Genomic DNA, 60,948 nt, shown 5'->3' on the forward strand with positions numbered 1-60,948 from the left:
TCCCTTGGCACGGGGACATTCCCAGGGGAACTGAAGGAGGCAGTGGTGTGCCCGCTCCTAAAGAAAACATCATTAGATCCTTTAGATCTATCCAATTACCACCCGGTTTTGAATCTTCCGTTCCTGGGTAAGGTGATTGAGAGAGCGGTTGCTGAACAGTTTGGTGGGTTTCTGGATGAAACATCGGCTCTGGATCCATTCCAGTCCGGCTTCCGCGCTGGTCATGGGACCAAGACGGCTCTGGTTGCCCTAACAAATGATCTTCGTAGACAGCTGGATCGAGGCGGGTCGGGGCTTCTGATTCTTCTAGATCTGTCAGCAGCTTTCGACATGGTCGATCATGAACTTCTGGACCACCGCCTTGCCGACGTGGGGATCCAGGGCACAGTCCTTCAATGGCTGTGCTCGTTTCTCTCCGGTCGGGGACAGAGGGTGGCGCTTGGGGGGGAATTGTCATCGCGCCACTCCTTGGTGTGTGGAGTACCTCAGGGTGCGATACTCTCCCCGATGCTTTTCAACATCTTTATGCGCCCCCTCGCCCAGCTTGTCCGGAGTTTTGGGCTGGGTTACCATCAGTATGCCGATGACACCCAACTCTATCTGTTGATGGATGGCCATCCTGACTTGGCCCCAGACACACTGACCAGATGTTTGGAAGCTGTGGCTGGATGGTCACGTGGGAGCCGGTTGAAACTAAATCCTTCGAAGACAGAGGTCCTGTGCCTGGGACGGGACGATATGGGACTGAGGGGGCAACTCCCATCTCTTGCGGGGGTGCAATTAGTGCCAGCACCGTCCGTTAAGAGTTTGGGTGTAATCTTCAACACCTCCCTTTCCATGGAGGCGCAGATTGCACCTATAACAAAGGCGGCATTTTTCCATCTCCGCCAAGCTAAGCAGTTGGCTCCTTACCTCTCTCGCCCTGACCTAGCCACTGTGATCCACGCGACGGTCACCTCCAGACTGGATTATTGTAACTCGCTCTATGTGGGGCTGCCCTTGAGACTGACCCAGAAACTCCAGCGGGTGCAGAATGCTGCAGCGAGACTCCTTACGGGGTCTTCGCTGTGAGATCACATTCACCCGGTGCTATACCAGCTGCAACCGGCTCCCGGTGGAGTACAGGATCAGGTTTAAGGTGCTGGTTTTAACCTTTAAAGCCCTATACGGCCTAGGACCCTCATACCTACGGGACCGCCTCTCCTGGTATGCCCCACAGAGAAACTTACGGTCTTCAAATAAAAACATCTTGAAGGTCCCAGGCCACAGAGAAGTTAGGCTGGCCTCAACTAGAGCCAGGGCTTTTTTGGCTGTGGCTCCGACCTGGTGGAACACTCTGTCACAAGAGACTAGGGCCATGCGGGACTTGACATCTTTCCGCAGGGCCTGCAAAACAGAGCTGTTCCGCCAAGCCTTTGGCCAGGGCACAGCCTGACTCCCTACCTTGGCAATCTTTGTGGAGCTCTAGCCCAATGGTGGCCAGTGGCTTGAATTTAATTAATTTTATAATGAATGATTTTAGAGTGTTGTTGTGCTGTACTTTTGTACTGTTTTATTGTTGTTAGCCGCCCTGAGCCCGGCTTCGGCTGGGGAGGGTGGGATATAAATAAGATTTATTATTATTATTATTAAAGAGGCACTGGACATACAGCTTAATACACACGGGTCTTGATTAGATTCTAACACGTGAGAGTCTGACACACAGTTTTAACACATAAGTCTTAATTACATTCTAACACTAGACTGATCTGGAATTCAGGGTGTCTTGAACCCACCAACTGATACCAATACTTTGTAACTATTTAGCATGAATGTTCCACTACCTTGCATTTGAGCCCACCACCACCTTTTATTAAGCCCCATCTGCATGACACGTTTAAAGCCGTTTCATCACACTTTAAACAGTCGTGGCTTCTTCCAACGAATCCTGGAAACTACAGTTTTTTAAGGGTGAGGTGTGGTTCCAAGAGTTCCCCGGGAAGAGGGATCAACTGTTAAACTACTCTGTACTATACTATAGCTCTGTGAGTGAAGCAGTGGTCTCCTAATAACTCTCAGCACCCTTAACAAACTACAGTTCCCAGGATTCTTTGGAGAAAGCTATGACTGTGTAAAGTGGTATTATACTACTTTACATTCAGTGCAGATGGGGGCCTTAGTCTTTCGAAAGCTATCTCCTATGCAAACAGGGGACTAGTTTGGCCCTTGAGTGGTGTGTGTGTGTGAGAGAGAGAGGGGGGGGAGAGAGAGAGAGCACCTCTCTTCTTGGCTGGGAACTCAACTATACAACATGACTATCCAAGGTCTGGTTTTTGAAGGGTTTTCAATCAAGGCTCTCAGGGACACCTTGCAAACATTTCTCATGGGAGCACCCAGAGTTATAATGACCACAAGTCCTTTGAACATAGTGCTTGGCAGGTTTAAAAGGTTGAGTAAACATTCATTCCCTCTGGCTCTCTCAATAGGATGGAAGCCAGCTGTGCCCTAGAAGAGAGGCCAGGTGTTCCAGCATGCCCTGGTCCTCTTCACCATCCTCTCCTGCCTTTTGAGAGCACCTGTCTTTCATTGGTTCCTAGGAAGTCAGAACACAATCCCGAGAGATGATTGGCTGGCTCAAGTGTGCAGGCACTCTTGGCCACCCACGGCCTGTGTTGGCAGCAACAAAGGAAGAACAACGTGGTTCCTTTCAACTAGTCCCTGCTATGATGCTCAGTGGCAAGACAGCCAGGACAGGCAAATCCTGGACAAGCTGGTGGAGAGTCGGGGGAACTGATTGCGGTCACCCCATGCCATACATTTAAAGCACTCTTGTACAACTTCAAACGTTTGTTAAGGGTGCTGAGAGTTGCTGGGAGACCCGTGCAAAGAGCTACAATTCCTAGCACCCTTAACAAACAGCAGGAATGCCAGGAATCTTTGCGGGGAGCTATGGCTGTTAAAGTGATACAAGAGTACTTGAAATAGTGCAGCTGTAACCTTAGCGAGCCAATAGTGGTTAAAGTGTTGGACAAAGAAGACCTGGGAGACCAGGGTTCAGTGCCAGATTAAGACCTTTAGAGGCCCTGAGCACTAAAAAGATTATGGTGCCCCTCATGTGTAATTCAAACAAACAAACAAACAAACAAACAAACAAACAAACCAGACCCTCCAAGTGTCCCTATTTTCCAGCGATGTCCCTGATTTAGAGAAGCCGTCCCAGTTTCTGATTTAATCCCAGAATGTCCCGCTTTTCCTTAGGACGTCTCTATTTTCAACGGAGAAATGTTGGAGGGTATGAAATACTAAAATGCAAAATAACATGCTGTTTTACAAAATGGCACAAAACTTAGAGCAGGGCCATTGAAGGGTCTGGAGTGAGTCACAAGCACCAGAGAGTGGCACCTGCCAGAGAGGGGTCACATTTAGCTTCTGGACTTGAGGTTCTCTGCCCCCACAATAAGCTTATTATTGTATGAGAAGAAGGTCAGTGACTGGCCTCAGATCACTCAAAGAGCCTCCTGGTTGAGTGGGAATTAAAGCAGGGGTCTCACCAGTCCTAGTCTGACCTACTCTAACCGCTACACATACTTAGGTGGGTATATACTATACCTTTAAACCAGGGGTCAGCAAACTTACCGCGCCTAGGGCCGGTGTCTCCAGAGCCAATCATGCGGCGGGGCGGAGGGCAGGGGAGCGCATGCCCATACGCTTGGACACACGCTATTTCCGGCATACTTCCGGGTCAGAGGAGCACTGGAAATAGCTTGTGCATGGGCCTCCTACGACCCGGATGTGCACCGGAAATAACGCTTGTGCATGTGGAAATAACGCTTGCGCATGCGGAAATAATGCTTGCCCATGTGCAAATAACACTTGTGCATGCACACAAGCTATTTCCGGTGCTCCTCCAACCCAGAAGTGGGCAGTCGCACAGCGCAGTGCCGGTAAGAGCGGGCAGCGGGCGCCACTGCGGGCCGGATAAACGAGTCCCTCGGACCGTATTCGGCCCGCGGACCTTAGGTTGTGGACCCCTGCTTTAAACAGTGGTGTAGTTGTGGGGAGGCCACAGGGGCAGTTGCCCCAGGTGCAAAAATTCTTAGGGGCGCAACCCATAGTATACCACTGGACCACAGCAATCCCGAAGGTGCTGCAAGACTGGTGCCGCAAGACTTTTCAAGGCCCAGCAATGTGAGGAGCTCTTGTTCCGATTCAGCAGTAAACAGCAGGCTTTCCCAGGGAAAATGGCAGGACAAAAAAAAAAAAATCACCACCAAACCTCTTGGACCTGTAACTTGAAATGATGGGACAAACCTAAGTGTGGATGGGCCCTAAGACTCATTTTCTGAGTCTTTTCTGATGACATCCTTCATCAGAAGTGAGGAACCAGAAAGGGCTTCACCAGAATATTTTGCGGACGGAGGAGGAGTTGATGCAACATGTTGTTGAATGCAATAATGAGTGGTGGATTTATACTGGAGCAAGGGACCATCCTCACATCTTTAGTTGTTCTGCAATACTTCCCCAATATTGCTGCATTAAGCAAAAAAAAAAAAATTAAAAAAACAACAACACAAAAACAACCAGAACATTTGTGATATAAAAAGTTACAGGATTTCAGCAGAAAACAATGGGACATGTGCTTGTTGGAAACAAAGCTGAATGTCCAACCTGAAACATTTGCCTGCACAAACAGTATAGAAAGCAGGATCACATTTATCTGCCTCAATACCATCATGAGCACAAATCATTATGAAGGCACGGTAAGACGGGTGCCTGGAGAACCTGGGCTATTCACTTGCCACCTCATCTGTAGTGAATTAGAATTGGCTTCAAAGGATTCTTCCCCAGGCCAGGAAACCTCTGTGAACTGCTTGACCACCAGGCCATTCCTCAGGCTTAACATTGTCATTTGTAGATAAGTAATGTTGGTGGACTTATTTGCAAGGCTTTGCTGCATTTCCCCGTCGTGATATTTCTCTGCAATTGCTGGACAGCCAGGTAGGAAAATACAACAGGACCCAGGCACCTTTAATAGTTGTGTAAAAGAGGGGATTTCAGTAAGTGTGGCTTGCGTGACAAGCTTCATTAAGGGTGCAGGGCTCCTGTTCCCTTTTGTCACCCTGTTCTGTTGCGGGGCAGCAGATGGCTTTTCCTTTGCCCTCAAGGTCAGGCCTTTGGGGCAAGGCTTCAGGTCAACATTTGCATGAGGTTTCTAGGCAGAGTCACACGTGTCAGCCGTTTTCTTGTTACACATTTAGGCCAAAGATTGAAGTAGCATTGAGGAGCCTGCCTATTCCGAGTCATAGCACTATGGTCTAGTTACGACCCAACCGTGCTGATCTGTTGGACGCAAATCTCAGAAAGACGTGGGTGCTATATCTGCAAAGCCATAACTCACTTTTCACAGAGGTTGCCAAAAGTTCCCTGTGGCCTTTGGAATGCAGTTTGACAACATGGATGGACTTTGAAGTCCTGGTTCGATACAGCTCTCACACACAGCAGCCCCTGTCCATTCATCTATCATCCTGACCACACTTTGTTCTGCCACCACCATTCTTTACTCTCTCCTGCATAACTGAGGACTCTGGTTTCATTTGTGAGACATCCTGGCTCCCCATCGGAGACCCCAAGGGAACCTGCATATCAGATGTTCCACAAATGAAAACAAGATTCTTCTGCCTTCTTGTAACACACCTAGACTCACACAAAGGGCTGTTGCCCTCCCACTATTAAATTTCCTGTGAGATAGGTTAATTGAGGAAAAAGTGGCTGTCTTTCAGCAGGGGTGGGGAAACCTTTTTCAACCCAATGGCCATATTGCCTTCAATGCAACCTTTGGAGGGCCGCATAGCAGTGGTGGGAGGAGCCAGAGGCAAACCTAGGCAATGAAAATAAATTTTATCTTTCTACAATAGGACAGTTTCTGTACACGCTCACACGCCCCTCTATCCTCCATCCAGGCAGGCAAGTGGCATTGTCAGAGTTCAAGAACTCATTCCAACCAAGCAAAAACACTCAAGGAAGGTGAAGAGCGGTGCCAGTGAGGTGTGTGGCCTGGGGAGAGTTCCAAGGGCCAGATAGGAAGGCCTAAGCTCCTGGGCCTCTGGTTCCCCACACCTTCCTTTCAGGCTAACCTACTTTGAACACTAACCAGCAAGGTCAACTACAGGTTTGAGGGAGACTTTGTCAAATTGCTCCCTGATGGCCCGCATCCTCGGTCAGTGGGCTCTGAGGGGACATACCTGGCTGTGGTGGAAGTGCTCCAATCAGCCTTGGGAGGCCAGGTCTTAGCACCCTTTTCATTTCCTGCATTTTGAAACCTTGGTAGATGTTTTCTTTTCCCCTTTTTAAACCAACATTTCATGAAACCAGCTCTCATGATTTCAGAGAAAGCTCTGAAAATAAGTTGGCCATTCTTCTGCTAAAGGTTTAGGAAGGCAGAGAAGATCTTCAAACTTTTTTTTTTTAACATATGTCTTCTCATAGCCATGATCCCACCCCTTGGTCTTGCACTCCTATTCTTTGCATCCTATCCCAGTCAAATAGAGCACAATGTTAGATTCTACCCACACAAAGGAAGGGGGAAATTTGCAATGTGAAATGCAATTAGGGTTGGGAAAAGCATTTATTTGCTTAATTCACACTTCCTGAAACAATATGAGAACTGACATGTAACCATCCTTCAAAATCTACACCTTCTCCAAATTTTGCCATGCAGTTCTCCAGCCTGAATATGCATACAAAAATGGATATAGTGGGTGAAATGGGGGGGAACACATATATTTATGACAACAATGTACAACAATCCATTCTATTTGCTGCAATTGCTTGCAGAAAATGTGTGTACAACATTTGCCAAACTGAACAAGAAAATGCACATTATAATTACAGACCTTTTTAAATAAAAAAAATCACAAACTGATGCAATGGTGTGTGTTTAAAGCTTGGGGGGAAGAAACAGAGAAACTAAAGTGGGAGATTCGTCCACCCCTAATACACTTTCAGAAAATGTAAGGATTCCACAATGGAACTGTCAAAAAGTCCTGTGGCATCTTAAAGACTAACAATTATATTGTGAAATAAACTCTTGTCCATGTATACATTTATTGCCACTGCAGGATGCATTCTTCTTGTGGCATCAGCCATCCTATGCACAATATTTGGATGTCTGCAATATCACTACCAGTTATATTTACATCCTGGATCACGGAATACTTCTATTTGCAGCTCCCCACACTGAAGCCCAACTGGGAAGAAAGGTGGGATAGAAATATATCAAATAAATAAATAAGCTTGCTGAGAGGAAATTGTGATGGCGGAGAGAGGGAGGGATGTCTCTCAGATAACACAGCATAACCCCACACCCCACCCTCACATCCCATCAGCCAAAATCCACAACCTGGTGTGTGATTATTTAATCTTATCAGAGCTGACTGTTCTGACCTGACCTGGCGCAGAAGACAAACAAATTATGTCCAACCTGGCAGGATTACTAGGAATTCAGGAGGTGAACCTGGAAGCCTGAAGAGAAGGAAGCCCAATCGGCTCTTACCTGACACCTTGGAAGCCAACATCTGACAGGAAGAGGAAGGGCCTCAGAGTCCTCCTTCTTTTGGAGAAACTCACTGCATAGTTTGAGGGAATATGTTTACACACTCCACCTTTCTCAAAGTGATGTACATAGTCCCCCCCCCCCATTTTATCCTCAAAACAACCCTGAGAGGTAGGTTGCACTGAGAGACAATGGGTTATGACCCACATGAGTCATACTCAGAATGGGCCTGTAATGGTTCTAGGGGTTGCTCGTGCGTAAGTTGCCGCCACTCCTGGCTAGGTTGCCTGGTTGAACCCTTTCTGTCTGGACAGCCTCGCACCCATGGCTGTCTCAATCGCTGGCAGAATCCGTCAGTGGGTGTTTCTTGAACTTCTTCCAGCAAAGAAGTTCTTTGACGCCAAGTCTCCTCCTACTCTCCCTGCGCGGAAGTCTTCTGCGCAGGGAGGGTGTGGGCAGCCGAGTACCCGTGCTCTCCCCGCTGGTCTCCGGCGAGGAGTCCTGGAGCCTCCTCTCCAATTCCCCCATCTGCCCCCCTTCTCCACTGGTGTTACGCTGATTTCCTTCCCCAGCAGATGGGCTGCCTCTCTCCCTACTGGGACCCTCTCCGGCATCCCTCTGGAGCCTTCCCTCCGCCTCTGGCTCCGATGGCAGTTCCCTGACAGGGCCCATTGGAATTAATGAACACGACTAAGGCCCCAAGCTGCACTATATAATTAAAGCAGTACTGTATCATACTACTTTAGACAGGCATGGCTTCCCCCCAAAGAATCCTGGGAAGTGTAATTTGTTAAGGGCGCTGAGTGCTGTTAAGATTTAAGAGGCCTCTGTTTCCCCTCACAGAGCTACAATTCTGACTGGTTTAACAGTCTTTCCCCCTCCCTCCAATTTTATTTATAATTTTCAGGTTTATACATTTCAAAAAATTTACGGTCATTTTAACATTTCAAAACTTGACTTCCTACCCCCTCTTTCTACGATTCCTTAAATTTATTTTTAATACAGTGGTACCTCGGGTTAAGTACTTAATTCATTCCAGAGGTCCGTTCTTAACCTGAAGCACCACTTTAGCTAATGGGGCCTCCCGCTGCTTCATCCTGAAGCAAAGTTCTTAACCCAGGGTATTATTTCTGGGTTAGCGGAGTCTGTAACCTAAAGCGTATGTAACCCGAGGTACCACTGTACCTTCTGCATATGCAAATTAACTTAATTTGTTCATTTATTCATCTACAGTCATACCTCGAGTTGCGTTTGCTTCACATTGCACTTTTTCATGTTACAAACGTGGCAACCCCGGAAGTGTTTATTTCCGGGTTTGCCGCTTCGCGCATGTGCATGAGCGATCTGTGCGCTTCGCGAATGCGCAGGAGGGCTCCATCACGTCACACGCACGTGCAGAAGCGGCGCTCTACCTACGGACTTTTTGAGGTGCGAACAGTACCCCGGAACAGATTGCGTCCATAAGTAGAGGTACCACTGTACTTTAAATATATACTCTTATGAAACTGCAGGTTATTATTATAATCCTGCCAATGTTCTCATCTGTTTACAATTTATTTGTAAATTTTTAATAAACCATTTCCATTTTTATATAAAAAGTTTGTTATCTTGATTTCTTATTTTTCCGGTAAGTTTCACCATTTCTGCATATTCCGTAAGTTTTTGTACCCATCTTCCTTTGCTGGGACTTCTACTTCTTTCCATTTTGGGGCAAGTAATATTCTTGCCGCAGTAGCAGCATACAGGAATAAGTTTCTGTACAGGTTGGGTAGTTCTGTCCCTATGCAGTGGTACCTCGGGTTAAGTACTTAATTCATTCTGGAGGTCCGTTCTTAACCTGAAACTGTTCTTAACCTGAAGCACCGCTTTAGCTAATGGGGCCTCCTGCTGCTGCCGCGCCGCCGGAGCACGATTTCTGTTCTCATCCTGAAGCAAAGTTCTTAACCTGAGGTAATATTTCTGGGTTAGTGGAGTCTGTAACCTGAAGCGTATGTAACCTGAGTGTATGTAACCCGAGGTACCACTGTAATTCCCAAGAGTGGTTTAACAGTCAATCCTTCTTCCAAGGGAACTGTGGATAACCAGTCTGCCTGCAGCCAGCCTCCACCTGCCTGTCTTCTTACTTGCAACCTGTGTGGTGTAGATGGTTAGTGCATTGGACTAGGACAGGGGGCGGCCTATAGGGGTCGTTTAACTGGCCCATGGACCCCCGCTCAGTCGGCTCCTGTGCGCTGTGCTAAATCGGTGCAGAGCAGAGTGGGGACTGCCTTCTGCAATGCTGGCCGACTTCCCATTGGCTGCAGGAAGCTCCTGCGCACACCTACGCGCCGGAAAGAGCGCCGAAAATAGCATTTGCGCGTGTGTGGGCACACACACTCTGGCCCACCACGGTGTCTGCGGAACCGTGAACCAGCCCAAGCCACAAAAACTTTGCCGACCCATGGACTAGGACCTGGGAGGCTGGTGCTCAAATCTTCATTCAGTCATGAAGCTCACCTTGGGCTTCAGTCACTGCCTGTCATCCTAACCTGCTTCGCAGGGTTGTTGTGGGGATTAAATGAGGAGGAGGGAAACCATGTAAGCCACCTCAAGCTCCCTGGAGAAAAGGTGGGATAGAAATGCAATAAATAGAACTAGATAAATAAATAACCCTTCTGGGGCACTGACTATTAATTTCTTCCTCTGAAGTGTCTCAGTATTGCCTCTGTTGAGCTTGGAGGAGGATGGGGGCAAAACTGGAAATAGTTGGCTGCCCCTGTCTTTGGCTCTGCCTCTGTCAGCTCTTGGTCACCCTGCCTTCTCCCTAGCAGTCCCAATGGCCATCAGTCACCATTGCTCAGTGTGCCCTGGAAGTGAATCCACTGGACTGCAGATTTTGAAATGGACCATTGAGCCAATCTGGGTCATGATGGATTAGATCAGTTGTGCCTGGTTTGGAATCTGAGTAAGGAGAATTCCTCCTCCATCCCTAGTTGCACTGAATAATAACTTCATCTAGAGCCACTGAACAAATTGGAAATGACCCCAGGTAAGAAAGCAACAAATCCTCCCTATTCCAGATATTGTTCATTTCACATCTGGTTTTGCCTGGGAGACCTGAGGCAGCCGTTCACCTTTTCCCTGCGTTTTTCAGGCTGCACAACACAGGAATGCTAAGAATATCAACAATTTCCACCAAGCAAGAGGCTTCTTGCCTCATCATCAGGAAAACTCTCTGCAACCAACACTTTAAATAGGCCACTGGGAATCCTCCCAGGCCAGCACACTCCACATATCCTGTTGTTTTCCCCACCCCCTGGCCTTCTTTTCACTGTTTCCAAAATCCTTCTGCCTGCCCCCATTCACACACAGTCTTCCCTGAAGGGCTGTGGCTGTAGATCTCCTGCCTGCTTTCCCTCACAGTCTCTCACACACAGCTGTCTTTTTTTCTGCTTTCAGGCTAGGCCAGCGCCCTCAGCTTTCATGAGGAGGCCAAGGAAAGACCAAGTTTGCCAGATTGAAACTCCAAAGGCGCAAGAGGTCTCCTTGAGCTGCAAGACAGGAGTTCTATGGAGCTGGAGAGTCAAGGCTGTTGCCCCACACTTCTGGGTTTTGCATGTCCCCTGTCTGTCAGGATTCAAGTGCATAACAGAAATGTAGTCTATTTATTTATTTAGAAATAAATAAACTGGTTGTCCAGCAGAGTGCTTATGTCAGGGGTAGGGATCCTGCAGGCCAGAAGCCTCATTAGGCCTCTCAGGTCTCCTCATTTGGCCAAACCATGCCCACCTGTCAATCACCTGACATCATATATGGCATCAGGTGTGGGCAGGTTAAAGGCAGCTAGGCTTGGCTAAAAGGGCTTCTGAAGTGCTGCCAATCAGCTGATCGGCAGCACTTCAGAAGTACTGCATGCTGGGCTTCTGCAGCACCAACAATCAGCTGATTGTCGGGGCTGTGATGAAGGAGGGACACCCAAAATAAGCCTCTCGCACCCTCTTCATTGCCCAACTGCAACACAACAGCCCTGCAGTGTTGCTAGTGGGTCTTACTCTCTGGTATTTGTTGCCCGCACCCTCACACTCCTGAAGCCCAGGTGGCAGGGGACCTGGGATGCACTAAATAAATTATTATTCAAGCTTCCATTATGCGTTACACAGAGTGTAAAGGCAACCCAACCACTTTCTGGGTCTCTCCCAGACTTCAGAAGAGCGTGCTGGTCATTTACAATTCCAGTCCTAAATCTCCACTAGCAGACATTTCAAGCATCTAGGCACATGTGGATTTCGAAAACCCTGAGGCTGGCACAAATTAAGAAACTTTATTGGGAATAAAAAGCAGGAGGAAGGTTGAAACAGAATACAAAATAAACCACCGTATGGTCGCTCTAAAACTGGGCTAATCCTAGCCTACTCTCTAGAGTAGTTGTTCTTTACTGAAAGTTTGATGTTGAGAAAGCACCTGGATCCCTTTTGCAGGAAAGGGAACTTGGATCGCTGGTGGTAGAAAAGGGAGCCCTAGATCCCAGGAGGAAACAGATGCAAGGGCAGCTCAACTTTTAAAAGTTTTTCTTCCCACTCATGGGAGGAGTGACCCTTGGTTCTTCCTGACCAATAAGCAGTCAGAGTTAATTACTCTTAATTACCCTTTTTGCATTGGAGTTGCAGGAGGTACATGACAAACTGGCTTAGAGGTAAGGCAGATCAGGGCCTTTCTCCACAGGGGTTTCATATACCCTGACATCACTGTGATGTCAGCTGATGGACAGGTGTGCGGTCCTACCCACCACATCAAATTTGGCATACAGGGGTAGGGGGTATAAGGTAGGGCTGGTTCACAAGCACGCATACATCACAAGTTATGTGAGGGTTCCCAGGAGGACACACTTGATTTCACAAACGATGATTACAGCACTCTTGATGATTTGTACCTGAATGAAAAGAAACATGATTGAAATGTATTCCGGCTGCCCTGAAGGTGTTGCAAAATTTCTGCATAAAGTATCTGTCTAGTCTGTGAAGACTGATTCACATTTGCAAATTGCCACTTGATGCTATAGTCATCAAATAATAATAATTATAATAAGCATGCATGAACAATCCCAACATCTGAAGATAGCTGCCAATCCCTGAAAATCCAGAACAGACAGATTGAGTAGTTTTCACTAGGATTCTGGTCAGCAACTACTCTGGCCACTTGGCTACACTATGCATAATAATAGTCCTGTAGTGATAAACCCAAACTGAAACCACAGTTTCCTCCCAATGTAGTTCACTGGCTAATCCCATTTCCTTCGTCTAGCATTCTGCTTTAAGTCCGGCTTGCTACCTGGTAGGGCCAGGCAGCTTTTCTCACTGGGCAAAATTAGTCCCAGAGGCTAAAAGTTGCTGATTTCTATCAGTTGTTTGTTTGTTTGCAGATTTATAGACCATCTCATATCAAAACATTACCAAAGTGGTATACAATAAAATAACGCAATATAAAATTTAAAATACTAAAGGTTACACACACCACAAACTAAAGGCAATAAAACTATTTCTGCAACTATACAGTTGTTATTCCAAAAAATGGATGGGTCACACTTCAAGGAAAACCTTGCCTAACTGTGAAAATGCTAGGCACATATTTAGCATTTATGGAGTTTGTTTTAGGGTTGGAACTTTTTCTTTATTCATGTTTCTCTAACAAAAATGCAATATCAATTCCGGCTAGAATGTGCATTCCATTCATAAAATTTCTCTCCCCTAAATGCTATTCAGATTTCCAACAACCGAAAACCCCACTGCACAAAGACAAGTAACATGCTAGGAAAGTTCAAGCTAGATCTCACCAAGACAAGCAAGTCTTCTATATGCAGGGATCTTTTTTCCACGTGGGAGAATTCAGACCTGCTATTTACCCATGTGTAGTTTGGAGTAGTCCTGTCAGAATGTGTGTGCTTGTGGGGGGCAGGGGCAGGGAGACTACTGGTTGTGTAACTTGGTCCCTGTGGATGCTATCTTTGAAGGCTTAAGCATGAACTGAAGGTCCCCCATTGTCTTTTTTTTCTTCTGCTGCGCTGTATTTGCAACACTTTGTTGGGCCTCTACATAATGCACTTTGACTCATTAACTGAATTGCAGAAGAGAAAAGCTCTTTCAAACAGGCCTTATCATGAGTGTCATTAATGCTGCTTAAGAAATATCAGTAAAGTAAAAGCAAGCCACAAGAGCTTGATAAGATCCAGAAGTGTGTGTTGTGTGTGTGTAAATTAGTGAACCTCACCAGTGGAGCATGCAAAATCATAGAATTGTAGAGTTGGAAGGGACCAATGACAGACAGAATGTTATGTGGTTCATAATGTTCATGTTCAGACATTCAGACGTTGGTGTGTGGCACAGGCAGGAAGTATCTGATACACACAGATACTCCCACGCATATTTCAGTTAAAGAGAGGTGTATTTTTCTCTCTCCAACAGGAGAATACTGCACCCTGAGGAACTTGCCAACATTTCAGAAGCAAAAACAGGGACATGATTGTAACATCTCAATCTCCACACCGAGGGTTATTGTGCAAGCTCTCTCCTGCTTTCTCTCTCTCCCTCACTCCCACACTCACACATACACATGTAGTTTGTTAGGGTGCTGGGAGCTGTAGCTCTGTGAGGGGTAAACTAGAGTTCCCAGCCTGATTTGGGGGAAGCTGTGCAAATGTATGTTGTGCATGCAGCCCTTGTCTACTTTGTCTACTGTTAGGTAATGTTGCATTGCTTGCTCTGCCTCCCATTGTTTTATATGCCACAAGGGTGCCTGCTCCCACTTTTGGTTAAATACATAACTGTAAAACATGGTCGTTCTACAAGTGTTAAGGAAAAGTTCAGAAATTTACTTCAGCAGCTGCAGTGTGTGAAATGTGAATGTTTGTGTATCGGACAGCACATTTTAGGATCATTCACGGGAGATCTTGCAGCTGTTATCTGCTCCTAGACCCTGCGGAAGGGGCAGAACCTTGAAAAACTCTAGGTGTTCTCCCTAAAACAATTTAACAAGGCACCCTCGTCAGGCAAAAACAGACATTGATCTTACCAGCTACTTAGCAGAAAATAGGGTTGGCGTATATGGTAGAAAGACACCTCTAGTGTGACAATTTGCCGAAGGGTCGCTGTATTGCTCTGTTGAAGGAAAATCAGGAAAGAGTTTTGTGACATCATAAAGACTGACAAATTCATTATGGCATAGGCTTTCATAGACCACAGCCCATTACATGTGTGAAGTGCAATCTTCAAATGAAAAGCATATATACATGAAATGCAAAAAAAGTGGAAATTACCCAGAAAAAAAAGTTACATTAAAATTGTGGTGGTGAGGGAAATCCCTCAAGAGTGCTGGCCAGAGAGATGGAGGGGGGCGGGTTGTCAGTGGGTGGCATCTTGAATAGGGAATCAAAAATGTGACAAGGAAGTGAGGAGGGTGAGGAAGACCTGCAGCCTGCTCTGAAGGGGTGCATAGCGGGGTGGGGCGGGGCTGTAGCCCTTTCTGGTGCCTTTTTACTAACATGTAAAGCACCCTCTGAATCACGGCCTTTGCATACTCTCCAACATTCCTCAGAGGACCATATTTCCCCAATCCCCAGAGAATCATGAGAACTGTAATTCATTAAATGTTCTGAGAATTGTTGTCAGTGACGGTAGGGATGTGCTTTAAATGTATGGTGTGTACATAGTGTGGCTGTGTTGATATATGTTTCTGCTTTGCTCTGTTATGAGTGACATCTGCCTTCTTCTATCGTTCCTTAACCATTGTGCAGTAAACCTGTGTCTGGGTTCACACAATAGAATGTTTTCCCACATTAAAAGGAGGGGGCATCCCTGCACCCAGAAAACTAGCATGTCAGGAGAAAGGCCCTGCTTTCCTGTACTGTACACTAGATTTTCTATGTGCAGGGATTCCCTTCTCCTGCATATGGAGAAGTTTCCTCACATGTGAGCCTCCACCTGTGTCTATGATATGACGTGGTAAAGCCCAAACACAAGTTTTCCCACCTCAGTGAGTACTGTGCTGCGGAGTTGAGGCAGTTATTTTTAGGCACACAATGGTGGAGGGTGTGTGAGGTTTCGTGGGTGCTGCTGACAGTAACAAATGGCGCAATTCAAAGCTTTCAAATGGAGCAAGAGGCAGCTGATCGTGTTCCACTGGTTTACATCCAGATTTTGAATGCAGAGCTGTCTTCACTTTGGCCTCCATCATTCCCCGGAGGAGGTTCCTCCGATGCTGGGAGAGGAGCGTCGTGCTGTGCTGGGGGCACCAGTGTGGGGGCGCCTACTTTGTGCCACCCCAAAAACCTACACCCGGATCCAAGGCCCCTCTGACACCCCCCATGCCACGCCCCTGGAGGAACCCTCAAACAATGGGATAAACACAGCACTCCAAGCCCTTCTGTCTAGCCCTCAAGACTCTCCCAAGGTCCCAAAACTCTCATTCACATTTTCAGATTCTTTTGATCCTCCTCAGCTTGTTTGTTTTTTGCAAACCTGAACCATCACCCCAGGGGAAAAACTTCAGTTGAGACAGGAAATGGTGGGTTGTGATTGCAACACGTTTTGGAGTCCCCAAATGTGCTGTTCACTATGATTTCATCACAAATCTGCTTACTTAAATGTGGATATTTGATTCATCTATAGGGTGCACTGAGTCATAGTTTCCCCCCTTCAGCTCCGCAGAATTATTACATCCAAATACTATGCAGTTTCCTCCAAGTTAACACAACTGATTTCCGTTTGATCCATATGCTGTTAAAATTGCTCCTAATATATTTCCATTCGTTGGATGTATTAGACAGTTGTCCCATACATTGCTGAGCTAAGCTGTCATCTGGCAGTTACCTTTCTGACCTTTACATTGATGCCTAGGTGGCGCTGTGGGTTAAACCACAGAGCCTAGGACTTGCCGATCAGAAGGTCAGCGGTTCGAATCCCCACAAAGAGGTGAGCTCCCGTTGTTTGGTCCCTGCTTCTGCCAACCTAGCAGTTTGAAAGCACGTCAAAGCGCAAGTAGATAAATAGGTACCGTTCGCCAATAAAGCGAGATGAGCGCCGCAACCCCAGAGTCAGTCATGACTGGACCTAATGGTCAGGGGTCTCTTTACCTTTACCTTTTAAGCTGCAAGATGTCAAGGGCCAACCAACATAAGCTGGAGTAGACTGACCATAGAGCACACCTCAGTGCCCCCCAAGGAACATGAATTCTCCTAACTGACATCCATGAAAGGCAAAAACAGAGATAGCAATTTGACAAAGAGCAGGAGATAGTGACCATCCCTAATGAATAGGGGATGCAATTGCTCCACTGTTGGGAGAGGTCACTGGTATATTCCTTTTCTTTCTTGGCGGTACATTGGCTGCTTTCACTGGAGCTATGACAGGGCTGTTGGTGGAGAAGGGCGCTGTCATCATGATGCAGGGGCCAAGCTGAGCTTGGGCGCTTCTCCCAGGGTCCCCCAAGGTAGCCCTTTTGTCAGCACTTGTGGAGTGGCAGGAAGCATTTGGAGGAGCTCTCAAAGGCACTGAGCAGCACTTTAAAAAAAGAAAACATTACTTGGAGATCACAATCGGGAGTGAGGGGGATGGGGAGAGCGGCAGTGCAGACTTTGGTGTCCTACAGCAAAATTTATAGACCCAGCACTGGTGCCGTTTGATACCTGAGTCCTACTAATCATATTTACTATTTTCAAATTCTGCTGCAATCTTTCTCAATGCTTTATGATGGACAGCCACGCTGGGTGTTTGGTTTCCACCTCTGCCCAGAAGCTTCACGTGCCAGAACCTTTGGACCTTCTGCAGGTGGTCTGAGCAGAGCAGAGGTTGCATCGCCGTGGCTATTAACGTTTCCCCTTCCCGCAAAAGGAAAGGCACAGCAGTGCTCTCTGATAAAAACACACACAGGTCTTTGATCTCAGGTGCTTCTAGCAAACGAGCCCTAGTCCAGTATTTCCTAAGATAAAAACCAGACCACTCACTTGTACACATCTTCACCTTTAACAAGCATTAGGACAAAGGGCAGACAACTGTTTTGATGACAGAAAAGACAGACAGGATAAGAGACGGGACTGATTGCCCCTTTGATGGGCATCAAACTATGCACTACATCACCCTTGGTTCTCCAAATAATGTCCACCTGGAGGTGCAAATACTTATCACAGTTACTGTTAGGGAAACCCTAACAGTAACTTCCTTCATTTTGTTTTTATCCAACCCTGCTTCCAATATACTCAGGGCCTCTTGCTTTATCCTCACTATAAGCCTGCGTGGTAGATGAGGGAGGGAGGTGTCTGTTTCTGGGTTACCCACTTAGCATCATTTGTGTTATGTACTGAAGTTCTCACCCTGGGCCAGCAGGGGGATACTGTAGATAGTTATGCAAATAAAGGATCAAAAGTGACGTTCAGTGATTGGATAGTTTTAGAAAGTTGCTACAGTAACGTTGTACTGGAGCTCTATATAAGCAGGCTGACTGAGCCCTTCAGTTCAGTTCTGTTCTGGCCTCTGAATAAACAAGAGCTGTTTGAAGAATCGCTGTGTCATCTGATATGTTCACCCACAACTAAACAATTTGAACCTGGGTCTCTGGAGTCAAGATCTGGCAACCTAATCTGAGGGTGAGGAACATTGGGTCTCTGGGCCAAATTCAGCCCCCCAGGGCAGCCTGTCTGGTCCTTGGGGCTGTCCCTAGGCCACATCCTCTCACCTGCCCACAGCCCTCCCAGGCTGAGAACAGCAGTCTAGGCAGTGTGACACACACAACTCTGCTCCAGCACCTCACTGCTGTTGCCTGACACCACCATCACAAGCAATCTGCCACCCAAAACACCTGCCTCACCCTGCCTAATGGCGGGGCAGGCCCTGTGTGAGCTGAGAAGTCACCAAATTTTGCCTTAGCCTTTAATTTACTAGGTAGCCTCAGACCCAATAAAACAGTTTTCTACTTCATATAGAGAGAGCTCCCCAATTACAAACAACCCACAGAGTTTATGAACGGGAGCAACCCTAATTCGAGATAATTGCATAGTGAGTTTGGACATCTGATTACTGTGAGTGAGGCTGTTAAGTATATCAGAATCCCACAGAGATTATGAACAGGAGCAAGCCTAACCTGAGAGAATTGCATTGTGTGTTTGGACATCTGATTACTGCGAATGAGATTATTATGTGATTGTGTACACCAGTGGTAGTTTACCTGCTTGGGTCCAAGGGCCACATTCACCGTTGAACCTTCCAGGGGCCACATGCCAGTAGTGGGTGTGGTCGCTATCCTTTCTCTCTTATGTGCACAAATACACAGCTTCCCCCCCCTCAAATAATTCATGCAGATGATCGGTCTGATAAGCAGGGAGAGAGGGGGAGAATTGCATTGTCATCAAGAGCTGGGCAATGTAGTCCATTCATCCCAGTGCCATCTTGACTTTTAAGAGAAGGGCATCAAAAATGGAGATTGGATGGAGACAGATCACACCACACACATGGAGTCTGCCATCCCAAGTACAGTACTGGTTATTTCACATTGCTTCATGCTGGCCCTGAAGTTTGTTGGGTGAGGCAGACCTAAGTGGCTTTGTGCAATCTGCCAGCGATCAGGAGGTGTTGTAGGTGTGTTGCAGAACTGTGTAATGATGTGTGATCACAAGTGATAGTAAGGGTTGTGGAGCAGGTTAAGTTTGTGTTACCTATGTAGTGTGCCGGAGGGCAGGCATGTACATTTTAGGGGAAATGACAGGATGCTGAGAGCCATTATCCCATAACAGTGTTACAGGTCAGGCAAAGTGACAGGACAATTTTTCACCACTGACACCACCTTCATGCCTTTTGATTTCTCAGTAGCTAAAGGATGCATCTTCACTATCAGGGGCTAGAAGATGATGATTTCAGTGAGCACTTCTCCGAATTTAGCAATAGGGTCCTCTGGCCACGTAACGTGTGCAAATATGTATATATACTGGCATAAAGTGTGCATAAAATTACATATCTTAGTGAAACAAAATTGCATTGTTTTAGGGAACATTTGCAAGAGTGTTTATATTAGAAGAAATTTGCACTAAAATGCTGACGAATTTCCATGTGAACTTTTTCTATTAAAACATTTGCAAACAGTGATCTCTGGGCCGGAAAAGTATTGTTCTGGTGTCAAATGTCTGCGTAAACAAGAATGTTTTCAAATTTATCTTGAAAGTTAATAATGATGGAGACAGGTACAAGGGAGGGCATTCCACAACTGGGGAACTACCACTGAAAAGGCCCTATCATGGGTCAGCACCAGCCAGACAGCTGATGGGAGAGGTCTGTGACTTACGGGTGATTAGGGTGCATGCTCTGTCTGCTCTGCAAACTAACTGTGGATGCACAACCTCAAAGCCCTTCCTTCTCTCCCTTCTTTGGGTTCTTTATCTCTAAACTGGACTTAGAGCAAACAGAGGGCTGTCCTCTGCAAAGTAGGACATCTGCCCACCCTGAACACCTCCCAGCAATCTTGGGACATGAAACAAGGTTGCGCAGCCCTTACAGAAACAAAGGCTTACTGTCTGCCAGAGGAATTTCCTCTCTACATTGTTCCTGTCAGCTGATCTTGGGAATCCAGTCATCCTTCCTTAGAAGAGTTATGGATGCTATGATTGGCCTACAAATCCTCAGCTGTTCCTCCTCTCCTTGGCACCAGGAGAGAGGATTGCCTAATGCCAGCTTCCTCTAAAATTACTGGCAAGAGTCAACACACTTTGAGGGAGACATATCTTAGGTTAATAAACCCTGTGATTAAAGCAGTGGTTCTGAAATGGAGAAATCAATCACTAGGGAGCTTTGCCTGACTCCAATATACAGTATATTAAAAGTATGCAAATATTAAAAAGATGATTAGCTGTTCCCCCCAATTTCCCCCCTCTGTGGGTAGATAAATTGGTTGGGTTGAGGAATTTTTGAGCAGATAGCAGGGAGGGAAAGAGTTAAGCAACTTACCAGTTTTCTGTCTTCTTACTACCCTATATCTGCTCCTGATTTCATTCTTCCCTCCTGTCAGTTGCTTTTAGTTTTAAAGTGTTTAGTTAGAGTGTATCAGATTAGGACTTGAGTTCCAATCCCCACCAGGCCATGAAGCTCACTTGGGTGACCTCGAGTCAGTCACAGACCCAACTGGACCTACCTCAAAGGGTTGTTGTGAGGATAATATGAAGGGGAAAGAACCTAGAGCTTCTTGAAAGCAAGGTGCATCCTGTTTTGCTGCCTGAGGTATAAGAGGAAGGTATTGGTCCACACACGCGATCAAAGACTTCCTTGTGTGGGTTGTGTGGTGGCACCCACAAAGCAGCAATGTTGATGGGTTCCAACGAGATCTCACGAAATCTTATGGAGTATGCAAGATCTCGTGAGATTTCTGCAAGATGTTATGAGATCTCACTGGAATCCGCTGCCACTGCTGCCCCAGTTCTCCACCAACAGCAGCAGAGGTGGTGGGACAGGCAGGCTGCTTGCAGGCGCTGCCTCTTGCAGTTCTGCTGCCTAAGGCAATTGCCTCAGCCTGCCTCATGCACAGGCCGGCCCTGTATAAATGTAGTAATAAATGCAATGAATAAAAGCTCACAGCAATGTTTTGTTGTTGTTTTAGTGTTTATAATATTAACTTGAAAGATATGGATTTGTGTTTGTTTGTTTTTTGTTGTTGCTTTCTTTAGTTTTCGAATGTTGAATTTTGTGTCTTGTGTCTTGTTATTTTTCGATATCTTTTGTGTTGTTGTTGTGTGGAAAATATGAATAAAATCTATTTTATATATAAAAAAAGAATAAAAGCTCACAGAAATATGTAAGACTTAAGTATAAAAATGGGGTGGTTATGTTAAATGGACATTAAGTAGCAATCTACATGGAAACCTTTGTGTGTGTGCGCGCACATGTACGGGTTTTCCTTTAAAAGAAATATTTGCCACAAATGTACTGTTATTTCCTGCATTGCCAAAATGGACCACAGCTTATGTAATCCTAAAGCATTTTCTTATCAACCCTCGCCACGCATGATGTCTGAAGTCATCATCTGGTGACCAGGAAATGACAGGAAGATTCCACATCGCAAAGGAAGAGAATAGTGATTTAAATCTACGCACATTCCTTCCCTGTCCTAGCAATGAATCCAGGTTTCTGCACTGAAGGTCTTCTCTCAAAGAGACCGGCCTTTATAACTTCGCTTTGCCGAGACTGTGAGTGACTTTTGTGTGGAGGAACGTTTAGATCAATCTTATGGCAGATGGAATCAATCTGGTCAGCTGATGGAACATCTGCTAAATGAGGAAAAGAGGTTTGGTGCTAAATGACAGCAATGCCCAATGGCAACTCACCCCCTCCCCCCATAAAGGACTTGATATGACCAAATGCTAGAAATAATTTCCCCTCTAAGCCCAGACAGGTGCAAGGAGCAGATAAATGTGATCAACAGGTTCCCAAGGGCTCATGCGCAAAGATAACCCAGAGTCATTTTCTTCCCAAGACGTCCTCTGCCGAATTCCTGCACTCTGATCCAGCTGTCATAGATATTCGAGAACAAGGAGTTCTGATGCTCAGCTAGCTTTTGTTCAGAGTGTTACATTTTTGTAGATTAAGAAAATGCTTGGATAAGTGCACTGGTCCCAGTACAAAAAAGATGCATATGTCATAGGAGTGGCAGCAGTAAATCAGATGTGCACCTGTAAGTCATCAACATCAGATGGATGCACATTCAGGTAGGTATCTTAATGCACATTCCTATCAGCATTTGGATGGAGATGTGGCTGAATTAATTAATTAGTTAATATTTAAATTTATTAGTCTTTACCACTGAAACGCAAAGTATACAATATTTTAAGCAACAAACAAAGACATATAGTTACGGAAAGCAGCAAAAAATCCCACAAATCTATATTAAAACATCCCACCCTTTTCTTGAAGAAGGAATGTTTTTGCCAGGTGCCTAAAGATATGTAATGAGGAGCCACCACTGAAAAGGCCTGTTCTTGTGTTGCCACCCACCAGACTTCCCATGGAGGGGGCTTCAGATGACGATTGCTGGTTTATATGGAGAGAGGCGGTTCTTGAGTTATCGGGGTCCTGAGCTTCATTAGTCTTTAAAACAGAAGTTTGAATTGGACCTGGATTTATTTATTCATTTTATATTTCAATCCCATTGTTCAATCCCATTCAAGGAAGTGGACATGTGGTTCCCAGGGGGTCACCCATCCAGGCACTGACCAGATTTGGGCCTACTTAAAACTAATGAGATGCTGATAGGTAATGTGTGTGTTCCATTGCGCCTATGGACGCACTGTACATGTGACCTACACACCCAATGGTGTAGCGTGGGTTGCCAGCACCCGGGGCCACGCAGAGGGGTAGGTGGGATGGAGGGAAATGGACAGAGTACGCATGCGCATTCAGCTGCCTAATGGCATCCTCGTCACCTAGGAGATCACAGCCACAGAGATACGAAAAGAAGAGTTGCTCTTTCGTCTGGAGAGGTCACTTCCTGGTTTGCATGGAGAAGCCGTTTTTAACAGAGCCCAGTAATAGACCCACACAACTGTATTGAGGCAGCACAGGATGTTGAAATTTTGCATACCTAACGATTTTGCCCCTGGGGCAGCCACCACCCTCAACTTTACACCACTGTACACACCTGAAGTGCGTCTGGAGGGACTTGCCTTGAACAGGATCTCCACATTTAATGGGGAAATTTCATTTAGCAGGCATGACAGGCTGCTGGTATTTTGGACTTGTGTTCTGAGCATGACAGAATCAGCCAATTAAAGAAATGTTTTTAATTCAGTGTAGGCATTTTAATTTATTAAATCAATCAAGGGGGCAGTGTAGTTAACAACAGATGGGATGGCTCCGCGTAGCCTTGATATCACTACTGCCCTGGCCTGACCCCACTCTGCCCTGGCTGGTGGTGGGGGTTGTGTCAAGAGCATGGTTCTGCAGAAGAGCTGCCACTCCTGTAATTAATCATTTAATGAATCAATCAAACTTGTGATTTCCCAGAGGGAGGGTAGCTCATTGGGGCAGGCCAACCTCAGCCGTGGAGAACTATGAATTTAGTGTTTTCTCCATCAAAGGTGAAATGCACTCTGTGCTTGCTTAGAATCACTTTGCCTTAAGGACTTTTAAAAAGTCTGCCCGGAGCAATGGCACATGCTGTCTAAGATAACCAGTTAAAAAAAGCACATAAATGTGGCAACTCTAGGAAGAAACAAGAGAATGAGGCCCACTCAACTCCTTCTCATTGTGCTTCTGTTCAAAGGCACCCACTTTCAGACTAGAAAGAGTATTAGCACTCTGTGGCTAATTGCAGTCTTCTGGCATGTGAACACACGGAGGGGGAAATGGTGCATAAAGTGCAGCCATTACATGATGAAATCTACCCAGCATTTAATGTTTTCTTGTGATGGAGCATAGGCTTGGCATGCAGAAGGTCCTAAACTCAATCCATCTCCAGATAAATTCAAATTCAAATTCATCTGGAAAGAAGACCGAGAGAGGCTCCCTGTCTGAAACCCTGGAGAGCTGCTGCCAGTCAGTGTACACATTAGTGGGCTAAATGATCCAACGTTTTGTCTTGGAATTGTTGGAAAATTCATTTAAACAATGCAGATGGATTCCAGAAAGAAATCTTGACAACACTTTAATGAGGAAACTCCACAAAGCAGTGTAATCTGGGAAGAAATTAACAGACAGGCTTTGACTTTTTAGTTCAGGCCTTTTTCAGGGCAGAGGGACAGTTAACCAAACATATTTGGTGGGGAGAGAAACCCTCAAAACTGCACAGCCAATCAGAGCAAATGCCAGTCTACCTAATTGCTAAGCAACACCTCCACTCATCTCCCTCTTGGCTTTAACTCTAACAGAAGGAACCCCTTCCAACAGGAATTAGTTAGCTTCCTATGTTACCAGGCTATTGTGTAGTGAATGCATCATGTTTGAAGCAGCCTTGATGCTGTCAACAGTAGGGAAGAAGATGTTTAGCGTAAACACAAACATTGTATACACATAACACTGTAGTAAGATGGTCAGGCCTAACCACCTGTGCCACGCTGACTGGGCAGGTGGGGGGAAGGGAAGCAAACTTCTCTCAAGTTTTCAGCAGAACACCTTCTGTTGTAATTCTCATTTGGAACTGCTACATATTTTTGTGGTCCATAAGATCTGGAAGGGAGCAGGCTAAGAATGGCTGCCTAAAGGCCACATCCCTGACTCCTTTCAATTTTAACCAAATCATGCCCTGCTGCCCTAATGGAACTAGCACAAACAGTGGCTCCACACAAAAACACACCTCACTTCACTTTATAATCCAGGGGTGCCAACTCGCCCTCAGGATTGTGGGTGCCTGCCGCCATAACACGGACGTGTGATGTCACAAGCACACGCCTGCACATAGTGATGTCACACGCACTACTTACAGGAGTGTGCGTGTGATGTCATACGTTTGTGTTGCTGCAGCTAGCAGCAGCTCCTCTTCCTCCTCCTCTCCACAGCCAGCAAGGCACCCTTTTCCAATGGCTCGGAGGCAGAGAGACTCTGTCTCCACATCTGAGTCCCTCACCCCCCCAGAAAGGGTGCCTTACTGGCAGGCTGAGGAGGGCGGAGTCAGTGGCGTAGCGTGGGTTGTCAGCACCCAGGGCAAGGCAAGTAATTTGCACCCCCTAACCCGTGGATTTGCGCCCCCTAACCCTAACCCCCAGATGTTGCGCCTGGTGCGGCCGGCCTCCCCTGCACCCCCCACGCTACGCCACTGGGCGGAGTTGAGCTGCCATCTGCCAGCTTTTCTCATTGACTTTATGGGTGCCCCGCCCCAGAATTATATTATTGTGGGTACCCAAGCACACACTGCCCCCTGGAGCTGGCTCCTATCAGTGCACTATAAACAAGGTCTATTTTCAGAGTGCCTAAAGAAGATGTGGTTTCGCTCCAACTCTCACCAACCTCCTCAGTTGATGAGTCTAGTTGATGGGGAGCAATGTCTGCAGCCCCATTCCTGGCCTATATTAAATGAATATTTGGGGATGCGGAGGATACGAATAAGACGTGCCTCTTTTCTTTATTTCAGGAAGCAGTTTGCACCTCCCAAATTTGGGAAGTGCTGGTGTAAGCGATCTGGCAAAGCCTGACGCTTTTAGCAGCAGGGGATACGGACGGGATTAGATCAGTTTAAGAATAATGTCTCAGGGACTTCGGAAAGCCGTGATCACAATGTAAAAACGGCAGGCAGGTGGAGGGGCTAAAATTAGGAGCCGGGATTGTCTGCTTCGGCGAGGAGGAGGCAGGCAGAAGGCGATGGGTAAATTGGGGGTGTTTGCGCCGGCGCAGCCGCTGATTGGCTCTCGCGTTATATTGGGTGGCGCCTCCAATTATGGGCACAGGAGCAAAAGAGGATCAGGGCTGGTGGTGGGTGTGCGCTGGGCAGCTGCCAGCCCCCACCTACCAGCCCTGGGGCGAGGGGAGGGGGCATGTCTCACGAGTAAGAGGGCGGGGCTCCGCCTGCAAGCGTGCGAATGAAATTCAATCCGCCTCGAGCCGTTCATTCATTCACTTACTTTTGGGCGGCTTCGAGCGGGACCTTCGCCTTGGGAAAAGCGAAAGGAAACGCCACGCTGCTCTGTTCTGGCGAGCGCGCTTATCTGGCCATCAAATACGTGGTGCTGCTTTGTCGACGGGGTACTTTCACCTGCGAAAAGGCAAAGCGAAGAGCAACCAATCGAGCAACAAGGAGAAGAAAAAAGCGAAGGAAGCAAGCAAAGAAGGAAAGGAAAGACCAGTGAAGGGGATCGGGTCAGGGTTGGTTTTTTTCTTTTTCTTCTTGCCAAATGGCCAAAGGAGAAGGAGCGGAGAGCGTTGCAACTGCGGGTCTTTTGCAGCAAAGTATCTTGAAGCAAGAGGAACTGATACGTCCCAAGGTACTTAAGGGAAAATGTGAGGGGGGGTCCCCTTTGGGAGGTCGGGCCGGGGGGGGGGGAGTTTAAAAATCCCCAAGGGATTTGAAGCCGCGATCCTCGCTCGCTGGGCTCTGGAGGAGGGGAGTTCCATCGGGCGTTACTCCCGAGGAGTCATGGCTAGAAAGACCGGGGCTGCCACGTGAGTGGATCCGCATGGCTCGATCCGGATGGCCTTTGGGAGTTTCTTCTTCTTCAAAGGGCCGTGCATTGTGTGTGCAAGAGAGAGGCTTTGGAGCAGAAACCGGACTATAGATCCTGCGATTCGCCCCAACGCCGGGATGCGGATCGTGGCGTCAAATCGATGTGGCAGATCCGAATCCCGTCGGGATTGGGGCGTGGGGGTGGTGACGGGAGGACTCCTTATAAGGTTTATCCGTCCAGATGAGAGGAGGGGAACGGCCCACATCTCGGATGAGGACTGTGGCGGGTTGGAGGCGCTTTGTCCGGGCTGGCTTTTCTCGGGAGGCGCCGGGGCCATTAGTGTGGGCTGAGCTCTCTGCGCGGGACGCTGCGAAGTCTCGCACCGCCTGTTGCGCGAGGGGTGCTGCGCCCCCTGCCTTTCTTCCCCCATAACCTTCGAGTGGTAGTAAATCGGCTCCAAAGGCCTCCGAGCCGTTCAAGTTCATTCATTAGAGACAAGGGCAAACTTTCCTTAAAGGCGCCGCGTTCGCTTTACTCTCGATGGGTGGGGGTCGCTCGCGCTGTTTTAACTTCCTGGCAACTAGAAAAATCAGACTTGTTCCCGCTTTCTCATACGCATTTAAAACATATACATGGCGGAGTGGGAGGTCCAGGTGGAAGTAAAGAGGATAGGGAGCATAAAGTAATAATTGATTTATAGGGTGTCCGTACTAATGTACAAACTTATTACATTTGTTTTTGTAAGCTAAACTATATGGAAAGGGGGGTCTATGTCTAGTTTTTAACTCTAAAGTTTAGAGTCTAAACTTTGGAGGAAAGGCTATGTTCCTTCTCCCCCACTGTCAGAGGCAATATTCCTTTGAACACTGGGGATCACAAGTGGGGAGAGTTTTGCTGCTGGACTCTGGTCTTGGCTTTCTATAGGGGATCTGGTTGGTCCCTGAGAACAGGATGCTGGACTAAATGGGCCACTGACCTGATCCAGAAGAAGGACTTTTCGAGTTCTAACCATGACTTCCAAGGTGGGATTTTGACCTGTTGGCTTCCTCATGACTCTTGAAGGCAGAGCTGAGAGAAAGCTGGTCAAAAAATAATAGCCCTGGGTACTAAATAAAAACTGCCAGTATTGGTAGTAGATAGTATTGATCCTTATTCCAGGACTCGAAAGGGTATCGTTGAACAGTTGAATGGGTGCAAAATGTCTGTGGAAATTTCACCTACCCAAGAAGGTTCTTGTGTGAATGAATGAAGTAAGGAGGAGCATAATTTAAGGGGTTTGGAACAGCACATGAACTGCATTACTAGGATTAGAGACAATGACTTTCAGCGAACCCTGGGTTAAAAGCAGAGAAACACAGCACTTCTTGAATGGGACCAGCCTCTTGTATAAAGCAGGGATGTTAATTTGCAGTGTGTGTGTTTGCCCCCCTATAAGATTTGAAGGTCCACTCATTCAAGCTTGAATTGCAAAAAGTCAATATGCTACAAGAGCATGTGTGGTTGCTTCAGAGTTAGCAATATTATCACTCAACATAGGTCAGAGTTATTAAAAGGGGTGGTGGGATTCTTGCCTTTGGCATGCACGCTTCATACCCATTTTAAAGTGCTCCTGAGGAGCAATTCTATGGAGCCTGTCACACGGCGATGGTGGGGGCGAAAGCATCCCCCACCCCATTAAATGCTTTGCAGGCTTCTTCCAGTGTTAGTTGCAACATCCCTACTGAAGATGTTGACTCCTTGCAACAGAAAGGAAAGGCGAGAAGCACAGAGGTGCCTTGCTCAAGGTTGCCTGTTGTTGAATTAGTATCAGGATTGGCTTCTGATAGTGGAATGCCCAGAACTTACTCCTTGCAAAGGCTTTGGAGACTCACTGTTACAGCACCCCCTTGTGCTGTGCTGCATGGGGTGAGAGTAGCTCATAGCTTCCCGCAGGGCACTATTGATGGAGCCCGCCTCCTGGGGAAAGTGTACACCAGTGCCGTTGAAGTACGTGTCTCTTTCAGGGCCTCTCCCTTTCTGATTGCCAATTCCGGGGCTTGGGGGGGTGGGGAGCTGCCCCAGCTGTTCTCCCTGCGAATGCAGCTGTGCCGCTAAACTTGGCAGCTGGATTGCTTTGCAGAATTAGGCTTGTGTTAGTCCACTGGCTCCATTCAAAGCAGTTGGTTTTGCTGCTTTCTAGAGAAGTTTGCTTGTTATCTGTAAACCAATCCCCCTTTGTTAATCTTCTAGACTAAATACGGTCCAGTGGATCCAGGGAGCTGTGCACATTGTTCTTCTTTCCTGCTTCCGAGTTGACTGCATAGATAGATGAAGCAGTTGCATTGCCAGGCAGCCACGTGGAGCTTATGCTGAATAATCTTACTGAAAGAGTAAGGCAGGAAATGTGTGTTTGTGTCTTCCCTGCCCACCAATTCAAATCTCACTTCCGCCATAGATTCAGTAGGTAGGCTTTTGTGGGTTGCCATCTGTGTCTCAGCTGTGTCTCATCTGAAAAATAGTGATAGTAATACTGGCCTGCTTTACGGTGCTGCTCTGAAGCTTTTCTGAGGGAGCCCATGGCTTTTCAGTACTCTGAAGCAAGCAGAGGGAACTTGTGGTGTTGGACTCCAGTTCACATCAGCCCCAGCCAGTGATGAGGAATGGTGGGAGTTCAGCAACATCTGGAGGGCCACAGTTTCCCCATCCCAGCTGCACAGTGCAATGTAGTGATTAAAAACAATTGTGGTGCAAACCTATACATATCTTCTCAGAAGTATATGGAGATCAGTGGGGCTTACTTTCATGGAAGGAAGTGCATTTTAAGAGTGCAGCCTTAAAGAGAGCACTACCACCAGGAAATGGGGACTTGGATCGCAGGTGGTACTTATGATGGAAACAAAGTGGTGCTTCTCTCCAGAAAAGGTTCATATGGCTAAATAATATATATTTGTGGTGGGAGTCCTGGTTTAGACAGCCAGCACCTGCAGAGTATGTGTCATCAGATGCTTCATGAAGAAGAGAACCCATTTTATGTGGGTTTAAAAAAATATCTTTAAGCACTTCATGTAACTGGTTAGAGTACTATTGCATTATCTGACCACAGACTGAACTGTAGCAGGTACATATCTGATCCCTTCTGTGATATTCAGAAGGTTTAAGGCTGCACACCTACCCCAAACTCCATAGGAGTAAACCCCACTGAACTCAATGCATCTTTCTTCTGAGTAGATATTGTGTGTGTGTATGATTAACTGTAAGACCCTGATTCTTGAGAAAGGGAGGGAGCAAACATGATGGATCTCTCTGGATTGTACCTTTAAAGCTGCGTACACACTCTACACTCAAAGCTCATTCTTTTTCTCAAGGAATTCTGGGTACTGCGTTTCACAAAGGGTTGCTGGGAATGGTAACACTGTGAGGGGTAAACCATTGTGCCCAGGATTCTTTGAAGGAAAGAATGGGATTTGAATGTGCTTTAAAGGTAATAGTGTGTACAGTGGTACCTCGAGTTACAAACACCTCAGGTTACAAACTCCGCTAATTTGGAAGAGTTACCTCAAGTCAATAACTTTGCCCCAGCATGAGAACGGAAATCATGTGCTGGCGGCGCAGCAGCAAAAGAGGCCCCATTAGCGAAAGCACGCCTCTAGTTAAGAACAGTGTCAGGTTAAGAATGGACCTCTGAACAAATTAAGTTTGTAACTAGAGGTACCACTGTACACAGCCTTACTTCGGACTACTGCTGCTGCTGATAGGGTGTGGGGTAGGGTTATTCAGTCTTCCAAAGGGCTCGGGGTAGCATAACTGGTCTGGTCTGCATAAAAACCCTGTGAGGTAGGCTTAGTCTGAAAGACTGTGACTGACCAAAGTTCACCAGGTAGTCTTCCAAGTCCACTGCTCTACCTTTGGGGAGGGCTGCTGCATAGAGAAAGCACCTGCTTTCTGTACAAAGGGTTCCAGGTAATCCCAAGTATTGCCTGGTAGGGCTGGAAAAGACTCCCCTCTGAAACCCTGGAGAGCCACTGGCAGTTGGGAAGGCTAAACTGTGGCTCCCCAGATGTTGCCGGGCTTCAGTCACCCCAACATTAAGAGAACCAGATATAGGCTAGCAGTGGGGAAGCAGTGATCATAGAATCATAGAACGGGAAGGGACCCTGAAAGTCATCTAGTCCAAGCCCCTGCAATGCAGGAATTTCAACATGCATTCCCCCATCCAATTTGAAATCATACCAGACCCTGCTTAGCTTTGCAAATGTGCTAGCATTTTAATAAATGAATGATGATGCTATTGCTGCACCACTAGGAAATTGGTCGGTTCTGAAATCATTACTTGTTTAAGAAGTAGGCTTGTCATGGCCATAGATTTGTATGCCATGATGAGCTTATTAAAAGTAAATATTCTGCAGCCTGTAAATGATGTATAAAATAAACATTTCACCCCACCCCCTGAATAGACAGGGAACAAAAAGACAGGGAGAGTTTTACGTGGTTAGCAGGAAATTAGTGTTGTGGTGTGGAATGCATTGCCACGCACACACAAGCAACACACCCACTCTGGGCAACTTCTGTTGTCCGTCCTTGATGCAACTCCATTGTCCCTTGAGGCAGAGCTGTTTGCAAATGTTGAGTGAGCAATGTAAATCTTTGCTAGTAAGAGTGGGGAGTAGTAAAGCTGTCTGCTCAAATATGCCTTGAGCTAATACAACCAGATATGACACATTGCTTGGAAGTCATTCAAGGCTCTGGACTGATAAATGCAAGAAAGTGATTAAAAAAACCACACACAACCTCAACTAGTTGCAAAGTTGTTAGGTTGCCATGCTGTTCCCACAAGAAGCTGAATATGCCCAGGAATGATGGTGGCTAATTTAGTACGCCCTGTCCTCTATTTTCCAGAGAGAAAGCAAAGGAAAGCTATCAATATGCAACAAAGTGTGTTATGCCATTGGCGGAGCGCCCTACCAGATCACTGGCTGCGCCTTGGGCTTCTTTCTGCAGATTTACCTGTTGGATGTGGCTCAGGTAAGTCTGACCAGCTTGTATGTTTGCTTTTTGACGGGTGGCCCAAAGGTGATGGAATGCAGCACTCCACTGAGTAACCTGCAAATTGAAACAGAAAGTTGGCAGGAGAAGGGTTGTCGTTATGCCTGGCAGGCCCTTGCATGAAGGCTGCCTTTGGATATACCGTAGCTAACAATATAGCAGAAGAGAGCGGTAAAGTTCTGTTGCTGGAGGAAGGTCCATAGCTTAATGATGGAGCATCTGCATTGTATGCAGAAGGTCGCAGGTTCAATCCCCGGCAGGTAGGGCTGGGAAAGACTTCCTGTCTAAATACCCTGGGAGCCACTGTCCATCAGAATAGACAATATTGAGCTAGATGGATCTATGTCCTGACTCTGTATAAGGCAGCTTTCTATATTCCTGCGTAAATTACGTTGTTCGCAGGAGTAGCATTTCATGATGCAAGTTCCTCTTCCAAGAAAAATGTGCCCTACTAGCCACCTGGGGCTTGAAAACCCTCCAATTTTTTGATGCCTGCCTGAAGGTTTTTCCAAGCACCTGACAGGCTGCACTTTGGAGCTGCTGGTCTTTGTGTTATGGTGTCCTCTCTCCCTGCCTGCTGAGCTTCTGTAATGTGTGGCAGGTCCACAAGTTGTTCAAGCTAAGTGGGGGCAGACAAAGACCACCTGAGATGACAAAGACAAGTGGTGCACTTGGAAAAGCATAACTGATGGAACCTCACCTTGTACTCACGTGCTTCCACACCTTCAGTCTTAAGCTGCTCGACCTGAATTGGATCTCTTCCTCTCCCGCATAGCTGGACCCTTTCTATGCATCCATCATCCTTTTTGTGGGCCGCGCATGGGATGCCATTACTGATCCACTGGTGGGTTTCTTCATCAGCAAAACGTCATGGAGTCGCCTTGGACGCCTGATGCCCTGGTAAGCTGGTTTTTGCTGAAATTTGAGATTCGTAGAGCTAGTCAGTGCATAGTGCTTATCACTATGTTGAGGAGCACATGCATTTGTGAATGGAGTGGGGGCCTGTCTCGGGGCAGATCTTTCATAATACGGCTCCCCATGTGAAGCCAAAATTTGGCAATCTTCTCAATTTTGTGACCCCTTGGCTTAGTCTCCTGTGTAGGGGACACTCCTGAGGCAAGCAAGAGGCAGTCCCCCAGTGCAAGAACACATTGCAGCCAAATGGTGCAATGCAGGGGCAGTGAGGGGTGTGGTGAACGTCCTGAGGGCCAGATAGCTAAGTCTGGAGGGCTACATCTGGCTCCCAGGCCAGAGGTTCCCCACTCCTGGTATAGGTGAAAACCGGGGAACAGATCCTTTTAATAATACTGTCATGACTGATAGTCAGAGGCTCCCTGTCAGGCAGGGTTGCAGCTCTTCGTGGAGATAGAACCTTCGAACCACAGCTTTTCCCATCTACTACTGGAGAGTGTTAATGACTGGAAAGCTTTTGGTGCCTGGGCAAACAGCAGCCTTTTCTCCCTTGAGGACTAGGAGAGTGTTGCCACCTCTTTCCTAACAGGCCTGTTTTCAGTACTTGGAGAAATTAGGGAAGAGAGAGGTTGTCTGGAGGGTGGAAATGTGCTTAAATTAGAACTTGCAGTAGGACCAGAAACCATTGTGGCTATTCAGATTCCTATGGATAAAGTGGAACTTCTTGATAAATCAAAGTTGCAGCAAAATAAATAAAAAAGGGCTAACTAGCACCCTGGGATTTATAAGGAAAAGCATCCTAGGAGACAGCTGCTTGTGTCTGAACTCTCCAAATCCTCTTTCGGCTGACAGCCAGCAATAGCTAGTTATGGCTGAGGTATAGTGGCAGCCTCTGAATCTGGGAAGCATTTGCATCTGTTACTAGGATTGCATTGCTCACTGGCTGAAGGGCCTAACGGTGGATAACATATGAAAAAGGGTTGGGCGGGGAGGAGCTGCCCAGGGAGAAATTAGATATGCCTTTCTTTGGTAGGGCATGATTATACTCTCCACCCCACCCTTTGGGGTTCTTAAATTTGCTGGTGCAACTTGGTGCTTTTTGTTTTGCTTCTGTTGGCCTTAAACGCAGGCCCAAAATATCCCTCCCCCACTGCTCTTGCCTTTGCTGAGGTTCCAGGACTGGAATAAAGGGCGGGTGTCTGCCCAGCCAGCATGCAATGATGCTATTTGGGTTCAGTCCAGGAAAGGCCAGTCAGAAGCCAGAAAAAAACTCCTGTTGGCGTCTCACATAGACTGGAGGGGCCTACAACAAAATGTTGCTGTGTGGATACCTGTCAGTGTACCTGTCAGGGTACCTGTCAGTGAACTGGGCCCCCTTTCATGTAATTCCATTTCATTCCCATCTCCTATCCCCTTCCCCACTTCGCCTCCTCATTTTCTGGGTCAGCTTTCTGCTCACTGCTTATTGGGTTGTTCTCTGGGTTGTCCTTGTGGTGGTGGTTTTGGTACTTCTGCAGGCCTTATTCCCACCCCCCACTCCCCAAAGTATGCCATCTGTGGGGAGGGTACTTCTGTTTTCGCTGTATAGGGATTGGCTATTGGAGAAGCAGTTAGCCATTGATATACTGTTTCACAGCGATTGAATACAGTCGTACCTCGGAAGTCGAACAGAATCCGTTCCGGAAGTCCATTCAACTTCCAAATCACGGCTTCTGATTGGCTGCAGGAAGCTCCTGCAACCAATCGGAAGCCCCATTGGATGTTCGGGTTCCGAAAGAACGTTCGAAAACTGGAACACTCCCTTTTGGTTTTTGATTGTTTGGGAGCCAGAACATTTGACTCCCAAGGCGTTTGGGAGCTGAGGTATGACTGTAATGGGATTTATACCCCAACATACTCTGGAGTGCCCAGGCTCCCCATGTTAGCGGTATATAATATAGATCCTCATTGGCTTTTTATGATATGCTAATAAAATGCTGGCCAGGATGTCAGCAGGAAGTGGGTGGGGGCTAATTAAATTTGTTGGGAGTAGGGGACTAGTTTATTCTTGGGAAGCAAAAAGAAATTCTGCAGTTAGGAAAGTGGCTCAGCCAGATACCTTTGTTGGCATTAGTAAATATGACTCACAAAGACAAAAGGGTGTCAGTAGTGTCTGGAATGTGTTAACGAATATGTAGAAACAAATGTGACTTCATCTTCACCTGTACATGATCTCATGGAAATCTTTTGTAAGCGGGCCCATTGCAGACAGAAAGCAGAACACCCTAGCTGTGACATTGTCTAGGCCATTGTTAAGCTAGAACTGATTCTTTTAAACCTATTTTAGTAATAACTTGCCTGGCAATTTATTGCAGCTGAGATATTTCTGGGCAAGGCTTCCTGCAGTTGAGTTGAAGTTTGTGTGAGTCTGCTTAATAGCTTCCATAGCACCAGTGCTTCTCCCTCACTTTTGCATCTCGGATGGTGAGTTGCAAATACAGTATTGAAAGTCCAGAATAGCAACATGTCAGAGAGCAGTTAAGTTTAGTGATTTCTGATGTGGTAAGTGGGCTGAGCAGATGGCTTATGAGGTCGTGTCCTTATCAACCTGAGTCGGCTTGCTTCTCACTAAAATTGGCTCCCTCTCCATCGCACGTCTCTCCAGTCAGGCTTGCAGGGAACAGGGCTCGTTCCTGCGATGCAATCCTGTCCACATCTCCTTTGAAGTAAGTCCCACTGTCTTTGATGGGGCTTAGCATGCAAAGGCTTGTAGCCTTATTCTAATATTGCCCACAACATCTTTAGCATGTTCTCTGCAGTGGCTTTTGGGCATCTTCCCTCTGCAAGAAGTAGCCACAAGGAGAAACACAGGTGTGGGAGGGTGTTTCTGGAACACACGCTCAATTTGCAGACAATGACTGTGAGGACCCTAGAAGGTGCCCCATTAAGATTTGCAGGGGTTCTGTGGTAGGTGATTGAAGACTTCTCTGTACAAGTGGTAAACCAAGAACAAACCTTGGTTACAGCTCATGGTTTGTCTGGCCCCAGTTTGGTTCTGGTAGCAGCAGCAGAAGCACTGTGGCTGCGATCTCTGCTTGGGAAACTTGCTCATTTGTGCTAAACTGTGGTTTAGCACAGCATTTCATGAAAACTGAGCCAGGGTTTTACTACTCAATAATAATATTGGGCGGTATTATTATTGCTTGTTACTATGTTATGTATCTTTGTGTTTTTTACATTGTAAACTGCCCGGTGCTCCTAGGATGAAGGTTGGTATAGAAATTTAATAAATCTTAATAATGATAAATAAAACACTAATAATAATACAGCGAAAATTTTGCTTTTTAAAAACTTCAACATGGAAGCAAGGCTTACTTTTGAAAAATCTGCTTTTAATTTTTTTAAAAATTAGTATCTCCTCTCCCCCTCCCGCCCTCGCCTCACACTTTCCATTCTGATTTGAAGCCGAGCTGAAAATCAAACTCTTTCCCTTTCCCCAAGAGCAACGTGTGTGGAAGGAAGCTATTTCACACATGGCAGAGGAAACGGTTAAAGCCGGTGGGCGGGGAAGGAGAAGAGATTGCAGTGGAACACACCATCGGAGCTCAGCCAATGGAGAGCCAGGGTGTGTGCCTGTCTAGCCTGTTTCATATATCTCTGCGGATCAGCGGGTGGGGGTTACTAGAAGTCAAACTGCTGGGAGACTCTTAGAATGGGTTGGAGAGGAGGAAACGATGAAGCTGGCCGTCCTGTCTTGAACTCTGTAGCAGTCATTCTTGCTAAAAAGGTGTTTTACAAGGGGATCTCCACAAGGGCATCCCCACTCTAGGCTGTGGACGCTCCTCCACTTTCCGCACCACTTTCAAGCTATGTAGAGTTTATGGGGATTTTTTTTAAGCCCAGGGGCTAGAGGAAGGCTACCCAAATACTGAGTATCTAGAAATAGTTCAGTATATCAGGACGCTTGTGATTGTCTTAGTGTCCTACACGTCACCTTTCCTTTCCGCGTCATGGGAATTGGCGTGCTGTGGGGCAAAATGCCCATGAGTCATATTAAAATAATTTCTCTCTCTTCCGTCTGCCTCCCTTGCCAGATGGAGAAAAGTAGTCTTGCACACACCCTGAGGGATGAATTTAATTTTCGGCCACATGGCTGCAGCCTCCAAAAAAGAAATGAGATTCCTAAGAATTCTACCAGGATTGCACATGACCGTTTATTATTATTATGCCCACATAATATGCGCACAGAAACCTTCATTTAAAAGAAAATAAAAACTAATTCAGACTTGCTCTCTACAATAGGTCTTGTTACCCTTGCACTCACTTAACAGTGGGGCAGTTCCTGCCCCACATAGTCCTTACAATCCATGTGAAGCAAGACTGGTGGGCACAGCCCCCTAGCTATCGGTCACATGGCATCACAATGACATCAAGTTCAAAGAGCTTTGAAGTGCTAAAGTTGGGACTTCGAAGCCTCTTTCAAGGCGCTGCTAAAACTTGTTTTCCCAGGGGTTTCCATTCAAATCCATCCCTGAATCAGGAAGGGGTTTGTATGGAATCTTGCTCATTTCAGCTATACTGCTATGTTCCTGCATGAGAAACATTCATGCACAGCCAGCACAGGATTTATCCTCCCCCTCCTGCCCATCAGATAACTGAGGTCAGTTGAAGAATGGGTGGGCATTTTCTGGGGAAAGTTGCCTCTCAGACCCCCTGGAGGGCCAAGGCTGGCCTACAAGCTGGAGGTTTTGAGAATGCAGAAAGTCCAAATGACAGTACACACATTTCTAGCATGTACAGTCCACAGAGAAGTCCTACACAAAGGCTTATTGAACTGAATGAGAACTGCACTGAGAGAACAGTAAATGTGCTCTTGCAAGGGTCCTCTTCGTTTTAATGAGGCCTATGCCAGAGCACAGTCCCATTATAGGTTGTGTCTTCTAGATCTCTCTTGGGAAGCTTGGGTTTAGTGTACATGTGTGTAACCCGATGCCACTTTCGATTTTTGCCTCTGTGCATTAGCTAGCAGGTGAAGGCAAGAATGAGCCAGCCAGTCCCCCAACCCAACCCCACCTGGATTGAGCATCCACTCTTCTCATGTTAGCCTCTGCTTTAGTGTTGAAGGGGGAGCTTTGCTTGGTTGGATCCCTATTCTCCATGCTTATTAGATTGGAAGAGCTGGAGAAAAGTTGACGAGTATTAGACCAACTTCACTTAGGAGGAATATGGTTCTTCCTCCCCTGTCGGAGGCACTGTGCCTCTAAATACCAGTTGCTGAAAACCACGGCAGAGGAGAGGGGTTGTTGTGCTTGGGTCTGACTGGCTTGCTTGCTTCCTGCAGACAACTGTGAGACTGGGATGCTCGATTACGGGCTTGATCTAGCTGGCTTCTCTTACGTTCACCGGGTCCTTTCCTGTAAAAGGATTTAGCCATTTCCCTCCTAGGGAATAAATGGATACCTTCCCCTTTGTCTCTTCACCCTCTTCACCCCAATCCCCGCCCTCCGTCTCTATGTACTCCTCTGTCCTGTTGATAACGTATCCTTGCTACAGAGAATGTGCATACAGCAACGCATTCTGGTTTCCTGGAGGACCAGTGACACAAGAGGCGTTGAATGATAAAGAACTAGGTTTCCAGTTAAGGGCAAAAGCTGTAGCCCAAGTTGCCTATGTTGCAGGATACGCCACTGCTTTCCAGCATGCCGCCTGCATTTCCCCCCCGGATTTTTATTTGTTCTGGGGTATATGTAGATCTTTAGCTTGTTTGGGGGAGGAATTCTGAACATTGTCAGTTTTCCTTCTGTGAAATGCATATCTTGTAGATATAAACCCACCTGAGTTGACTAGCTTGCAGAAATATTTGGCCTTTTAAGCCACACTTATTTATGCTAGTTTTCTGTGGCTTACAATAGGCTGGCGACCTACACCTAATTCTTTGTCACTGGATGGCCAAGTGGCTGTTTAAAACTCTGTCTTATCATGTGGTCCTGCGTGGGAAGTAGATACACAAAGAAAGCCAGTTCGCTTCTCTTTTCTGAGGGAGGGAGGTAGTGAATTCCTCTCTTTGGGTGGAGAAGGTGGCACTTTAGTTCCTTGGTTTAGCTTTCCTCGCCTCACACGCACAGCATGTAGACTTCCCCTGCCTCCCTTCCAGTCCTGCAAAATGCTTAGCTCCTCCTGAAGCAGACGGACCTTCTTGCCAAATCTCTGCTTTGTTGCTCATAACAGGTTCTAAAGCTCAGCAGGCCTGCTCCTGCTGCCTCATTGAGGGGGGCTGTGTGATCAAAGCCCCACTGCACAAAACCTTACTCAGCTCTTTATGCTCTCTGGAACTTTGCCTCTTCTCTCTCTCTCTTGTTTCTCACTCTCTCTTCTCCTACCCACCCAATCCCGCCCAAGCACTGACAAGCCTGGAATTATAAGCTTATAGGACTGCAAGCTGAATCTGGAGGTCATCTAATCCCTTGGAGCTGAACCAAGGGTTCTGACCATGAGGCGGGGCTCACAGGGATACATACCGCAGCCATACAGTGAAGAGAATGACAATTATACTTGGCTTTGTTTTCAGTTGTCTAAGCGTTTCCCAAGGATCGTGTCAGTATTTGCTTCCTAAAAGTAGGCCAGTATAATGATCCTTTATGATTCAGGTCAGGGACTTGGATTTGGTGGCTTTTCCAAGGCGGCCTAGTAAGTTCACGACTGACATCAGCTTTAACTCCTCCGTGGTAATGAGAACTGCTGTGGCCCCCAGCAGCCATTGAAAGGAACAGGAAGGTGAAAACCCTCTTAGGTCAAGACCAATAGAACTTCTGCAGAGGTGGTCAATGGGCTACGTCCCTTGCATTTAAAATCAGACTAATTTGTATCAAATTGTACTTTTTCTCTTCCTTTTCCTCTCTCCAAACCCCAAACTATATAAAGTTTTTCTCATCTTGCTTTAATTTTCAACAGGATTATATTCTCCACTCCTTTTGCTGTGATCTCCTACTTCCTGATATGGTTTGTGCCCGACATCTCTCAAGGCCAAGTGATGTGGTATCTCTTCTTCTACTGCATCTTCCAGACCCTCGTGACAGTGAGTCCCTCATCATCTTGTGCACAGCCTGCATTTTGCTTTTGAGCAAGGGTGGGAAACTTCCAGCCCACAGGCCAGATTTGGCCCACAAGGCCATTTCCCCCCCCCAAACTGCACCTCATTTAGCTCACACCCGACATCATATGTGATGCGGCCAGACCAGTTGCGGAACTGAATTCCCCGTGGGGCAACTTGATCGTATATCACCGAAGCCTGCAGAAAGTGGCTTTGCCAGTTCTCTGCTTAGTGTGTTTTGCGGAACGTAGGTCTGGCAGAGCCCTTGCAATGTACTTACCGAGTGCAAGAGTTCCTTCCTTCAGTTGGCACTGCTAGCAGAGGGACTCGGGAGCGGTTTCACCAGTGATAAGTCGCTGAGTGAAACCGCCATCCCACCCTGCCCTCATACGATGGAGAGGGAGGAACAAGCTGGATTGGTGAGGCGCCAATACAGATTGTTCCTCCCTCTGCATCTTTAAACTGCACAGCTGCCCTTGCCTCAGTTGAGCAGTTAAAGGAGCCCCCAGGCCAGTGCTGGCTCCCGCAAGCCAGTGGTGGCTCTGTGAAACTGCTCAGCTGAGGGGAGCGCGGTTGCTGCTCCCTGCAGCGAGCAGTTAAAGGAGCCCTGATGGCCTGGCCACTCGTGTGAGCGCCCCAGGACTATCTCAGCTGGGAGGGGGCGTTCCCTCCCCCCAGCTGAGCAGCTCAAACAAGCTGCATTGTCCCAGCCTGCGAGCCTGGGTGAAACCGCCTTGGCTCTCGAGGTGAGAGCTGGGGCAGTTTTACCTAGTGTCTCTCAGGCGATGGCCAATGCATCTTTTTTTCAACATCATGGTATATCCCCAAACCACAAAGTTCGGCTGGTGATAAACCACGATGTTGAAAAGCTGATATCGCCCAGCCCTAATCTTAAATAATAAAACTGAACAAGTGTGCATTGTATGAAGGTGTGTGTACGTTGGTCTTGTTTGCCTCTAAGCACCAGGCCCTCAGCAGGTCCATGAGCCATTGGCTGCTTGTCTGCAGCGACTGCACCACAGAGCAGGGGCGGGGAGGATGCTTCAGAGACCGAATATGCTATTGGCCCCTGGCACACTGGGGGGGGGAGGGGAATGCCAGCCCACCACATCAGATAGTTTGAAAAATGGTGATAAAAAACTTTCTATAAATGGGAAAAGTCTAGTCTAGTACCATTGAGAAGGATTTAAGGCCCTTTCTAGCAAGGCATGTGCTTGCCACATGTTGTTGTGTCTCTTGGTCTGGTTTTCATATTTAAATGCCTGAGGAGGAGGGGTTCCTGCTTGCCATAAGACGGGATCCCAGTAGATCTAGACAATGGAAGTTGGGCAGATTTTTGCAGGTTGAGCGTTCTCTAAAGTTACCCTGTCTTATTTTGAGGGCTTGGCCTGTCCAGTAGGGGGTTTATCCTCTTCAGGTTGGGAAGCTCAGCATGCGTCAGGTCCCGAAGCCTTGCTTAACTCTTCTTCTACATCACCCCATTCCCACCACACCCTCCTAAAATAGCATCCACTTTGCATTCGCTTCTCCTTTTGTATATTGTAATTGCAGGTTGGACAAGGATATGTGTAGTCTGACTTCCTTATTTGCTTGTTCTCCTCTGCAGTGTTTCCATGTTCCGTACTCGGCCCTCACCATGTTCATTAGCAGGGAGCAGAGTGAGCGAGATTCCGCCACTGCCTACCGTAAGAACCGCCACTTCCTTGAATGTTGAAATGCTTCGGCTCCTTTCGTTTGAGAGTCTGTCTACTCCTTCCCCCCACCCCTTGCCCTCTTGCTCCAGCTAATTGTGTTTTAACTGTGAATTGCTGGGACTTCAGCATGAAATTTGCTCATATGCCCCGCTCAGTTGCATGTGGAGGCTTGAAATTTTGGGTGTGTGCCTCTGGTTTCTATGGCTGGAGGTCTATACGTTTGCTGATGATGGAGCGTCATCGTTGTTACGTGCAGTAAGGTGTGCATTTGAGCAGAAGCAACTTGCTGAAAAGGGGAGAGAATTTTCAGGCTGTTCCTGTCTACTTTGGAGTGTTTACTTAAGACAGGAAGAACACACCTTTGCAAAGCTTGTGCTCAGTGCCTAGTGATCGTGGATGAATTGTGCAGGACAGTTTGGAAAACGCAGGGCAGGAGCATTCAAAAGATTGTTTTTTTTCCCAATGGAAATTGGACATTAAGATTCCCGGGTTGTGAATAATTAGCTTTTCCGAAATCTCTCCTCTCAGCATATGTGTATAGGTGGTCTATTTGTCCCACACTTCTGCTCTCTCCCAAATTTCAGGAAGTTCAGCACTGTTAAGTTCCTTGGAATGGATGCAAATCAGCCTCTCATTACAAAAATAAATATTTGCATTGATCTGGGGCTGTTCTGCACATTAGTCAGAACAGCCCCAGATCAATAGAACTATGGGGCAATAGAACTCTGGCTGTGCCACTTAGAAAGATAGGGGACGTGTTATGGGGAGGGAATTCACATACCTCACTTGCAATCTTCCAATATGCAATAAAGTAGGCCACTCAATTTTTCACATGGGGGAGCATTAAAAATTAAATTCTTTGCTCCCACTACAGTGGTAATGTCCAGATTTTACCTCTTAATATGTAGAAGAGTTATTTTCAACAATTTTAATATTTAGACCAGAGACCAAAATTTAACCTCACTCAAGAGGAGCTTTTGAGCAACTGCAAAAAACGGCTGAGGCTCAGAGGCAGTTCACATTCCTCATGGATCCAATTTTCCTTCTACATTATGAAGGAATTCTACCTCTTGACTAGGAAATGAGGGGCTGAATTCTGTTCATGTTTATTTACTATATTTATTTATTTATTGACCATATTTGTTTCCTGCATTTCTTCCAAACTCAAGACAGCATACTTAATTCTTCCCTATTTTATCATCCCAACAACCCTGTGAGATAGGTTAGGTTAGACTGAGCAATGGTCACTGGCCCAAGGTCATCTGGTTACTTCATGTCAAAGTGGGGTTTTGAACCTGAGTCGTCTTGGTCCAAACATCTACACCCCACCGGGTATTTGGGAATATCCATTTTAAGTAGATGCTGACTTGGAAATAGCTTCCCAGGAGACTGTTGGGAGATGACTGAATACCTTTTGCAAAATAGGCTCCGTTGCTAAGTGGGTTAAACCAGAAATGGGCTTGTTTAGCCAACTTGTGACAGTTAAACTTGCTGGGCGAGCTAGGTTTTCATACGCCATTTCTGACTCAACAGTACACTTATTAGCCCTAATCACCGCTTGTGCATCCCTTTCCTGCAGGCATGACAGTGGAAGTGCTTGGGACCGTCCTGGGAACAGCCATCCAAGGGCAAATTGTGGGCAAAGTGGGCACGCCTTGCATTCCAGACCCGCTCTTGTTGAACATTGGCAATACTTCTTCAGTGGCCATGGAAGAGGTCAACATCACCCATGACACTGGCTCACTCACGGACACGGTACAGATCGCTTTTGAGCATTCCCTAACCCCACTTGGTTGGGATAATATAGTAAGGGGTTTAGCGGAAGCCCGTGGCTGCAGAGCTGGGCTGGAGAGAGAACTCTTCCTCCTCCTGCTTCTTCGTCAAGAAGACCATCTAGTAGCCAGGCTGAATACGCACTGATGCTCCAGGTTCAGAGGGGGCAGCATGTCTCCAAATGCCAACTGCTAGGCAGCAGCAAAAGGAGAGAGAGCTCTTGGCTACATGTCTTGTTTGTGGGCTTCCCAGAGACACATATTTGGCCACTGTGTGGAATAGGATGATGGACTACAAAAGGATGTGAAATTTGCATCTCTCCAGCTTGTTGGACTTCATTTCCCATCAGCCCCAACCAAAACACTTACTCAGTGATGGTGGTTGATGGGAGTTGTAGTCCAATAACATCTGAAGGGCCACAGGTTCCCCATCCTTGGACCAGATGAACCTTTGGGTTCTTACGTTCTTATGCAAGGTTTCTTTTGCCTTGATTAAATTGAACTTTGCCATAGGATCATTCTTAACTGGAGGTGCAGCAGTCAAACCCGATGCTGTTTCTTGATGCTTTAATACTACCCTCCCATTGAATTCCAGGTCAGTTTATATGAAAGAAAAGCTACACTTTCATCTCAGCCTGTTCATAGTGCTAATTAATGTGCTTTGGGCAAAGAGCAAAATACAGATGTAATAATAATTAAAAGCTGTTGGGGTTTTCTGGAATGGTGACTTTGGTTTTACTCCATTGTCAGGCAAGCATATGATGGCCTGTTTTGCGCGTCACACCATGCCAAACCATGGCTTAGCAAGAGCATAGAGGTTTCAGGCGAACCAGAAGCTGTAACTAAGGTTTGCCCTATGGTTTACAGCTTAAGTTTTGTTTGGAAGCACTGACTAAACCATAAGCCCAGACTTGGAGAAACACGCCAAGCCATGGCTTAGCCTAGCACAGCGCAACTGCAGAGCAGCCAGGGAGAAGCAAAGCCACCACAATCTCCTCTCCTGACGCCCACATGCTCATGCATTTGTGCCAAGCCATTCTGGAAAACATCACCTCTCATCTGGATGTTCCATCTTTGTCTCCCACCCCCCACTCCAACCTTGTTTCCTATCCTTGTACAGAGAAATGCCTACATGATCGCAGCTGGTGTCATCGGTGGGATATATATTCTTTGTGCTATCGTCTTATCTGTGGGTGTTCGAGAAAGACGAGGTGAGCAAGGACAGCTTAAGTGACCTCTGCAAAGTGGGTGGAGGGGGTGGGCTCTAAAAGGTAAAGGCCAGGCATAATCTGCCAAGAAATCGACTTGCTTGTGACAAAGATGGATGCAAGTTGAGTAGTGCAGAATTCATACTGGCTCCCAAAGGAGTCCATCGAAACCTGCCTTTTACTTCATCTAGCTGAGTATTATTATTGTTTATTATTATTAGTAGTAGTATTAGTATTATTAAACTGCTTAACACTGTAGTGTCTACTCTGACTGCCAGCAGTGCTCCATTGTTTTTGACGGGGTGTTTTTCCCCAGCCCCACCTGGAGATGCTAGGGATTGAACCTGCAACCTGTTTAATGCAAACTGTGTGCTCTGGCACTGAGCTAGGTCCCTCTCCCATTACTTACACAGACCTATTTTAAATATGTAACAACCAAACCATGGTTTGGCTTTCATAAGCGTATTTCCACTCACATGCATTCCTCTTCTGTTCCACCCACCTCATACTTCCAATTCATAGAGTTTTTTTCTGGTTTGAGAGAACTAGGATTATCCATGAAACATTCTGTGCACTCCTAATGTGCTGTATAAGCATCTGATCTCTCCCCCCCCCCACCTACTAGAATAAGGAGACACGCTTTCTTCTTCTCTTCCCATTGGGCATGTAATCAGGCTGGTTTGATAGTTGCAAAATAATCTCCTTGCCTCTTGGGGGTGGATGTCCTTATTGTGCCTCTTTGTACATGGGCCAATCCCTTTTAATACATGGGCTGACTTCAAGGGAGCAAATGACACACAGGGCAAGAATTTCCACTGCAAGAATTTCCCGTTGCATAAACCAAGCGTCACCTATGCAACTCCAGCTCCTTGTGGAAAAGCCCCTGACTTTTGCTGGTTGAAACCAGCCATTGGGGAGGGAAGCTGGCTCTTGCGATCTTTGTTCTGCATTCTCAAAGGCCTCCATGTCACTCAAGTTCCTCTTGAGGTTTTTAATCCACTCAGCCTCAAGGTGTGCTAGAGGCCACATTTGCAGGGGGCTTATCAAAAGAATCACCCACATCTATGAAATATTGTCCCTCTTCTTAGGTAACTAAGCCTATCATCACCCAAACACTCCACATTCGTGAAATGATAGTTAGCTAGCTTTCAAGGGGAAGTCCTGCCAGTCTTGCAATCCATCTGTCAACAGTCCTAAACTTATGATGGAGAGGAGGTTTTACTGACAAGGAGATTTCCCTGATAGGTTTGCTTGCTTGCTTGCTTTTTCTTTCCCCTCACCCCCCCCAACGTGATGCAATAGAGTCCTGGGCAAATTGTAAAATAGACTTGTTAGCCTAAATACAGTTGTACCTTGGTTTTCGAACAGCTTAGTTTTGGCTCTTGAATGCCGCAAACCTGAAAGTGACTGTTCCAGTTTGCGAATTATTTTTGGAAGCCGAACGTCCAAATGCCTGCAGCCAATCAGAAGCCGTGCTTTGGTTTCTGAACGTTTTGGAAGTCAAACGGACTTCCGGAACAGATTCTGTTGAACTTCCAAGGTACGACTGTAGTGAGTAGGGCTGAGGGGGGAATATATATCAAAAATATGCAAGTAATGGAAGTATCAAAGAGCAAGCGCCTTGGCCATCAGAATATATTGCAAAGGCATGGAAATTCCCTTTGCCGTATTCCACCCAAAAGTTTTCAAGCTCTGGTTTTAAGCTGCTAAACTGGAACGTAATGGAAGGGCCATGAATCAGTTCCCAGGTTCAATCCCTGGCATCTCCATGTAGGGTTGGGAGGGAATCCTGAACCCCAGGAGAGCCCCTGCCAGTCAGTGTGGACAATACTGATCTAGAAGGACCCCTGGTCTGACTCGGCAGTTTCCTGTGTTCCTAATTCATTTGCAGACTTGAGCTTATAGGAACTGGGAACAATTTGCTCACTGCAGAAAAGAAGTTGTCTTACTCTATGCCTATGCAAATTCATTACCGTTCTCTGTAGTACTGTGAGATACCTTATTTTCTAATCCACATACATAGCATTCTGAGGGCTGCCCCTTCTTGCTTTCTCTCTCTCGCTAAAATGCAGCAACGCATAAGCTACAATTCCACAGTAGGGTGGATCTACGGTAGGATCTGATAGTGGGGGGGGGGGGGTCAGTGTTTAGCTCTTAGGAGATGACAGCCACTAGCCCTTATACAGCATGATACTGTGGGAAGCATGTTAGGGAGGTGGCTGAGCAATCTTTTCCTTGGCTTGGCCTTGGGCTCCTTGCTCCTCATAGCCAGATCCTAAAACCAGGAGCAAAATGATGAAATGACACAAAACAAGTTAAATAATGAAGGCATTGTAAGGCATTCGTTCATAGCATTTTATTTTGCATTCAAATTTATTTATGGTATTTACGTATCTCCCAACTAACCAGTGTGTTCTAGACAATTCACTAAATCAAATAGGAATATAAGAATCAAAACAAAATTTGCACCAGCACAAGATTAGCATGAAAGCGGCGTAAGGCCTGTCTGAAGATGCTTTGATGGGAAATAACTTGACCTAGTGCTTCTGTTTTGCTCCCCGCAGAGTCTTCCGATCTCCAGCCAGAAGAGCCAGTTTCCTTCTTCCAAAGCTTGAAGCTGGTGATGAACTATGGCCCCTACGTCAAGCTGATCGCTGGCTTGCTCTTTACCTCTCTGGCCTTTATGGTAAGGAAACCATCTTTTACACACACACACACCTCCCAGTGATAAATGCACCGTTACTACCCAGCTTCAGAGGTGGGGTCCTTTCTCTCCTCAAACTGAGGTGAGGTCTGCCTGTTTGAGGCCTCCCTACCCCACCTTGGTGACTTTCTCTCCCTGAGAAGAACAGAAGTTCCCAGGTGAGCACAGAATTTCCATTTCCCCGAGTGCTTAGAACGTTGTTGTTTCCTTCATGGGGAAATCCTAATCCCGAAATCCACCACAACACCTAGCCAGGTGGCACTTGGGATTTGCATCAGTGAGCCCTGTGTGGAAGTTGCTTGTTCCTATGTCATGGGCTGCCTTGACCACCTCTATTTAAGATGATGATTTTATATGATATCTACAGGCAGCTGGCTTGCTGAATTAATTAATATACTGCCCTTCATCCAAAGATCACAGGCTGGTTTATTTCATTGCAGCCTTCAGACTTATTGCTTTTTCTCCCTTGCCATGTGGATTCTTTCCAGGTTGGGAAAATAAAATGCAAGCCTTATAGTATTTGTCAACTTTGCTGGGACCCTATGTTGGGATTGGTAGCTAAGAAGTCAGACATATAGCTGGATTGCCTAGTATAGGTCATAACACGGAGAGTAGTGTGCTGTTTTAGACAGAATAGATTGGTTCAGGAGTATTCTTGTTAAAAAGGGATTAAGTTATAATAACCATAATCTGCCAGAAGGGCTTTTACGACAACTGTTGTTGGAACTCTTTCCAGAAATGGAGACAAAACACGCACAAAATCTGAGTTAAGAGTGCAACCTCGTGCATTTAGTTCAGTAATACCCTGGTTGCCTTTTGGAAACCTGAGTTGGTAATAGGAATGCCACAAATTGTTAAACTTGATCAGAGACTCACAGAGAAGCGTGTTGTGTGTCCTAGTGTGTCTCCTGTTTCCTTGAAAGCAAGTGTGGTGTTAGAAGCCAGATTGCAAAAGAAGAATAACATTTTAGTTCCCATTGAGTTGATGGCACTTTTCTGACTAGCTTTGGGGAAGGGCCACTCAGCTCTGTTTCTATCAGTAATACAAGATAGCGTCCTAAACTAAGCAAATGACAAGGTAAATTATTTTGAAACAGGCAACTATATGGCAGAACCCAGGGCAAGATGTCTACTAGCTAGAATGTTAATACATACTAAGGCCTCATATTAAGGACTAAGGTTTAACAAAAAGAGTGCTATGAAATGGGCTGCCCTCAAAAGGAGGAGCAGAGGAAAAGAGCTGAGCTTAATGAATGAACTCAGACCTAGATCTATTTCTGGATTATAGACACATTGGTATAGAAGCAATCACCGGACAAAGCTGAAGAACTTTACCAGAGGCTGTCTATGGGTCCTTAATACCAGATTCTTGCTAAAGAGGCAAACTTCTTAACCTTTTCTGGAATCTGCCCTAGTAGCAACAAGCTGCAACAGCAGCAATGCTGAACTTGCTCCTTGGCTGAATACTTCTCATTTAGCTTTTTTTTTTTTACTTCCAGCTCAATTGTGAATAGTGACTTTTCTTCTCTGGCCTTGGGGAATCTGCTGAATTCTTCCACTTTTGTTAGCCTTCCTTCCCCTTCACTGTGGCAGTCATCCAGTAGCCTTCTCGTCTTTTTCTCTCCCTCCTCCACACACACACACACCACACTGCTGCAGGTTCCAATACAGAGGTTTATTTTTATACGCCTCTGTTTCTGGAGTTACCGTATTGGTCTGAATATAGGCTGCACTCCCCTACTCCCCCCGCCCGCCCCGCCTCCCAAATCTGGTTTGTATAAACCTCAGTGTATATGCACATTCTTGGACAGAGGAGCTGTGATTTAAGATATCATTAGGGGCAGTGTTTGAAACTCAGGTATATAATCCTTATTGCCAAATGCCACCCTTAAACCTAGGTTACGGTCACCACAATAGAATGTCTAGTAGACACACACACACACACACACACACACACACACAAAATGAAGGTTGTTATTGTTCTTTCATTTCTATACAGCTTTATATTTTAAAGAACAAATCTCAATGTGGTTTACAACACATTTAAAAAATAAAATAAAACAATCCAGGATAAAACTAATTCATACTTCAAGGAAAATATTTCAGATCCTTCTCTAAGTGACATTTTGCTTTCCCTAGTTGGAGACCTGGCATCCAGAAATCTCTGTGTGGCCACAGTTAAGCCCATGCCAGTTGCAAAATGCACCTGGCGCCTGGCTAATTTATAACACTGTTTAGGGACAGCCTATAATTGGGGATGAGTGCATTTAACATTGCAGCTGAACCTCCACCCCTTATGGGATGTTGGCAAGTCAGTGAAATACAGTGGTACCTTGGGTTACAGATGCTTCAGGTTACAGGCTCCGCTAACCCAGAAATAGTACCTTGGGTTAAGAACTTTGCTTCAGGATGAAAACAGAAATTGTGCAGCAGCAGCACAGCAGCAGCGGGTGGCCCCATTAGCTAAAGTGGTGCTTCAGGTTAAGAACGGACCTCCAGAACGAATTAAGTTCTTAACCCGAGGTACCACTGTATAGTGGTTAGAGGGTTAGACTAAGACTGGGGAGACTCAGGTTCACGTCCCTGCTTGGCCTTGAAGCTCACTGGACAGCCTTTGACAGTCTCTCTCTCTCTCTCTCTCTCTCTCTCTCTCTCTCTCTCTCTCTCTCTCTAGCCTACCTCACTGGGTAGTTGTGAGAATAGATTGTATAAGGGGGAAAGAGCTAGATATGCTGCTATGAGTTCCATAGAAGAAAGTCAGGATAAAGAAGTTACTTCAGGCAGAAATCAAGAACCTCCCTTCCTTTCTAATGAGATTTAATGAGAGTTCCCAGGATCTCTTCCCTTAATGCCATCTGTTCCACTTCTTTTCAGCTGCTGGAAGGCAACTTTGCTTTGTTCTGTACGTACACCTTGGGCTTACGCAATGAGTTCCAGAACATTCTCCTGGCCATCATGGTATGTATATGGCGGTCAGCATGACTACTACTCACATTTCTCTTGCTCTTTATCTGTTGCAAAAGGGAGCTCTTTTTTGGGGGGGGGGGGAAGACCTCTGACATGAATCTGCTTAAGTGGTTTTGGGAAATCCATTTCATCTTAACCTCCGCCCTCATTTTGTTCAAGTTAATGCGGAACTCCTGCCCTCTGCCCCCTGCACCCACCTGCAACTTCCTTAGTAGTCATGTAAATGGCTGTACCAGCATAGTTTCATGGGAGGGGGAAGGCCCAAATTTCCAGCTGGAATCCAAGTGGCAGCAGTAGGCCTCCAGGTAATCAGCTTTTCCATACAATAGGATACAGCAGCACAGAAGTGAGGGTCTGTAGCTGTTGGCTAGTGTGATGAGGGAGAAGACACTCATGAATGGAATTCTTCTTTTTATTTTTATTTCTTTATTTTGTCTAACAACGTTTATATACTGCTCGGTTTTAACAAAGCCTCTAAAGTGGTTTAGCAGAAAAATTAAAACGATCAATACATAGATGAAAACAAGTAATTAAAGCATTTAGAAAACAATTAAAATCAGTAGTAAACTAAAAAGAGATTAAAGCCGTGATGTGTCTGGATAGACTTTCGTAAACAAAAATGTTTTAAGCAGGTGCCAAAAAGTACAGCAGAGGCAGTGAATTCCACGCTAAAAAAATCTATTTTACACATGTGCAGAATGAACATTGTGTGGCATCCTATGTGTGAGTGTGCCAGGTTATTTTGTAAATACTCACGCACGCCAGTCTGTGTTGGGCAAAGCTGTAGCTTTCCAAGCTGACGAGAACTAATGGTAGAAGGAGTCTAAAACCTTATTGAGGGCTGTAGGTTCCCCATTATTCTACTTAGCTAATACTTCCTTTGAATATTGGAAGGTAAAGGATGCTGCCTTTTGAAAAGGCTGCTCTCCTCCTGAGCAGAAATAACTGGACAGTTGTACTCTATGACTATCCAGCTCTGTGTCTGTTTAAGGCATTTTGGGGAAATGTTGAAGAACTTGGATTTGGTTTGCCCAGAAGCAACTGAACACCAAACTACCGCTGAACATACAATAGTAATTAAGGCGCATCCGGCAGTAAACCGGTCTTGAGCTGCCAGGGTGCAAAGAGTCCAAGGAGTACATGGAAGTTGGAAAACTGAGCCACACACTCCTTGGAGAGCCACCATAGGAGCATTTAAGCTGCCTGACAATTGTGCCGGAGTTGGAGGAAGCTAAAGGATGGGCAACCTTAGGGAAGGGAAGGGAAGGGCAGTCACTTTACATGGTTCTTGGAACAGTGTGTTCTTTGTTAGGCATTTGAAGGAGGCCGTGAAAAGGGACGGAGAATAAAAGCCATGTGAGCCTTTTGTCCCAACCCGGCCATTTTTTTTACCCTTAATCATGAGAAAAAAGGAGCCTTGAGTGTTTATCGGAGAGAGGCACTGAATGAAAGGAATGGAGCCGATTTGTCTGGGAAAGCCTTTCCAGGCTGATGGATGTGAGGAGGAGGGGTGGGGGTGGGGAGCAGGCAGTGGGGGGCATTGTGTTGTGCCAGGCTAGAAAGTAAGTGAAGTGAGGGGAGAGGGAAGAACCCCCTTCCTCTCTAACGTCTTTAGGAAACACAGGGACTTGAAAGTATTTCAGGCAGTAATAGCACGGTGGGCGAAGAGGCCCTGTTCTGCTTCTCCAAGCTCACAAAGGAGTCAAACTGTGGCCTGATGCAGACACCGTAGCATAGTAAAGCCCCACCAATAACTTGCTGTCTTCCTTTTCCTTCTCCTGTGTGTCACATTTACAAAAAGGTTTGATTGCACTGGTTGCAGACAACTGTTTTGCCACATGCTTTCATCTGATGGTGTGGTAAAAAGAATAATTCCTTTGCAGCCTGGCAGCGTGGTACTGACTACCATGCAATGGTGTTGCATTTAGCTCGGGGGGGGGGGGGCGTCTCTGTCAGCTTTCTCTGTGAAGGAGCTTCAGCGTAGGCCAAATCCTGAATGCAGTCTGGCTTTCTGTTTACCTCCTCCCCGCCCCCCGCCAATGGTCTCTGTTTTCTCATGGCTACAGAAAAACTAAAAACTTTGGGCAGGTAAAATGCTGACTTTTTGGATCTGGTACCAGATCCAGTGATTCACTCGTAAGCCATCCTAGAAATGCAAAACACACAAAAGGAAATGGTGTCCTTTGAAGGTGCCATTGTTTCCCATATAAAGTACTTGTGCACATTAATGGTGTGTTTGTAGAGGAGGTGCCGTGTTTTGGACTATACCACTTCAAACAGGAGGACAGGAGATGATAGATTTAGATAGATAGATGATATAGATATAGATATTCACCACATTGCTAAAAAAACCAAGGAAGTTTCTTTTCTTTTAAAATGACACGTTCAGGAACATGCATTACTGAGGCCTCATCCATATTATACATTTAAGACAGTATTGCACAACTTTAAACAGTCATGGATTTCCCCAAGGAATCTTATAGGTGCAGAGAGTTGTTAAGCTCTGGGAGGGGAATGTCTCTTATTCCTCCCACAGAGTTCCCAGAGCGGTTTAACAAGCAATCCCTCTTCCCAGGGAACTTTGGGAATTGCAGCTCTGTGAGGGGAATAAGAGTCTCTTAACAATTCTCAGCACCTATGAGAAACTAGTCCTCAGGATTCTGGGGGTGGGGTGGGGAGGTGTAACCATGACTATTAAAAGTGGTGTGATACACACATTCTGCAGAACAGTTCCTAAAGGAAGTTGCTGGTTTTGAAGTTAAGCAGGGGCAGCATATGTAGCACACCCACCTGGAGCCGAACAGGATGAATTGGATGTTTTGGAGAGGTTGGAGATGAATGTTAGAGAAGTGAGTGGGAAAAACCTGATCCATTTGCATTCAAGGAGCCATTACAAACCCTGCATGGAATGCTGAGTGTGTGTCTGGGCTGTTGTGGGGGAATAAAATGAACAGGGCTCTGGACTATTTGGAGAAGAGCTCTGAATATTTTGAAGTGGAGGCAGGCTGTGGTAAGAAAGGGCCTTGATGTATCTGAATACCAGGTGGTGACTCTCAGTGCCGTCTGTGTGTGTGTGTGTGTGTGTGTGTGTGTGTGTGAGAGAGAGAGAGAGAGAGAGAGAGACAGACAGACAGACAGACAGACAGACAGACAGACAGACAGACAGACAGACATGTGGCCTCTATAAGGCAGTCCTGAAAGTATGGTGTTTGTTTTTATGTTTTCAAAAAGCTTCTGCTTAATCGGTGTGTGGTCTCCTGCAGTTTTACTGTGTTAATTTGACTTGGCTAGCATATTCATTCCTATTCTTTCCTCCCCACCCAAACCATGTGGCCTGGGCATTTGCAGCAAATTCATAGTCTGCTTATCTAGTGAGAGTTTAGGCACCCACCCTTTCCCCCCCCCATATGCCCCTTGCCCAGCGAGATCACACACAGCTGTCTTACAGAACAGCCTTTGCTGGCCTAGTGCCTTCCAGATGTTTTGGAGCACAAATGCCATAGAATGAGAGGAGTTGTAATCCAAAGCATCTGAAGGGTGCCAAGCTGGCAAAGGTTGTTCTGTAATCACTCCACCAAACCCGCCTTTTTCCATTAAGCCATTGGCTTTAACCCTTTAATCCTTTTGACTGTGACCAAACCCAAGTGCTGTCCTGGCAAAGGGAGGAGGACATGGACCTGTGTCACTTTTTTTGCTTATGGAACTCTGTATAAATTTCAGCGTCCACAGCTGGAGCTGTATTATATAATAATAATTTGCAGCGCCATCTCCCTGTGGTGTTTTGAGACAGTGCTGCTGAGAGGGGATGAGAGAGGATGGATGAGGGGCTGTGCTTGTCCTCAGTAGGATATTCAAGCTTCCCTTAGTTGTAGCCACATGCTTAGCTTTGCTGGATGCTGCCGGCGGCTGTGACCTCAGCCCCTCATTGCGTGTCCCTTAGAGAGGGGTGTGGAGCATGTTCTGTCATCCTCATGGCCAGCTCTCTTGGCCAGACTCCATCCAGTTCACGCCCCCTTTGCAGAATCAAAACTTACGTCAATCCCTGTTGAGTAACAGTCCAGAGGACCCTGCCACCCTTCATTTCTCCTCTCCTCTTTCCCCTTTCTGACTGCATAGGAACGTAGGGGCGTGTTCTTGACATGCCACCAACAATTCCTGTCCTGTCCTAAGAAGAGGCAAGGGCAGAGACGCTGCCCTGAGAGGAACTTTAATGAGGAAAAGGAACTTGACACTGGCTGAGTTCTTGTGGGGAAACTCGGTGCTTTATAAGCCTTGCGGAATTCTGGCATTATTGCTATAGAACGCAGAAATAAAATCACCAATCAAATCTAGCACACGGGGGGCCACTTTATCTAAATTCTGTAACTCAGTATTTGAATGAATTGTATTATAAATTGGTATTGTTATAATGAGGCTATTATTGGACTTTAACTGAAAACTAATAAACAGTTATTATAAAAAAGGAAGGGAGTTTCAGGCGTAAGGGGGCAGTGAAGGAGACTGGCTATGATTGTTTGAGAACAGGAGACTATGGTGGGACAGCTGAGGATAGAATTGGCATTTGTGCTGGCTATGAAAGAAGCCAAGGAGCTGGTGCAGCCATTTGTAAATGGGTATCATGTAACCTGAGCATGTTTATTGCCCTGCCATTATGTGACTGCAGGCATTCCTAAAAAAAAAAAAAACTCCCATGATAATAACTTGCCCTGGGGCCCTTAGCTATGGTTGCTGTCAGAACATTTCCCCTTCTTTCTATGCATGCTTATGAACGAACTGTGGATTCCATACGCATGATTATGTTTGGAATCGGGGGTTTAAGTCCAGGTTAATCAATGCCACATCCAAGCGTGTGATCTTGCATACATAGTGCCCGAGGCTCCCGCAGAGCTCCCTTGGAGAGGCTGTTGCAAAGACTGACTCTAGCTGACTCGAGTAACAACTCTTCCTCCCATCCCCTTCTTGTTGCTCTCTTGCAGCTCTCTGCCACTCTTACCATCCCCTTTTGGCAGTGGTTCCTCACTCGCTTTGGGAAGAAAACAGCCGTCTACATTGGAATCTCGGTGAGTGAAAAATCTCCAAGGGGAAGCACAAAGTCGACTTGAGGTTTTGTGCCTGTTGCCAAGCCATGCAGGGAAATGTAGCGCTCAGAGCAAGTCTTTCCACTTGGCGCTGCTAAGCCTACAACAGCGAGGAAACCACGCAGCCCAAGTGGTCTGCCAAGCAGCTTCTCAATGAGCTGGTCTAGATCTCGAGAAAACTATTAAGTCCAAGAACTGAACATGCCATGGAATTATGGGTAAACACTATGGGCCTCTTCAAAGGTTTTCTCAGGAGGGCTGTTGGTGGTGCAGTGTTAGCTCTGTGTGTGTTCCTCTCTGAGATGGCTGTTCTGCAGCAGATCTAAGGCCTATTGACAGTACAGGACTTGGGGCCTCATGTGGCCCCTTTACTTTTCCCCAGAACAAGGCTGTGGAAAGGCCTTGTCATGGAGGAACAGACCTCATGTGCTTGAGGCCTACTGACATCATAGTGTTGGGCTGTACCTGCTACTTTCTTCCTGTAAGTTACTAAGTCTATTCACAGGGGTGGGCTACATTGCAATTGGCCTACAAATCAAGAAATGCAGTCTTCTCACATCTTTTGTGGTGATTATGTTCTGGGGATGGCGTGGATACCCACAAATGCTTATAGACATACCACCTCCTTGGAACCGCAGTCTTGCTTTCCTGAACCAGCACACCATGTGAGTCTTAAAAACGAGCAGAGAGCTTTTAAGTGCCCTGCTTTGCTTACCAGACGCTAGGAGGCTTTCCGAGATCTTGCGAGACCCTCCCAGAGCCCGAGAATGAGCTTCCCAGAGCCTGGTAAGCAAGGCAGAGAGCTTAAAAGCTCTTTCTGCACCAGGAGAACTCTGTGCAAAAAGAACTTTTAAGCTCACCAGTTTTTGCACATTTAATTTGTTCAATTTTAACCAGTTGGCCATCAACCGTGTAAAGCTGAAATTGCATAAATTAAACACATGTAAGTTGTGAGGTGGCTGTATCAATATTAGCCCACCTTGTTCCTTAATATATATATTGCAGTTACAGATATATATTGCAGGTATTGCAGGTATATAAATGAATATTTGTATACTGTTTTCAAGGTGCAAACAATTAAAGCCTAAACTATCAAGTTTTTTTTTTAAAATAAATCTTTATCCACTGTGTCTTGAGCCAGTGAAAACCTTCAAATGATTATCTTTTTGACCATTTCCTCTCTTGATTCCACAGTCTGCAACTCCTTTCCTCCTCTTGATCATAATCATGGAAAGTAACCTTATTATCACCTATATAGTGGCTGTTGCAGCTGGAATCAGTGTCGCTGCTGCTTTTCTTTTACCCTGGTAAGTGTGTGTGTGTGTGTGTGTGTGTATTTAGTAAACATAGTACTGTGTTTTCAGTGCTGAAAGCAAATTATGCTTCTACACCCCCCCCCCAATAATTCCTATGTTATGTTGAAACTCCCAACTCTATGTTGAAGTGCGGGTGGCAAATAATGTGGCAGCTCCAAAACATGTTTTTCTGGTTATCATTGAGTGAAAAAGTGTGATTTGTAATTTAGGGATGCCATATTTCAGAGAGTGAAAATCCAGTGACAAATGTTGTTGAGCTTTTTGCAAAATCTCAAAAAATAAATAAATTTTTACCTATTTTTTAGGAAATTTGCCCAAAACAAGTCCACTTCCAACATGGGTTGCCATACGTCCAAGTTTCCCCGGACATTTTAGCAATTTCCGGAAATTCCCCCCCCAGACACTATTTTCAGCAACCGAATCCAGGATATGTCCAGGAGAACTCGGACGTATCGCAGCCCTATGTAATTGGACATCTTACTTCTTTGTTGTAACCTCCAGTTTGGAAGCTGAGGACAATTGGGGAGAATGAAATGGTACTGACTGGTTTGCTTCTCTCTCCATTTAGGTCCATGTTGCCAGATGTCATTGATGACTTCAACCTGCAGCACCCAGATTCCACTGGCCACGAAGCAATTTTCTTCTCCTTCTACGTCTTCTTCATCAAGTTTGCATCTGGGGTGTCTCTGGGGATCTCCACACTCAGTTTAGAGTAAGTCTTTGTCTGCCTGTCTCTTTCTCCCCTCCCCTTTTTTAGATTTGGTGGTGTATATATAGCAGAACACCATCATTTGAAGCATTATTATTTTTACCCTGCTCTTCAGCCGAAAAGGCTTCCAGAGTGGCTTTGTTTGAATAAAATAAAAGCAAAGCCAATCCCTGCCCTTACAAACTAAAAAGATACTATGCAAGAGGAAATGGGAATAAGAAACCTGTTTTGTGAGTCGGTTTGTTTATTGCAATTTGGGCCAATTTGCATAATTTATTATTTTGTTTCATTTATTCTGGTTTTGTTAACCTGGCGGTGTGGTAAGGAGCAACACAGGGCTGCTGGACACTTTACTCAGCCATCATAACGGTTCTCTTTTTGGTGTGTAGCTTTGCTGGTTACAAGACCCGGGGGTGCTCCCAGCCAAAAGAGGTGAACTTGACCTTGAAGATACTGGTGTCTGCTGCTCCTGTGGCTTTGATCATTCTTGGCCTGCTCCTTTTCAAGCTGTACCCCATTGATGAGGAGAGGCGACGGAAAAACAAGAAAGCCCTGCAGGATTTAAGGTGAGACCCTAGATGGCCACTTGGGGCAGGGCAGGGGGGCAGTGCATCTATAACTTGGCAGAGATGAGCAACTATCAGACTGGGACTTTTCTCATGGGATGGGCTATCACCCACTAGCCAGTAGTTGCAGGAGAACATTCCCTTGCAGAGATGTTGTTGGCTCAGGAGTGATTGCCACAGATGCTATGCCTCCTTGATCCCTTCTGAGCAAAAATGCTCACTGTAGTCCATTGGGTTGAGCATGGGAGGGGCTCCGGAGAAGGATGGCTTGCAAAGGATTTGGAATCCCGTGTCTGTGTGAAGCTGCAGTGAAGGGGAGAGTGTGATCTCATGCTCCATTCAGAATCAGGAAGAATCCCCCCACCCCCGCGGAAAACACCACTCCTTCAAAATTCCCCGTTTGTGGCCATGGGTTCAAATTCTGCAAGGACAGGTGGCTCTTCCTCCAGATGACCCTTTCCGTTTATTGCCAAAACTTAAAATAGAGCAGGCGTTTGGTGGCCCTGGGACAAACGGGTGTCTAGTTTCTCTGATGCAGCACTCCATGGCAGGGTGTAGAGAGCTAAATATAAAATGCTGAGTGATCCTGAATGTTGGCCCTTTATGCACAAATCACTGCTTGGCTTCCTGATAGTTCTGTCTTCACTTGCTGGGATTCCTGACTGTTTAGAGTTGCCTCGGGTACCTCTTTTACTCCAAGATTAGTGGTGGCACATAACTGCCTGATAGTTCAGAAGTGGGGGTAGCTCTAGTTCAGGGATAGGCAACTGGTGACCTGTGAATCGCAGTGGCCCACCAACCAGACTGTTTTCCTCTTTTTCTGAGTCCTTTCCAATACTACGAACCTCTTTCATTCCCCAGAGGGAGGGACATTTGTCACATAAGCAGCAGGCTGTGCCTTGCATTCTCTGTCGAGCCTGGAAGAGGGCACCAGGGGAGTCATGAGCTGCGTCTTAACAAGCAACCTGCATCTTCATAATGGGACAGATTAAAGGTCACCTTTTAGGCAATAGCGGAGGGTCTGCTGAAGCAGTAGCAGTCCCTGCTGCTTCCCAGGAGGTAAAAGAGGAGGGACGAGGCAGAAGCAAGGTCAGCATAGTGCAAACACACAGGAGCTCTGGATTGGGTACTGACATCGCCTTGCCTGGTACACACCAAACCTTCAAAGCACCCCCAAAAAGAATCCTGGGAACTGTGGTTTACTCCTCACAAAAGCATAATTTCCAGCAACATTAATAAACTACATTTCCCATGATTCCTGGGATAGGGTTTGTGCTTTAAATGTATGGTGTGTACACAGCTGAAGGACACTTTTGACTCTGGCAGCAACACCTAATCCCTGTTTGGAAACTTAGGAATTCATCATAGTTCTATGACAATTGTTCCATCAGCGGAAGCGTGTTGGCTTACCAGATGGAACAATCTCCCCTCTCCTCCCCTCATGCACTGTTCTGGGTTTCCCACACACACAACTCAAGCTGGGATCTGCACAAGCAGAAGTCCTCGCGTGGGCTTCCACTAGCAGGACTCATTAGTTGAATGCAGCCCTTACAGCTGCAGTCTGTGTGCCTACTGCAAACGTGTGTGTTTGTGTGTGTGTGGTTAACATATATTTTCCTTCTTTTACTTCCCCAGAGATGAAGAAAACAACAGTAGCACCGAGTCGGACTCCACAGAGCTGGCCAGCATTGTTTGACCTCGGCTTGCCTTGGTTTGCTGTTTACACACTGGGATCCTTTGAAGGTGGGGAGGGGCTGCCACGGGGCCATCCGCTGTGCAGGAGGGATGCTGACTTCCTTCCTTGAGGGAGTGCTCTATGACGTCCTTCCAGACTTCTCTGGAGAGCAAACACTGGTACATGCTACGTGGAATTGAAGGAGCACCAACTGCATCTGCATGCAGGGCAATGTGCAGTACTGCAGGAACATATCTCTTGATGGAATAAGTGCGCCACCATTGTTATTTATTTTTACATTTATTTTTTGAAAAACACCTTTTGAGCAGTCACTTTCTTTGGGTGTGCTTCGTGCTGCCTCTAATCCGCCTGATACCAATGGCATCAAGTGTGGTAAAGAAAATTGCAGTACTGTTAAGGGTCTCCCCCCCTTTTTTTTTTATAAAATTTTATCTTGCCACGGACCCGGATGGTGCTTGTTGGTGTACATTACACCATTGGCATGACCTTGCCAAACACAACCTCGTACTGTTCTCAACTGTAAATAAGACACAACTAATGTTGAAGCATCCTGTGCTGGTGCTATTTATGTACATGTGTATTTATATATACAGAGAGCCTAATTAATAAAAATAACTTAATTATTTTGTAAATATAAAACTGCTATGTTTACCTATGTGTATATATATCTGTACAGAAAGAAGACAATGGACCTATTAATATTAATTTACATTAAAATGCAAATGTGTCACCTGCACTTGTTATGACTTTCCCTAAAGAACAACTGAAACTGGACAAATTGTTATTTAACTAGTATAGCTTTGGGTACTTTGATTGAATTGCATCTTTTGTTCTTCTTGCCCCAAGTGCTGGTGTTGCAGAAAACAGGACATCCTTGACCAAGGGTGCCTTTAGGCAAATCCAAGATTATAGGCGAGGGAAATATAGTTGTTTGCCAGATGTCAACATCTGCTCTGAAGCTTCAGGTTCAAACTTTCCCTCAGCACGCCCAGAGTTTCTCAAGAGAAGAACTAAAATATTCCAGCAAGGAGCTGGGTCAAGGGGCCATGGAGAGGTTTTTGTATTTTCTCACCCCCAACCCCAGTCAGACTCCATCCCTGAGGGACTAATCACTAGTGACTCCCCACCCCCCAAGTGTCACTAGGCTTTCTGGTTTAAAGATGATGAACCAGAAGAAAAAGCAGGGGCTTTGGAGTTGTGCATCAGCAACAGTGGGTACCTGGACAGAAGATTGAGCTGGCAAATGGGATCACCTGTTTGCCACTTTATTCCTATTTAAAAGACAGTAAATGCTGGTGGCGCTGTGGTTTAAACCACTGAGCCTCTTGGGCTTGCCGATCAGAAGGTCGGCGGTTCGAATCCCCATGACAGTGTGAGCTCCCGTTGCTCGGTCCCTGCTCCTGCCAACCTAGCAGTTCGAAAGCATGCTAAAAAGTGCAAGTAGATAAATAGGTACTGCTCCGGCAATAAGGTAAACAGTGTTTCCATGTGCTGCTCTGGTTTCGCCAGAAGCAGCTTAGTCATGCTGGCCACATGACCCGGAAAAACTGTGGACAAACGCCAGCTCTCTTGGCCTGTAAAGCGAGATGAGCGCCACAACACCTTTACCTT

At 46.2% G+C, this 60,948-nt stretch overlaps 1 protein-coding gene across 1 annotated transcript; it reads left to right on the forward strand.

Moving 5' to 3' along the window:
* The first annotated feature begins 26,038 nt into the window (after positions 1 to 26,038).
* On the forward strand, positions 26,039 to 60,073 carry MFSD2A (MFSD2 lysolipid transporter A, lysophospholipid). The gene is made up of 14 exons (XM_083752343.1): positions 26,039 to 26,444; positions 31,500 to 31,625; positions 32,422 to 32,546; positions 39,489 to 39,612; positions 41,234 to 41,312; positions 42,901 to 43,076; positions 44,214 to 44,304; positions 46,866 to 46,987; positions 49,880 to 49,963; positions 54,949 to 55,032; positions 56,245 to 56,357; positions 56,935 to 57,078; positions 57,465 to 57,641; positions 59,277 to 60,073. The coding sequence occupies exons 1-14, from the start codon at positions 26,355 to 26,357 to the stop codon at positions 59,335 to 59,337; spliced, it is 1,596 nt and encodes a 531-aa protein (XP_083608469.1). The 5' UTR covers positions 26,039 to 26,354; the 3' UTR covers positions 59,338 to 60,073.
* The last annotated feature ends 875 nt before the right edge of the window (positions 60,074 to 60,948 follow it).

Source organism: Podarcis gaigeae (assembly GCF_964106915.1).
Source record: "Podarcis gaigeae genome assembly, chromosome: 8".
In the NCBI taxonomy this organism is placed as follows: domain Eukaryota; kingdom Metazoa; phylum Chordata; class Lepidosauria; order Squamata; family Lacertidae; genus Podarcis; species Podarcis gaigeae.

Excerpts from the sequence above, each read along its gene's own strand:
- MFSD2A (XM_083752343.1), top strand. The coding sequence starts at position 26,355 with ATGGCCAAAGGAGAAGGAGCGGAGAGCGTTGCAACTGCGGGTCTTTTG. Across the intron at positions 44,305-46,865 it reads GGGTGTTCGAGAAAGACGAG|AGTCTTCCGATCTCCAGCCA; the intron begins GTGAGCAAGGAC and ends TGCTCCCCGCAG. Across the intron at positions 57,642-59,276 it reads AAAGCCCTGCAGGATTTAAG|AGATGAAGAAAACAACAGTA; the intron begins GTGAGACCCTAG and ends TTACTTCCCCAG.